This window comes from Neomonachus schauinslandi, chromosome 15, assembly GCF_002201575.2.
Source record: "Neomonachus schauinslandi chromosome 15, ASM220157v2, whole genome shotgun sequence".
Classification (NCBI taxonomy): Eukaryota; Metazoa; Chordata; class Mammalia; order Carnivora; family Phocidae; genus Neomonachus; species Neomonachus schauinslandi.
In genome coordinates, this window is record NC_058417.1 from 55,106,994 (window position 1) to 55,175,840 (window position 68,847).

Below are 68,847 nucleotides of genomic sequence, written 5' to 3' on the forward strand. Positions count from 1 at the left end.
CCGGGCAGCCTGATGTTTTGCGCTTCGATTTGTTTTGAAAACCATCTTGAAAAGCTCTTTCCTCAGGCGCCCTTAGATTGACTGTCATTTTCGGCATCATTTCCGCCCTGTACAGAAGGTCCAGCACTTTGGAACTGCTGGTTGCGAAATGCTGAGGCCCTGTAAAGCCGGGAAGGCTCACCTAAAGCATGGCACCGGACTGCCTGCAAGACCATGAAAAGCAAACGTTAACCCCGCTCACTCTCGGCCGCTGCCAGACTCGTCCACAGCATTTTCTGGGAACACTTCTAGTTCCTGGCCGGTGAATGCCCCTTCCGGCCTGAGACCCAGCAGCCTTCAACACAAGCCTCATTGTAACGTGGCTGCCCCGCAAAGGCTGCTTTCTGGAATTCAGCTCCAGGTGCCTTGGGGTAACTCTGCTCCCCTACTGACTTTTCCTCCTGGAGTAATTCTCGAGTGTATGGGAGGGTAGAATGAAGGGAAGTCTACTGTTTTTGTTTCTCCAGATCCTTCCTTCTGTTGTGCTTGTTTGCGATAGATATGCTGTAACCAAAAAAAATTGTGTCTTTACCACTCCCAGTAAACACAGGGCAAAGTTTGTCAGGCACCAGATGAAAAAACAGGGTGCCAGTTTTTGCTTAGGATACATTTATTGCTTTTTTGGAAATATTACAGTGCCTAAGCTGGTATCTGGTGCAAGCCAAGAAGCTAGATGGAGTGCTGTTTACATGAAGACACAAGTATGTGCTTAGGCTTCTTCCTGAGCTCCAGTTATGACCAGCAGGCTTCCAGGAAGAGGGGGAGCTTAGTCCTGTTGCTTCCCATAACAGTAAGGGGTACCAGCAAAAGGAATTTCAGTGGTGGTTGGTGAAAAATGCCCTGTAACTATAAAATGTGGAATGGGGCTCCTATCTCAGCTACTGGCTTTCGACCCCTGAGGGGACTTTCAGCCAAAGTGGGCCTTCTTTTTTGTCCCCTGCTTTCTTTGTTTGAAAGTATACATTTAAGGGGGCCCACTGTGCAAACTTAGCTACATTCTGTATCCACTATCGGATGAATAAGGGATGAATAACGAGCAGAAACAATAAAACAATGCAAAAAACCCAACTCTAAATCAAGTTGCTTTATTTAAAATGATAAACAAGTTTCATCCAAGTGAAAGTTAAAAACACTCATCAAACGGCGGAGCCACAGGCATCCCGTGGCGGAGCCCACGGCGAGACGAAAGCAGATGGAGCAGGCTGCTGGGTGTCTCTGTGGCAGTGGCAGGAGGAACAAGGACTCTGCACGGTCCCAGTTCTTCTGCACTGTCCAGTCACCTTGGAGACAGCAGACCGGGCCAGTTCTCATGGGACATTCGGTGGGGGCTAGACATCTCAAGTTTTTGAACTAATGATGAGACGGAAGTTGAGAGCCACCACCCGAGGGGGCCGGGGCACGAGGGTCATCTAGTTTTGCTGTATATAATATAACATCAGTGGAACATATTGACAGAAGGCAGGGAGGGACGGGGGAGTATGAGGAGAAACCAGACTCCACAGGGAACCATCAGCAGTACCCAGCACACACATGACAAACAACTTATTTGTGGAAACGCTACACATAATTCAAGGACCCTACAGCTGTGCACGTACACGCCTACATCCTAGAGAGCACTTTTTACAACATTTACCGCAAAACTCCTATTCTGTCCCACACTCTTGTCTAAAGTCCTAAATCATATCCAGGCTGAACCTCTAATAAGTTCATAAAGCACTTATACCAACAACTTTCTTGCCGATCTTTAAATATCTTTAGCCAATTTAGAGAGAAACCAAATACTAAGAACCCAACTATGATGTTATTTATGTTCTTTTATGAAGATCTCATGGACTCGAATTTAGTAAGGTCTGACCTTGCTGTTTTGGTCATGGAAATGGATGTGCTTGACTCCACCTACTCTGACGAGTGACCCTCAGGAACCGTGCATGGCGCGCTGTCTTTCAGCTCCACGAGAGGGACCTGGGCTCGTCACTGCTGCATCTCCAGCACCTAGAACAGTGCCTGGCACTCAAACACAAGCTGAACGCTTGGAAGATTCACAAATGGGCATCTGCAAGCCTAAGCCAAATGTGAACGTCCCTGTGTTTGGTGGCTCTCCCCTCAAAAGGTGTCACCCTGAATATCCCAGCACTACTAATGACCCCAGAGACACCTGCCTGTGTGCAGCACTGGATACTTCAGGCTGATGGTAAAGTCTTTGGTGCTCACTCCCAAAGCCCCAGAGCCCCACGCTATCTTCCTCCACCCTGCTCCTCCCTATCAGTAGTTACTGGTCCAAGAGCCCTTCTTCCAGGACCCAGCTTGTTGGTCTTCAGTTGGAGAAGTTTTATGTCATGTCCTTGCCCTTACTATTGTTGACACCACTCAGAGAAGGAGCTCAGACCAGGTGGGGTGAAGGGTTAACTTTAGAACAGATGGCCCCTGGTTCCCACTTCCTACCTTGTCCCAAGCACCCAGCCATCACTGCACTCCCTTCTCACAGGTTCCCCACCTCATCCCTGCTTTATTTCCGTAATGGTGTGCTTGGTTGGCCCACAGCAAAAGGAACAGGGGCGGGGTGGGAGGTGTTGAATCTCTGGCCTGTCTAAAACAAAGACTGTCCCATGGTCACTCACTCATGGGGTGGCAAAAGCCAAACCGCAGCATATAAGCTGTGTGATCCAGATGCTTTCTGGTGAGGTGACTGTGGGCCTGTCAGGTGGGCTGGATCCCTTATTTCTTTTTTTTTTTTTAAGATTTATTTATTTGAGAGAGAGAGAATGAGAGAGAGCACATGAGAGGGGGGAGGGTCAGAGGGAGAAGCAGACTCCCCGCCGAGCAGGGAGCCCGATGCGGGACTCGATCCAGGGACTCCAGGATCATGACCTGAGCCGAAGGCAGTCGCTCAACCAACTGAGCCACCCAGGCGCCCTGGATCCCTTATTTCTGAATATTGTTTGTCAAACAGGAATCACCTTTGGCCTCTTGAGAAGGCTAATCTCTCCCATTCAACCTTCTACCCTGTCATCCCAGCCACTGCAAAAGTGTCCTATCCTGCCCCCTCGTGGCAAACAGCCTTTTGGTTTTGTTTGTTTTTTCAAGTTTAGAGGGAAGTTGATATGAATTGGAGAGGATGGTGTGAGCCCGGCAGCAATACTGGCGTAAAGAAAAAAAGCATTTTGGAAGATGGCAAGAACATTTTAAAAAGGAGGCAGGAACCCCATTCAGGTGTGAACACAAAGAGACGACACATTCAGGGTCTGTCTTTACTCACACCCAAACACACCCTGGAATGGAAGCAGGGCTGCCTGAGCCCGGGTGGCCTGGTGGGGAAGGGGAGCGGCACTGAGGGACGGGTGACAGGCGCCAACGCCGAGGAACGTGGTGGACGTTCTCCATCCAATCCGGCCACGTTTTTGGATTGGCATTTGAGAATGCAGAAAACTGACCAAGACAAAGTAGGGAACCAGCCTCCTAGAGGAAAGCCACATGACCGACCCAGTGTCAAGAAATGATCATCAGTCTGATAAAAATATAACCTTTGCACAGAGGAGCCCTGGATTCCCCAGATTATACCCATGTTCAGGGAGGATCTGGGGAGGCAACACCACATAATTCCAGGCCGTCTGCTCCCCGGGGACTCCTGCTGCCCTCTGACTGCTCATGCCCTTACCTACACCCCCGCCCAGAACGGGGCACGCTGCTCAGTGCTTTTCACTGGACAGATCCTTGACAAGCCCCCTCTTACTTTTATTTAAATTTAGCTGAATTTAGGGACAGATTAAGGCAAGCAGGTGAACTGAGAGGGCAAGAGATGGAACCTGCTGGTCAATCCCCAAGGATTCAGACCAGAGTTACTGAGAAGCCTAAACAGATCCCAAAGACTAGAAGCACCATATATGGATTTATTCCAGACGTGCAGCACAAGCCACCCACCTAATGTCTGCTGGTCAAACAAACAGGGACACTACTCGTGACGTCTCTTACAGAGTGAGAGCTTCTGCCTTATGGATCACATGGTAGGAAGAGGCCACACCTGTTAGAAGCGGGCCCTATTCACAACTTGAATTCTGCGATAAGAACACATTGAACACCTTTCCCACTCCGTTCCTAAACAAAAACCCTGACATGTCATCCCGCCCCCAAAATACACCACACGAAAACACTGCCGGAATTTAAGAGCCTCTCTGGCGGTGGAGGGAAGGTAACTCGTCCAAAACCAGTGGTGAGCGGTGCTGCCCACGTTGGCTGGGTCATGACCACGGAGTGCGGCTTTGGACAAACGGTGACACAAAGGAAGGTGGCGTGTGCGCAGCACGTTTTACGTGTAATTGGCTCAGACACAAATCCGAGTCCACTCACCCCTCAGGGCCTGCTTGTGCGCAGCCGGCTCTCGGACAGCAGAGGTTCCTCACCAACGTCGCTGAGGTATCAGACGCAGCGAGACACTCAAGGGATCCCAGCCCTGCGGCCTCGAGGTCGAGCAGCGTGCCTTAGAGGGGACAGCCAGAGCTCCTCACCCAACAGCACGCCAGCCTTCGGTGTTTCGGGTGTCACTGAGCTTGCTGAGCTTCGAAACCTCTTGACCATCTATTCTTAGTAAGCAGTAAAAACGGCATTTGACCGAAGACAGAAGCTTGGACCAGAGAAGGTTATCCAAATTCAAAGAAGACAAAGGAGAAGGTGGGAGCAGAAGACGTGAAAACTGAGTCAGGTGGCGGCCAACAGCGTACACAGGAGCCACCTCAGGGAGAGTGTCTTTATTTGCTCAGGGGTGAGCCCGGCCTCCACAAGTGTCCCTAATCCTGCCAAGGAAAGTACAACTGCCTGTAATCAGCATGTAGACAGCACAGCTGGTGCGAAGCTGGAAGGAAATGTTAAGCAGAACCCCAGGACCCCACATGCAATTCAGGGCAGGGCTGTCCCTAGAACTTTTTCTGACAAATTATAAAGTCACACATCACGGGCAGGTGGGAGTCTCCAGCAACAGAAACACCTTAGAAAAGCAAGAAGAGAAATCTAACAATGGCTGTGAAGAGGATGACTTGGTTGAGAAATGCGTAGTCTAGTCCCATAAATTCGTGTCACTGGGACACCTGAACTTCTCCTGGAATTCCAGACAGCAAGGCTTGTGGGTCCTACACTTTCCTAACATGTGTCAAGAAAACAGCCAGCTGCTCAGAGATACAAAGAACACAACAGCAACGTCACCCACAGCAGGCCGGGCCCTCAGACGTTTAGTCCTCCAAGCTTCTGTACTGAACTACCTCCCTGAAAGCTCCCCGAAAGCTCCCCGCTTACTGCCGCCACCAGACACACTGCGACTCGCTCGTGAGAAGAGTCTGGGTCCAAAACTCGCTGAAAGCCCATTCCATGTCCACCACGAGGGCACACGCTGGCAAAGAGATTACCTTGCTGACTCTGATTTTAAGTTTTAACTTATTTAGACCCAATCTGGTTCAAACAAACAAACAAGCAAGCAAACTGGAGCTCTTCACGGATGTCTCACTTGGTGTGAGCGCTCAAAGCAACACTGGCAAGTGGGGGGGAAAGCAGGAGGGGCCCTGAGGCTCTCGGGAGACACCAGGGACCTTCTCTTGGGCTGCCCTCAACTGCTGTAACCATCCCTTCCCCATCGAGAGCACACAGCACTGGGGTGACTGCTTTCCCGCAACGCCACAGGAAGAGCAACAAGGGGAGGTTCTGGTATTCTCAAAGGATAAAAGTTGCAAGGATATAAAATGGATTTAGTTTTTATTAAATAATGTTAAGGGTTTCCTTGGCACCATCCACATAGATTCTCGCCTTTATGCATAAAATGAGCCACATTACTTTGCACTGATAGCGGAGCAAAAAGCTACTGTAGCAAATGCTAAGTGAACGGACTCCTATTCCAAGGGCATCCTCGTTCTCTGGCTTTCTCCGGCCCTCCCTTTGTCTGCAGATCCAAAAGGCTGCCCTCCCCAGGGCCCTGCCCCTCGCCGTGGGCATGTCCTCCTACACAGACAACAGCCGTGCGTGGTCACCTGGAGGAGCTGCGCTCTTTGCTCACACAGTCGTCCTGGGAGGTGGTGTCTCCATTTCCCATCATGCTGCACGTTCTCCGCTTCTTCCGGCGGTGCATCGTCCCATCGCCTTCAGACCCAGACTCACACTGGACGGAGAAGGAAAAAAAACAGGAACTCAACGAGATGCAACCCATTCTGTCTGTAAATAAACTTCCGACCCCAGAAGACGGCACAAATGTCATCTGCGTTCTCCCAGAAGTGAAGCAGCCATTTGCCGCCACGCCCCAACATGGTCTGAATGGCCGTCTCCCTCCGGTGTTTCTGCCTCCCAAACACTGCAACTTCCCTCGCATGCCGGCTGCCCCTCCAGTGTTCTCCAACAGGAGGGTTATTTGTTCGAAATCGGGACACACGCTCTAAGAATATCTTACAGTCAGATTCTGAGATTGCATTATGCCATTTCACTGCGTCCACACAGACTCCGAGGAGGGAAGCACAGAAGTATAGCACTTAACACACCACTCCCCCGCCCTTGCCCCCTGCAAAACACCAAATCCCCAGATTATGCAAAGTGCTAAAACAGAAATTTCATCTGCTGAGGGCCCAGGTTCCTCTTCCCCAAAATGACATTAGCTTCTAACAAACCACTGAATTTGCCGAGTTTCCAGGCTTACAATTTACATCCACAGGGACAATTCTCAACATGGGCTTTGAGGTGACAATGCTCTAAGTCTGAAACCCCATCATGAGCTGTGTGATCCTCGGCCATTCCCTTAACAAAATCCCCAAAGACTCCTTTTACCTCTTGAAGTTACTGCAACGACATGCGCACGCACCCACCCCCACACACACGTGCAAGGCTGTAACGTGGGCAAAATTCACCACCCAGCAGGAATGGTGGCAGCTGTAGTTCTTGGAACAAAGTGGACCACGTTCTCATCTCTCTCCCTCCCAGACAGGAGAGGGGAGAGTCACATCTGGTGTTTCCGGGGTGACCTGCCCCGAGGGCCTAGGGAGGGAGCAAGGCCTCACCTCCGAGTCCGAGTCGGATGAGCTGGAGCTGGAGGAGCTGGAGGAGTCACTGGAGCTGTCCGAGGCAATCCCTGTGGACTCCTGAAGGTCAACGGAGTCAGCCAGGACCGCCAACTCGGGGTGCTCTTGCTTCAAGATCCTGAGAGACAAGAAACATTGTTCCCAGTGCTGGGACCGGCAGCAACACCTGCACACAATCACCCGGACTCAAAGCTGAGGCCTGTCTCTCTCAGAAGCACCTGGGAAGTCAGGTGCCTTGGCTCAGAATGGGTGCTGGACAGTGGTGAGGACACACGGATCCACAGGCTGGGAACAAAAGCCCTACCATGCTGCTCAGGCTTTTCGGAAAGGCAACCTAGCTGCACGCAAGTTACTATGACCTCTGCAAAGGAGCCAGCCGTGCTGCTGACCGGTGAGGCAAAGTTGCCCCGAGTTAGTCTTTTTTTTTTTTTTTTTTTCCCACCTGGGAGAAAGAGTCTCTCTTCCTTGTGTTTTTTCCTGAACCATTCCTAGCTGATTTTTTTAAACCCTTCCTTTCCACAACACAGCACTGAGTGACCGCAGTTGCGCTTGGTTAAATTCTATTTGTACGAGTAGCAACAATTAGGTTTGCAAGAAATAAGAAGTGTCAAGCAACAGAAAGGGTTCCCCTCACTGGAAGATAAAACTGAACTGGACTTTCAGAGGCAGCAGCCCTCCCCTTAGGGACCTGATCTGGCATCCACTCTAACCAGGGACAAAAGACCAGCCGTATGGTAAGGACTTTAAGATGACCAAACCACAGCACACAGTGGCCTATGGGACGGAGTAAGTGGGCCTCAGGTGCCCGTGAGTCCGGGAAGAACAAAGCCACCACCCTTGCTGGCCCTCTCAGCAGGGAGGCTGAGCACTGACCAAGCCAGGATCCCTCTCTTACCCCGAGAGCTGGTCCCTCCAGGTCAGGGTTGGGACACAGTGGCACGGGGTGGCTGGGGGTGGCTTGCACTGCCGCTGCCCGTGCTGTATCTGTTCTGTGGATAAACAGAGGAGCTAAGTCTCCAGGGCAGTCACCTCACTCACAAGAACTGAAGGTAATAAGTTCAAAAGGGAATAATGCTTCTCAGTAAGAAAAAGAAAGAACCAAAATAAAACCCAAACAAAATGGCTTCCTTTGCTAGTGCTAGCTTTGGGGAGACGTAAACAAAAACAGAAAATAAAACAAAACAAATAAACAGAAAATGAGAACCAATCCCAATTATGACCATGTTTTGACTGACTGATCAAACATGCAGAGTCTTACCCTGTCACCTGGAGGCTGGCAAGCATCCTGAGAACTAGCCCTGACCTTGGACCCACTCTCCTCTGCCTGGGCGGTTTTGCGGCCCCAGCTCTCCCAGGCCTAAGATCAGCACACGTTACTGCAGCAGTGGACTCTTTCCATTTCACCTCTGGGGTAGGAATTGGAACAAGACAAAGATAAGAAAAAAATGTCTCTCACCTATACCATTTCCTCGATAACTTTGGTCTCCCTCTTACCGTCTTGTGCCATACAACAGGGAAGTTGGTGCTGCTGGCAAAATTCTGGGTGATGGCAATGGTGGTGTCAAGATTAAGGACAACGTGCCACCAGCCTCCTGAAATCCAACAAATAAACAGTTAAATAGGGTTTGGTTCTGCACAATCACAAACAACATAAGCCTCATGAATAGAGAGTTCCTATCTACCCATCTATAGGTGAGACAGGTAGAGACTCGGAGACATGAGATCAAGACTGGTCAATGCTTCTCCTGATCCAGGAATCCCAACCTATTTGTGGAAAGTTCTACTGGAGCACAGCCATGTCCGTTCATTTCCGGATTGTCTGTGGCTGTTTTCCTGCTCCATAGGCAGAGTTGAACAGTTGGAACAAACCCTGTCTGGCCCACAGCGCTTCAAATATTTACTCTTTGCCTTTTACAGAAAAAGTGTGTTGACCCCTGTTAATCCAAAACTGTGCTCAAAACTGTAAAGGCAGCAAGTTCTTCAGCTCCTAGAAGAAGAACACCTATCTTCAATACTAAATACCCTCACTCTAAACACTTAGCCTATCAGGTATGGGACGTCCTTCCTCTTAGCCCCAAGTTCCTATTTCCTGGCTCGACCCGGCCAATGCTACACTGTATTAAGAACCCAATTTACAGAAATATGCACAAGTTACAGTATGTCCACAGAGACACCAGATAACTACTAGGCATAAAGATGAGTAGAATCTTTACATACAAGAAGTTTATCAATAGGCACTATGTGTTTAGATTACAAGAGATGTGGAGAGCAGCCCCCTAAGCACTTGAGCACACAGCCGCACATCACTGTCTAAGGTGGGAAGCAGTCAGTTCGTTTAGAGTCAGCATGCAAACAGGTTTCTTTGATTCCTTCTATATACACTTATGCTCCGAAATGACAAATAACTGAAATCAAAGAACGTACTTTCTCTTAGTTCATCTATACCTGGTACAAAAACAGTCTCTCCTGGTTTTTGTAAGATTTCCAGGGGTTTGAATTCAGGTGGCCAGGTGGGAAGCTGCGTCCGGGGATGAATGATACTAAACCAGGTAATAGCTTCATCTTGCTGGTTCCCTCCTTCTTCACGGGTCACCTTGATGAGTTCCCTGGGCGTGCTGGTAGGAAACAGGCACCAGCGCTTGTGGCCCTGAACTAAGGCATTCCAGGCACTGGTTCCCAGAGGGTCGATGTGAATTCCAGTTCCAGAGCGTGGTGGCCCCATCACGAACCACCTAAAGAATGGAAACGTCCAAGATATGAAAAGTAATTTAACTGTACACACACGCCACCAAATAGTGAGTTTTTAGTCTTATACATTATGTACTTTATTTCAGAAACTACATAAATCCTGCTATGCAGAAACGCTAAATGAATCATGCCTGGAATGCTCCATAACAGAAAGAAAAAAAAAAATCACTCAAGTGGCTTACTACTACCGGGCTTCAACTATTAAAACTTCCTTTAAAGATCAGTGGTTTAACTTTGGTTGCATGTTTGAGTCACCTGGGGCGCCTTCAGAAATCCTGATGCCCAGCTGGCAACCCAGACCAGTAAAACCCATCTGTGGCCGTAGGACCTGGGCAGGCAGCAGTAACCCCCTAAGTAAGTTCCATGTGCAACTAAGGAGAACCACTCACTGTTATGGAAAAAGGTTAGCCGACTGAGCTCAGGTGACACATACTGTCCTACGTTAGACCATAAGGGCTTCACCGCCAGGTACTTTACCTGTAAGGGGGCCTGCGTTTCTCCCCGGCATACTGGAAGAGATCATCAGTGAAAAACTTGGGCACCTTGTAGTCTTCCAAAAGTTTCCTTCTTTTGGGGTGTTCACCATAGCTACTGTCAAAGATGTAAAGGGGGCTGTCGTCCCGAGTGCTCTCCATGTACTCAATGTAGTATTTCATCTTCATCTTCACGGAGTAGCCGTCATTATCCTCACCACACTTGAATTTCTGGTTCCGGTACTTCCTTTTTAGGCGCTCCAGGGTCCATTTCTCCTGGGCAGACCAACCCTCTTGGGCATTCAGCAGAACCACGGGCTTGTACGGTCTTTCATATCGCTCCACAAATTCTTCCACAGACAGCTGTAATGCGTCTGCCCTTTCCACGTTATCCTGAAAGAATCAGAAAAGACCTATCCAGTTAATTAAAAAAAAAAAAAAAAAAAGTCCAGCGGCAGCAAAAGGCGTCCCCCAGGACCAGTTAAGGACATACCTTAGGACATACCTAAGGAACCATATTCTCGTTCTGGCTTATCTTTGGGGGGTGGGGGGGAGAGGGACAAGGACCTGCGTGTGGACTGACACGTCGCACCCTGCGCCGCCCCACCAGGGGAAGGGGGCTTCTTATCTCCCACTCATGGGCCTCCACAGTCAAGGCCCCGGGGGCCCCACAGCGCAAAGGGGTCAAGGGGCGACAGTCCTCCTTGTGGATATGGCCAAAGGCGTCAGCCTCCAGGTCGCCGGGCAGGCGGCAGCTGCGGCGCGGGAGGAAGGAGGCCCGCCCTGAAATCCGGGCACCGATGATCCGGACCTCCGCGGGGTGCGAGTGAGCCCATCGGAACTCAGAGGTGCCGCGCTGGGCGCTGGGGGAGGTGCGCATGAGCCCGGAGATGCCCATGCCCGGCCCCAGCCCGCGACCCCGGCCCACTCACCGCCACGGCCGCAGGGTTCAGCGAGAAGCTCTCGTAGTAGTTGTGACGGGTCCAGTCCAGCGAGTCCTTGAGCTCCGGCCGCGCACTCCGCTTGGCCTCGCGGATCCGCTTCTTGCTCTTGTGGTTCATCCTCCGGGGGTCACCAGCTGCTCCCGCGACGACCTCCGCGCGCCTCGCTTCCTGCTTCCAACGCACCCCCTCCCCGGCCCGGGCAGTGGCTGCGGCGGTGGAGGCGGTGGCGGCAGCGGCACCCAAACGCCCTTCGCTTTGGCCCGGCGCCTTTAAACTCGCCTTCCAGAAAATTCACTCCCCAACCACCTCCCGGGCCTCGGGTTGGGCACGCGGCTGCCGTCTTCCCCGCCCCCCGGCCTGTCGCGGTGAGCCATTGGCTCGGGCACCTCCGGGGTCCGCCCTCACACTCGCCGGCTCTCCGCCATGTTGGGAAGGTCGAGATGCTCGAGGAGCCGCCTGACTACGGCTCCGCCTCTCCCGCGCCCGCTTCCGGTGTGCGCGTCACTTCCGGGCGTGGGCCGCTTTATGCGCGGCCCGCTTCCGGCGTGCGAGTCTCCGAGGCCGCTTGTCTTCCGTATCTCTTTTCCCTGGTCTACGGTGTCTTCTCACTGCGCGGCCACAGCGTCGCCGGAAGGGTGCTTTCCCCGCCCTTGCGGTCGAGTTGCAGCGACCCGGCAGGGCCGCCAAGGGCCACGTGGCGCCGGTGAGGCGGCCCCAGCCGGCCAGGGGTTTCCCGCGCGCGCAGCCTGGCAGCCCGGCGCTCTTCGCTGTTTCCTGCCCGTCCGGGGGTCCCCGATTCCCCCCTGGGCAAGCGTGGCCTCCGAGGGCATGAGGTCCGGGCCCAGCGCTTTCGGTTCTTGGAGGAGCCTGGCCTGGGGGCCGAGGGGGCCGTACTGGAGGTCAGCGTCCCGCAGGTGCGTGCGGCGGGAGGTGCCTCCGGTCCTTTGCGGTGGTGCCCCGGGCAGGAGCCGTTCCCAGCCGACCTGGGGGTGTTGGGAGGGGTGGGGGAGGGGTTTGGCGGCTACCTTGTCTTAGGATGGACCTCCGGGCGGCAAGGTTTGTGGCCTGAAGGGGCCCTGCCAGGAAAAGGGCCTTCCACATCGAATATATCCTGCCGGAAAGGTGGCATTTTTAACACCAAATATTTTCTTTGATTTTGAAGGGCTTCTTAATTCAGCTTTATCCAGGACCGGGGATTCCACTCTCCCTCTTCAAATAAAGTTTCTTGGGTTGGCACTCATTTGTTCTTTTCAGCTCACGGCTGTCCCCAAATTCTCACAAATAATAGAAGTAGTACGTTATGCGTCCGGTTTTTCAAAGCACTTGGACGTTGCAGTGTTTCGATTTTAACAGCAGTCTGTGAGGTAGGTATTAGCAAAAATAATTTGAAGATGAAAAACCGCCTAAGAGGAGGTTAAGTCTCCAGTGAAACCCATTTCTGATAGTTTTTAAATGCCTTCGTGTTGAAATACCCACTGGGACTTCTTCCCAAGTTTAGGAGGTGAAGATACTCCCTGTGAGAACAAAGACCCCTTTACAGCCAAATCTGCAAACTCACTCACTGCTCTGGTCAGAAATCCTTTATTGTATCCTGGGTAAAATCCACCAGGCAGGCATTTTATTCACGCTGCACTACCTACACTTAGAACCAGTGCCTAGGCACTAATACTTTTGTTGAGTGAATTGAATGATTGAGTTCAGACTTTCAGTTCCTTCACCTCTGATACTTACACCACTTCAGCCCCCTTTCCAAAACCAGTCCACTGGCAGCACTCTCTGCTCTAGAAAACAGAAAGACTTGTAGTTTTGCAGTTTAATGACAGCTTGCTTTGCTTATTTTGTGTCGGGCGTTGTACTAAGCAGTTTGCATTGAGTCTTCCAAGTCACCCTATGAGATAGGCTTTTTGCAGGTGAGGAAACTGAAACACAGACAGGTTAAATAATGGGTGAGGTCACACAGCTAGTAAGTTACACAGCTAGCATTTGAACTCAGGCAGGTTCATTCCAAAGGTGTGAGTCCTTATTTTGCCTCCCTGAATACTGTGCTCTCACAATTCTGTGTCTTTCCAAAGGCTCTGTAAGCTGCCTGCCTTCCTAATTCCAGGACTGAGCTTCACTCAAACTTCTGGAATGTCTTCGTGGACTCATTGATTCCCATAAGCATACCAAGTTATGCCTGTGAATATAACCCTCTGATACATTCTTAACTGCACTTACAATAAAAGCTAAACTTCCTGTGGCCTACAAGACCCCACAGGTCTGTCCCTGCCTTCCCACTGACCTCTGTACTACAACCCTGCCTCCCAGCCCCCATGCCCCTGCGGTCAGTGCCCTCTGTGGTCCAGCCAGAGGCTTTTTAGTTCCTGCTTCAGGACCCTTGCCTGAATCATTCGCCCTATCTAGGACAGCCACCTTGTGGTCACTGTCTCCCCACGTCTCCCTGCCCCCACTACTCTCTCACATCACCTGCTGTTGTTAGCATTATCACCAACTAAAAATATATTTGCTTACTTGTGGCTTGTCTTTTTCCCAGTAGGGTATGTATGTGTGTGTGTATGTGTATTCCATGATAACCTAGTTACATCCTTAGCCATTCAGTCCCTGGGTAAATGCTTGTTGAGTGCAGGAGTGTATGAAGAGTGCTTATCACACGGTATTGCAGTTTTATATACCCCATGGGATGTGAACTGGACAGCAGGGAACTGTCCTTTTTGTCCAGTGTCGGGCACTCTAATTGCTGTAAAAATATATACTCCCAACTGCCAGCAGATGAGTTATTTTTGGCATACAAAAAATTCTTTTCAGGTGCTGCATCTGCAGTATGGAATGTATGTTTGGCCCTGTGCGGTGGTCCTGGCTCAGTACCTGTGGTTTCACAGAAGATCTCTGCCGGGCAAGGCCGTCTTAGAGGTACAAGTGCCCTTGAGGTTTCCTAAAGTGCTCTGTTCAGATTTAAGTCTACGTGCTTGTTACTGACTTTTGTTAAATATTTTTAAATCGGGTGATTTGGCCAGCTTGTAAGTCATGTGAGCTAAGAATGCTTTTTACATTTTAAGTTGTTTAAAAAAAGAACACGCGACTGCCTTCGGCTCAGGTCATGATCCTGGAGTCCCTGGATCGAGTCCCGCATCGGGCTCCCTGCTCGGCGGGGAGCCTGCTTCTCCCTCTGACCCTCCCCCCTCTGATGTGCTCTCTCTCTCTCATTCTCTCTGTCTCAAATAAATAAATAAAATCTTTAAAAAAAAAATAAAAAAAGAACACGTTGCACCAGAGACCACAGGAGTCCCATCGAGACTAAAATATCGCCTTGCCCTTTATGTTATGCTGACCCTTATTCTAAGTGAAGCCCATTGACTAATTATAGTTATAGAATCTTGGCATGGAAGCAATCATTAAGACCATCTTTCCAGGGTGTCCCAACAGGGTCATCCGGAGTCTAGTGTGTCACATGCAGTTTCTCATACAATAGCCCTTTCCATATTTTGGAAATCTTGAGAGTATCCCAAACTTTCTCATCACTCCACCTGACATGAGACTGCTAAACACTTGGAGAAATAAACTTTTTGTCAAGTTTGCAGAAATGGTACAAGGCTTAAATCTGAAGGCCGAGGACAAACCCAAAACTTAGTAACACCTCTTTAACTTTTGCAAAACCACGTGAGGGGTGTGAAGATATGTGGCATCCTTCTGGCCCTGAACAGTGGCAATTTGTAGACATTCAGAAAAGATTGAGAATCTCCCAAGCTCTTGCTCAGAACTGGAAAATGGGAAACTTGTTTTAAAATACAAGGCATTCCTTGGTTAGTCCTTAGCATGCTTAAGACCTTGTCACTTGGAAGGCTCAACTGGAAAATCCCCTTTGTAGGAAGCCACGTTTCAGACCTGTCAGGTTATAGCCACATAAAAGCAGTAAAAATTGGTAGTAACAGCCATAATGGCCAGGTGTGCAGGCAAGTCACCCATCAAGCTTCTAGAGACCCGATGTCCTGTATAATTAGGAGCTCCCTTATAGACTGTTAAGAACAAGTGTCCCAAACTGCCTTGGGCATATTAAGCAATTAAGTCGCCGGATACACAGGAGTCTGGAAGCACCTAAGTCAGTTGCAGAGTACAGGGCCCTGTACGGGACTTAACCTTCCCACCCAATTAAGAGGAATCTCAGGTAATTTCTACAAATTGAAGAGCTTAAGCTTCATATAGTAAAGCACTGCAATTGTGGCACATTTTGTAGATATGAGCAGCTCATGACGGACTCTGTACTTAGGGAAACTTAAGTTCCCAAATTCCCTGCAATCCTAAGAACTTTGAAATGCTTTTAGATTGGAGCTGGAGTGAGCCTTCCAGGAATTATGGCTGCAAAATGCGGTGCTGAAGTGATCTTGTCGGACAGTTTAGAGCTGCCTTACTGTCTAGAAATCTGTCGGAAAAGCTGTGAAATGAATAACCTGCCACAGGTGCCTGTCGTAGGACTGACATGGGGACATGTATCTCAAGATCTTCTGGCTCTACCACCACAAGATATTATTCTTGCATCTGATGTGTTCTTTGAACCAGAAGGTAAAACTTTTTTGGTCAATAATAACTTTGGCTGGAGAGATGATATAAGTAGAAGTCCATTTAAGGAGTCCTTTCTTCCCAGATTTTGAAGACATCTTAACTACAGTCTACTTTTTGATGGAAAAAAACCCCAAAGTCCAATTGTGGTCCACCTACCAGGTAAGAAGGTAAGCCTGAATAAACCTGGTCTACTCTCAGTTTTATTAAAACTTAAATCCTAATCCTCATGCAATATCTACTTTAAGGATAAAATGAAAATGTATGTGAAGCAAAACAGGAAAAGCATGATTTTAAAAAAACGATTTATTATTTTTTTTTCAGTGCTGACTGGTCACTTGAAGCTTTGCTCTACAAGTGGGATATGAAATGTGTCCACATTCCTCTGGAGTCTTTTGATGCAGACAAAGAAGATATAGCAGAATCTGCCCTCCCAGGAAGACATACTGTTGAAATGCTGGTCATCTCCTTTGCAAAGGACAGTCTCTGAATTACACCTACATACAGGTTCTTCTGGGACAATGTCAATACTAATTAGCAACCTGGCATGCCAACTAAGACTCAGACCACTTCAGCTTCTTGGGAGTACAAGCACTGAATCTGAAGATAGTCTGGGTGGCCTTAAAGATGGTAGTGGGTCACCTAAACACTCATGGGTTACAAAGCCATGAAAACAAAAATTAACAGACCTGTAAAAAAAGGGACTTGGATTGTTCTTTAGAAAAAAAATAAAAAACGGCATAAATTAAGCTGAGAGACGGGGGTACCCAGAACCTCAAGAAAGTGCTACCTTAGAGCATTGATTTTAGGGGTTATGGGTGCTGAAATGGCATTTCCACTTTTTAACTTAGGAAAAAAGTCAACTACTAAACATTTCACTTTCATACTGTACAGTCAGTAACAATTCACAAGGTAATTGCACAGGTCTTTCAAATAAAGGGGGGAAAAAAGACCAAGACATATTCTGAGAAAAGCTAACACCAAGAAAACGTTTTAATTAAACTACAGAAACAATGGTTATAGTACAGAATTTTCATGAGCAAAAAGATACACCATGTTATAAGTACTTACAAAGTTACAAACCATTTTGCTTCCTTAACATTTTCCATATTTTAAGTTCATACATGAAGATGATCAGATATACCATTTTGGGGGAAGGGGGAAAAAAAAGGTGTATTTATCATCAGCTAGATGTGCTCACTGTATGCTCCGTTATTTATATGCAAGGCCCGGGTGACTGGAAGTGCAGTTGTCAGGCATTTTAATAAACTGGACAGCCATTTGTTTCTGCACGACAAGGCATCTTTACACAGGAGCAATCAGGAGAAAACAGGAAACAGCCAAGCACTCTGCACTGCAACACGCCACCTTAACAGCTAACCAGCATTACTCAACTGCTACACAACTGCGCCTAGTGCACAAAAATACACAAGAAAAGAGATTAGAATTGTGTTTGGTAAACAATCCTTTTCAAAAAATCAAGTCTTTTCACCTGAAAAGTCTTTATACAAATTTGGATTCAGATTACCACTTAGATCTGAAGGTAAATAGCATATACAAACAAATTTACACCGACTTTTGTAGGTTTTTAATTTTAAGGAATGAAGGCAATGTTGAGTCAATCTCTTGACAGCTTTAGGCTGTGTGTAATGGCTGCACACGTTTCCTTAAAAGTCAGGAGGCCACAAATTAGGTTACCAATCTGTTTAATTTCAAACAAAAAAAGTCAGCACTATATAAACAAAAAGGAAAATTTACCTCAAATATCCAAGCCAATAATGAAATCTGAAGTCGTTCACCTCACTAAATTACAAGAAATTTGAATAACAGCAACAAAATGGCACATAAAATGAAGTTTGCCACCTGAGGCAAAGCTTAAAACAAGTAAAAAGTTAGACAAATGTTACAAAATAACCTTTTCAATAGCCAGTTGCTTGTTCCAAGGACTCTTCGATGGACTGAGTGTGTGGTCCTTTTCCCCCAAGTCTTCTGTTATGTTGCTTGTTGACCCATCTAGGTTTGAAAAGAAAAAAGTTCAGTTTACCTTCCATTACAATGAAGTTACCGAAAGTGCACATGGTTTCAGTTTCAGGCATGTACTTACTAAGGCTCTGGTGAAACAAGTAGGTTACGGAAAGGTTCCACCCAGCCATTATCAGTTTTATAAAGGCCCAATTAGGAAATTTTCACAGAGGCTACCATCCGCTTTTACAAATTTGTGTTTATGCAATCTTGGCCAAATAACCAAGGTGAAAAATGATATGAGGAAGGGAAAAAGGGGGGGGGAGGGGAAAAGGACGGTATCCAAACAAAAACAACTTGAAATCAGAAAATCAGTCTATTTTAAGATAAATTTTTAGTTCTCAAACGAAACATTTGGCAATTGAGAATAAAGCTTTAATATCTGAGCTACTTAGGGCCCTTTCCTTTTAAAAAATAGGACCAAACAATTTGAGAGTTAAAGACACACTATCCTTTCCCCACCCAGTGCAATACCTGTAAACTTTTTTGGGGTTCCAAAAGTTCATTGCTTCTTTTTGCAATTCGTTTGCCACATCCATTAGAATATGAAGTCCCAGTCAGTACAACAATAGTTGAACTGATCGTTTTCTCTAAGAGGATAGTGCATCTTTAACATTTAAAGACAAACCTGCTCCAATACACGCCCACAGAAACTGGTCCCTGGAGGATCAGCCAAATCAGTTAAAATCTGCAATACTGGCCAATATTCTTTTATCAAACAGGAGACCGCAGCTTTAAAGGGGAAAATGCAGACGTTGGATAAAAACAGCAAGAAATAGTCATTTTCATTAATAGGTCTCAAACAGTTTACGAAACAGCCATTATTATCTAAGCTTTATGCACATCCTTTCTGCAGACCCCTCTCGTATTACTCCCAAAGCTGAGTTAGCTCACAGCCGCACTCCCGACATCAGGAGCCACTTTTATATTAACACGGATCATAACAAGCTCCTGCAAACCCCATCTCTGAGTTCGGGTCATGTGTCTCGGATCCCCACTGACATTACCATTCGCTTAAGAGGACACCGCTCCTTCCTCCTCGGGAGACTTGGGGGGGCTCTTGGAGCGCGACCTGGACTTGGACTCCCTCTTGGACACGGGCGGAGGGCTCCTGGACCGGGACCGGGACCTGGAGCGCGAGCGAGACCTGGACACCGACGAGGACTTGGACTTGGACCTCCGCGCCGACCTGGACTTCGACGTGGATCGCGACCTCGAGCGAGTGCGGGAGCGAGACTTGGAGCGGCTGTAGCGGGAGCGACTGCGGGACCTGGACCGGCTCCGACTCCGGGAGCGGCTGCGACGGCGCCGCCGAGGGCTGAGGGCGGACAGGCCGGGCGTCAGGGCGGCCATCGGGGCCCGAGGGCCGCGCCCCGCCCGCGTGCTGCGCCCGCCCCGCCGCCATTACCGCGCCGCCCGCCGCCCGGGCGCCATTTCCCCGCCGTCCGCCGCGGCCCCGCGCCCGCCCGCCGCCGCCGCCACGTGTTCGCGCGGACCTTTGTGCCCCCCGCCCTACCCCCCTGGCCCCCGGCCCGTTTACCTGCGGCTCCGGCGTCCGTAGCCGCCGCCGCCATAGCGCCGGGGCGGCGGGCCCCGGCGGCTGTGGTGCGAGTCCGGGGGGCGGCCGTAGCGCGCCATCTGTACCCGCAGCTCGCGGCCATCCAGCACGGCCCCGTCCATGGCGTCCATGGCGTCCTCGGCGTCGCGCTTGTCGTGGAAGCGGACGAAGGCGAAGCCGCGGGACTCCTTGGTGTAGCGGTCCCGCGGGATGTACACGTCGCCGACGCGCCCGTACTTCTCGAACACGCGCCTCAGGGTGTCGGGCGAGGTGCGGTAGGTCAGGTTGTCCACCTTGAGGGAGGTCATGCCCTCCACATCGGGAGGCGGGCGACCGTAACTCATGGCCCTGGAGAGCCGGCCGGGGGCCGCGACTGCGCGCCTACAAACTAACGCCCTGGGCGGGCCCGCGCGCTCGGCTGAGGCGGCGGTTTCCTCACACTAAGCCGGCTCGACGCCGCGCCGCGCCTCCGGCAGTTGGCTTCCGCGTGGAAACGCTGAGAGAGGCCGGACGGGGTGGGGAGAAAAACGTGAGCGAAATCCCGCAGCACTCGACTCCACCAAAGAAACAACTGGGCGGGCAACCGGACCTAGCGCCCGTTTATATCCCTCCTCACAAAATGGCGCCCGCGCCACCCGGAAATGAATCCCCTGATTGGCTCGCCCCTCCCCGCCCCGCAACGCCGAGGCCACGCGCCCCGCCTCTGTCCGACGCGCCTGCGCAGAGCCCGGCGGGCGGGCCGAAAAGCGCGGAGTCACTATTGCTGGGAGGGGGGAGCGGCATTTGTGGGCAGTTGGAAAGCCCGCGAAACGCTCTTTCCGGCTGCGAGGCAGTACGGGCGCTCTCCCGCAGGAGGAACAGGAAGCGCTCCCCTTGCAGGCCCCGCCTTCTTTTCATGCCAGTATACGACCTCCACGCAGCTTTTCTGCTCGGACCTCCGCAGAAGGTTCCCGCTTTATCAGAGGGGGTACTACTCCCCCACCCCCGTTTGCTTCGCGGTCTCCAGCCTTCTCAGGCCCCGCAACGATGTCTCCAGGCTCCCTCCCGCAGTTCCCGACTTCTCCGCTGGGTTCCGCTTTGTAGCCCCACACGGCGCGCCTGAGTGTTTTAGGCTGCACAGGACTACATTTCCCAGCCGGCCGAGCGGCTGGCGCCGAGGCTACGGTCAGATGACCTGGTCGCCTGACCCGCGGTGAGTCAGGGCCGGCGAGGCGGGCGGGGCCGCGCCGGCCGCTGCACCTCGGCCTTGGCCCATAATCCCGCTCGCGGGCCGGTCAACCTGGAGCCGCGACGTTATTGGCACCTCTCCGGGTGTCGGGCCTTTCCCTGCTCGGATCGGATCCTGGGAATGTCCTAACTGCCCGTGGGGAGAACCTCACTCTCGGCCCGCGGTTCTGATCCAAGAAGTGGAAGTTGACAGCTTGGCAGCTTTGCTCCTGGATCTGCCTCCTCTCCTCACCGTCTCATTTCCTTCCCCAGGATTGTCAGTGGGTTCCCCCGAGGAGAGCTGACCGCCCCGGGCTGCTGCTGACCTCCGCCAGAGTTGAGCCACAATGTCCCCGGAATCTAAAAAGCTTTTCAACATTATTATTTTAGGAGTTGCCTTTATGTTTATGTTCACCGCCTTTCAAACTTGTGGAAATGTGGCGGTGAGTCGGGATCTGTTCTACCTCCTTTGAAGTGCCTCTCATAACGCATTCCAAAAACGATAATAAACAGTAATTGTGCCTAACAGCGCGCTTAAGTTGCACCTTGTATTTTCCCACCTACCCTTCCTCGGTTTTTATGCCTCGGTTTAATTTCGTGTGTCAGACATTTCTTATTAATACTGTATCGGGATGGGGAGTTAAACAAGACCGCTTATTCCTCTGATCTGACTTGGGGTTTGTATGTTGACCTGTTATTTCTTGTCTGTACTAAAGTCTCCATTAGTATTGGGAGAATTGAGGAGAAAAGAACCCCAAGGCCTAGCTACAGTTGATGTGCCCCCTCCCCCGCCCCCGCCCCATCATCGGTTTGCCTTGTCCCGTTTTGTAGTCCTTTTTTTGGTCTCATAGTTGACTTTCAATATGAAGTACTGAGTATCTTGAATTTTACTTTACCGGGTGCTTCATTCTCAGTTCTCGGAGACAGACTTTGGTGGGGATGGGGAGGGAGACTGCGAAGTGTTTTCATTGATTAGCTTTATCTTCCACGCAGCAAACTGTCATCAGGAGCTTGAATAGCACAGATTTTCACGGCAGTGGATATACCAGGTATCGTAACGTATGATTGGTCTTACTTGATATATTATAGTAGTTACCTAAACCTTATCAGAATTTTTGGCAATAATTCTGTGATTGAATTAGTAGTGGTTGCTTTTTCTCCGTAACTGGTCTGTTTGGGAGAACATAATAGAATAAAGGTGATGAGTTTAGGTTTCATGTAGAATTAAATACTGGGTTTGAAATCCTGGGTTTCATGACTTAACACTGCATTATGTTAGGCAAGTTACTTCTATGAGCCCAGTTTCCTTGCTCAGATAATGCGTTGACGTGTAAAGCTCTTGGCACAGTGCCTGGCATTTAATAAACACTCAAGAATTGTCATAATTACATCTTCTCAATCCTAAACAGAGGGTGTTTTATATGATTCTTGAAACACTCGGTCCTGTCGTAATTTCATGATTAACATACTGTCATCAGGAGCTTTTAGATTTTTGTTAAGGTGTTTAGTCTCGCTCTCACAGAGAAAATAAAGTGAAAAGACCTTCCTGAGTCACTAGTACATTGTGACTGAAGCTGGGAGTGTAATGCACACATGGATATAAGGACATACGGGTTTCTTAATTTCTCTGCAGTTAACTATTAGATGCTGACCAACATCCCCCCCTTCCCCACAACTCTTATTTGGTTCTTTATTACCTATCCTAAACCTGATCTTATATATGATATTTGAGAATAAATGGGTGCTAATGTCCTTTTTAAATTTTTATTTATTTATTTATTATATTTTATTTATTTATTTGACAGAGAGAGAGAGAGCACAAGTAGGCAGAGAGTCAGGCAGAGGGAGAGGGAGAAGCAGACTCTCCACCGAGCAGGGAGCCTGACGCGGGGCTCGATCCCAGAACCCTGGGATCATGACCTGAGCCGAAGGCAGACGCTTAACCGACTGAGCCACCCAGGCACCCCAAATGTCCATTTTTTAAGTGTTTAACAATACCACAGTTTTTAGTAGAGCTTATGTCTTCAATTCCAGAGAACCTTTACTGTTTGAGAGGATCATAAAGGCCAAAGAATAATTTACTTTGGGTTTGTAAATAGTGTCTAGTAAATGAACTCAGGACCCTCAAAATGGTTTTAGTCATACTTTGCTACAAGACGTATGTACTAGGGCTGGGTCTATAGTGGCTGAATAATGTTCAGAAGAGACCATTAGATTGAGTTAAATAAGTTCTGGTTTAAGGAAGTGATAACTCTGTGCTTGTCATTTATAACAGTGAAACTTCATGCAGTTGCCAGGAGTTGTATACTAAGTTTGTAGAGCAGACTCGTTGACTAGGGCCTCTGGGTTGAGATGACCAGGGATGGGATTCTGGCTCCACCATTCACCAGCTATCTAGCTGGACTTTTGGCAAGTAACTTAACCCCTCTGTGTTTCAGTTTTCTGTAGAGTGAGGATAATAATAACAGTACTATCTTTATAGAGCTGTCAGATTTAATAAAGAAAACATACATAAAACGCTTGGCTCGGTGTCTGTTACATGTTATATGTTAGCTGTTATTATAATTTACCAGTCCATTAAAAGCATATTGTCCAAGGCAAGCTGATTCAAAGGGAAATTTGATGAGACTTTAAGATTTTGTGTAAGTGAAAACCTCATTATAGGATTCAGCTTAATGATAGAATTATTGTTAATTCCAACTAAAGAAATGAATGTTTATGGCAAAAAAAAATATATAGACTCTAAGTGGATTTGAAAAAAAACGCACTTTTGAGACAGTGATTCAAGGGTTTTGTTTTTTCCTTTTATGTGTTATGTGTACAGCATGGCAATTATATATGGAGTGTTCTCTGCTTCAAATTTGATTACACCATCAGTGGTTGCCATTATAGGACCTCAGCTTTCTATGTTTGCAAGTGGTTTATTTTACAGGTGAGTAGTGCGATTTTCTTTCATTTAATCCAAACACCCTCAGCACCTTCCAAGCATATAGTAAACTTTTCACAAGAAATTGCTGATTTGGGGGTGCGTGGCTGGCTCAGTCAGAAAGGCACGTGACACTCGATCTCTGGGTTGTAGGTTCGAGCCCCACGTTGGGTGCAGAGATTACGTAAAAAAAAAAAATTGCCGACTTGGATTGAATAGAATACAGGCGGTATTTTAGGGATTTGGTTCTCTCCTTGATGCCTAGGGATACCATGTTGTTTTAATGTGGTGGCATGTGTGCATACTTCCTTTCATCTTACTATTCGTAAAAATAGATATCTCTATTTTTTTCTTTCTATGAGAGTTAAACTTCCCGTGAAATAATCTTATTTTATATCAAGTTGATTAACAGGAATTCAACCGAGATAACTAAGCTTTTTTTCTGGGTTGTAGAATGACAGTCCCAGCCCCTGCCGAGCTATTGGCAAAGGCCAATTGCAAACCCTCGTTCAATGTCCAATCTTACAAATTCAGAATAGTAAATTAAGAAATGAGTAGGTCACATTTGTCCTCTTTCCCCCCAACACTTTAGCTAGTGTTGGAGAAGTCCTTTACAGGTTGACTTTTAAAAAAAAGAGAATTCTCAGAACCGATTCCTAGAAGGCATAATTGGCATTCTATATGAGGTATTGTTTGACCGTAATGCGTTGACCTGTTACATTTTAGCATGTACATTGCCGTTTTTATCCAGCCTCTCCCATGGTCCTTCTACACAGCCTCTGTTTTCATTGGAATTGCAGCTGCTGGTAAGCATCTTGATGTTTATTTTCTTTGTCTTCTGGGATTTATTTAAGAGTATCATGTGTTTCATGTGTGAAGCCAAGTGATTTCATTCCCTTGACAAAACTTTTGGTTTGAATTTCAGTGCTTTGGACAGCACAAGGAAATTGCCTGACAATAAATTCAGATGAGCATACTATTGGGAGAAACAGTGGAATTTTCTGGGCACTCTTACAATCTAGGTAATAATCCTTCTGGAGCTCAGTCTTTCCTTTAATTCTTTTGTCACACCATTTTTTTAAATCTTTGTTGTGTTGAAAATTCCAATCTTCTATGTTCCATGACTTGAGTTCCTAGCTGCATATGATACGGATTTAACGTTTTATAAAATTGCATGAAATGCATGGACCTGCCTAATTGGGACTCGTGATTAGTAAAGAGAAAATCATGTTAACCATAATGTATTTAGCATCTGCTATATTTCAGGCAGGGACTGTTGGCTTCATTACTAAATCTCAGTAATCCTCACCACCTCATGAGACCAGAAGGTATAATCTGTGTTCTACAGATGAGAAAACAGAGGCTTAAAAGTGAAGTAACTTATCTGATTTAAACCATCCTTATCTGGATTCCAAAGACCACATCCTTCCCACTGAGCTGCATATTGATAGCTATTAACAAATAACTGATAGCTGTTAACGAATATATTAAAATTCAAAAGTGAGGGGTGCCTGGCTGGCTCAGGGGAGCATGTGACTCTTGATCTCAAGGTCGTGAGTTCGAGCCACATGTTGGGTGTAGAGATTACTTAAAAAATAAGTGAACTTTAAAAAAAAAAATTAAAGTGAGACTAATTATATTAGGGCTGAATGATACAACATGTTCTATATTTCCTAAGTAAAAAAGCAAGAATGGTCATTCTGTCGTGGAATCTGTCCTGAGGATTTACCCTCGTGGATATTACCTAAAATTGTGGTGTTGATAAGTCTGCATAAATGCAGATGTTTAGTTGTAAGGAGGTGTATATTAAGAAACCAGAGTGTAGGCGAATGATTCCTTCTCTGGGAAAGTATGCTAAAGTATCTGATTAGATGCAGGTATCTGAATCATGAAATTTTTTTTTCCCCCAGAGATTCTTTAAAATACAGAATTTGAGAAGTAGCATAAGCTTGTTTCCAAGTAGTCATTTCCAGAGTCCCAATAAATCACATGGTTCAAAGAGAGTCAAGTCTTTGAAGGGCGGTTCAGGCGGAATCAGGTCACTGTCACGTGGAAGGAGACTAAATTCCATCTGGGTCAGTTTTTCAGAAAGAGTCAGGGTGGAGTCGATACTTTTAAATGATCTAGGGCAGGTAGATACTTTTAAAATTATATATGCTTAAAAAATCTTTTTCACTTTTTAACAAATAATGGAAAAACTGCTCTACAAACTGTAAATATGGAAATAAATCCTCAACATCCTGTCCTCCCTTTTCTTTCCCCAGCTTGTTCTTTGGAAATCTCTACATATATTTTGCTTGGCAGGGGAAAACTCAAATATCAGGTTTGTGTTATTCACTTTGCTTTATTCACACATGTTTGAAGGATAATAATAGTTTCACAAAATATCCATTATTGCTGTGTTCAGATTGTTCTAATGAACCTTGCTGCCTTAAGTCCTCTCAGATTTTCGTCTGTAGTAACTTTTTTCCTTATATTGTATTATTAAGCTATGATTTTAGTTTATGACTATGCTTTAAGCAGCTCAAGGTATAGGAGAAGGTTATGCTGTGTATGAGCATACTAGTCACTTGTTAGACTTTTGAACCCTTGTTTTGTCTGTACGCTTCTTTGGTTAAAAGAATATGATTAATTTCTTGTGCCGTTTTTCTTTTGGCTTATTAGTATTTCTTTAACTGAAAGACAAAGGTATTCCATTGAGTTTCTTGTTTGAGATTTTCACTAATTTATAAAGTAAACATTTAACAAGGAAATGTTTGGATGATTTCAACAACCTCTGAACATAACACCAACTTGAATTGTTTGCATGGCCAGTGCTATCAGCTTTCTTCTTTTTTTCTCTAGAGAGTGACCGAAGAACAGTGTTTATTGCCCTGACAGTGATTAGCCTTGTGGGGACAGTTCTTTTCTTTCTCATTCGGCAGCCAGATTCTGAAAACGTCCTAGGAGAAGATGAGTCTTCTGATGACCAGGACCTGGAAGTCAACGAGTAAGAAGTTGGCAACGTTCCTTTTTATTTGAAAATGTATTTTGAGTTGATGTAGTTTAGAGATACCCAACCTTTTTGCAGCCCTAACTGATACCCAGCATTGGGCAGACAGGAGGAAAAAGTTTTATTTTTATTTATTTCTTTATTTTAAGTAGGCTCCACCCCCAACGTGGGCCTCAAACTCACAACCCTGAGATCGAGAGTCACAGGCTCAGGGCACCTGGGTGGCTCAGTCGGTTAAGTGTCCAACTCTTGATTTCAGTTCAGGTCATGATCTCAGGGTCCTGGGGTTGAGCCCCACCTCGGGCTCTGCGCTCCCTGAGTGGGGAGTCTGCTGAAGGTTCTCTCCCTCTCCCTCTCCCTGCCCCCCTCAGGCACACGTGTTTGCTCCTGCTCTCTCTCTCTCTCAAGTCTTTCTTTTTTTTTTAAAGTTGCAGGCTCTACTGACTGAGCTGGCCAGGAGCCGAGGGAAAGGTTTCAAAGCCAATCAGAAGAGAAAGAAGACAAAAGGGGAGTTGTGGGGAGAAGGAGGGGAAAGGAAAGGAGAAGCAGGGGAAAGTTTACAGGGGATTTGAGTCTAATCCCAGGTTGTGGCTGACAAGCTGTATGACCCTGGACGTAGCCATAATCCCCTTATTTCTCTGGGCCTCGATTTCCTTTCAATTCAGCCGGCATCCGTGTGTTTTAATGTACAAAGATGCGGGCTTATAAAGTTAAATAGAAGACAGTCTTTGCCCTCTCTTACTGTTTCTCTGACCCAACCCTAAAATATCCCCATTCCTGTGGCGAGTGTGAGGGGCAGGGCCATCAACAGTTGTCCTCGAAGATCCTCAGTGCATGCTCCTATGTGCATGCTCCTATGCACAGTGCTGGGTTTTGGCCCTAACCTACGTGTGTGCTCTTCCCCAAAGTAGTCCAAATGGGGAAAGAGGTTTATAGCCCTGTGTTTTTCTAAAAACTGTAAATTACCTTGAACCTGTTTCAATTATAAGTAAAACTAAAATATCACAGTTTCTCTGCAGGTATTATCCAGGTTTGAGGAAAGGGAAATGAGAAATCTTTGCCAGTCTCATTTTGCTTGGCTTCTGAATCAGTAAATTGTGAGGATTACCTTATAGCCTTTTATCTATTGTTAAAACGTTGGCACTGAGCATTCTGTGCTGCCTTGTTAATCCCCAAAAGGCCTAAAATCCTCCCGTCAGAGGATCATTAAGCATTCAGAATTTCACTAAGTTTGTTTAAAGCAAAAGAGAGCAGCGCCTTGGTTCAGTCGGTTAAGTGTCTGCCTTTAGCTCAGGTCATGATCCCAGGGTCCTGGGATCGAGCCCCACATCAGGCTCTCTGCTCAGCGGGAAGCCTGCTTCTCTCTTTCTCTCTCTCTGTCCTCATGAATAAATAAACAAAATCTTTAAAAAAATATGTAAAGAAATAAAAATAAAAGGAGAGGTGTTACCTTTGATTTGAACACGTATTTATATGATACATATTTATAACATCAACTATGTGTATATATTTTTAATCATAAACTAACAGATATTGGAGAAGGATTCTATGAAGATGAATACCACAGATTCAGCAAAAATTAAAACACCTGTTTGTTTAGCAAATGTCAGATGTTGGTGCTGTGCAGACAAATACAGCCCACCTATTTTCAAGGAACTTCGTGGATAGATAGAGGATTGTATAACTGATAAGGTGCAATGCTGAGGAGTATTGCTCAGTCCTTTTAGCATTTTCTGTCCCTGAATTGTCTCCCAAACTTGAAGCTTTCTTGTCTTTATTCTATAAATAGCACAGACTCTGTGCCAGCCCCCTTCTAAACCTGAGGGATACAGCAGTGAACAAGACAGATAAGTCCCTGTTCTTGTGTGACTTAATTTTGGAGGGGGTGTAGATAATACACGTGTAAAACCGCAAAGTAAGTGCTCGAGAAGGCAGCGAAAGGGGGAGGTGATGGAGGGCTGGGTGGCTCCCTGAGGCCTGACTGGTGAGGAGGGACGATCAGCTGATGGCCATTGCCAAGGCCAGGTGGTGGGAAGGGGTGCGGTGGGTGCCAGGGCTGCAGGGAGGGAGTGGAAGTAGGAGTATCTGCAGTAGTCAGGGAGTCGATTCTGGGAGGCTCTGCAGGAGCGCAGGTTCTGTTCTTGGTGTGATTAGAAGCCATTGAAGGGTGGTGCCTGGGTGGCTTAGTTGAGCATCTGACTCTTGATTTTGGGCTCAGGTCATGATCTCAATGACCTGAGATCAAGCCCAGTGTCGGGCTCTGCTCTCAGCACAGGGGCAGGAGGGGGTTCTGCTTGAGATTCTCTCTCTCCCTCTGCCCCCAAATTGCCCTCAAAAAGAAAAAAAAAAAAAAGCCATTGAAGGGAAAAGTAGGATCTGATTTTAAAGGATTCCACTAAAGACCTTAAAGAAGATGATTTGAGGATGCAAAAAGGCAGCTCAGTGTCCTGAGTGGCCCCCTTATGTGTAATTTGCATGTGTGAGGCCCTGTGAGCTGAGTGATCTCTAGGAATTTCTTTCTTGGCAGTTGCGTCTCTGGCCCCTCCTTCCCTCCCTCCCTTCGGTCTATATTTGAGTGTCTGTTCCAGGCACTGTTTGGAGGGTGTTTTGTTGAACAAACAGAGAGATGTTCGTGCATTCGTGGAGCTTTCTAGTGGGTGAGAGAGAAGTAGGAATTCTTTTTAAAAAGTTTTTATTGAGCTATAATTCACATGCCGTACAATTTACCCATTTAAAGTGTACAGTTCAGGGGTGCCTGGGTGGCTCAGTCGTTAAGCGTCTGCCTTCAGCTCAGGTCATGATCCCAGGGTCCTGGGGTGGAGCCCCACATTGGGCTCCCTGCTCAGCGGGAAGCCTGCTTCTCCCTCTCCCCTCCCCCTGCTTGTGTTCCCTTTCTCGCTGTGTCTCTCTCTGTCAAATAAATAAATAAAATCTTTAAAAAAATAAAAATAAAGTGTACAGTTCAGAGGTGCCTGGGTGGCTCAGTTGGTTAAGGGTCTGACTCTTGATTTTGGCTCAGGTTATGATCTCAGGGTTCTGAGATTGAGCCCTGCATTGGGCTCTGTGCTGGGCATATAACCTGCTTAAGATTCTCTTTCTCCCTCTCCTCTCCCACCCCCATGCTCATGCTCTCTCAAAAAAAAAAAAAAAAAAAAAGTATAATTCAGTGACTTTGAGGATATTCACAGAAGTGTGTGTTCATCGCCACAACAAATGTTAGAATATTTTTATTACCCCCCAAAAGAACCCTTACGTCTTAGCCATCTGATATTAGAAAATAGAAATGTAAAGGAGCGGAGGGTATGGAAGTATGGGCTGGAGGTGGGAGGCTGGCTTGCAATTTAATATTATGACAGTTATTTATATGGAACACACACACATATATATACGTATATGTATATATGTAAAATTACAGATGGAGTTGCCGGGGAAGGCTGAGAAGGTAACATTTAAGTTGTAGGGGATGAAAAATACTTTTCCCTTCACTCTCCTGTGTTCTCAGTTGAGACCCCCTGTAATAAAGATTAATAAGAAGAAAAAGCAATCAGAAGTTTATTCACACATGTTCCTCATGTATACATGAAGGAAGCCCAGGGGAGAGTGAGTAATTCCCTAGGCTGGCTTAGAATTTAGGCTTTATATACTATCTAAATAGGGAAAGGGGAGGAGGAATGGAGGCTTCTTACAGGAGAGTAAATGATTTTATGGAAGGATGAGCAGACCCGTAGAAGAATAGATGGGAGATAGGATAGCTTGTGACATACCGTTGGTGTCCGGTCTCCTCTCTTATGACAAGAGCCGGTCTTCCCTGTCTGATGAGACTCCCAGAGGTGATTTATAACAGTTGAGTTCCTTTTGGAGGCTCTTTCTTTAGGCAGATGAGGGGAGTTCAAAGAAAGCCTGTACCCATATTTGCTGTTTTTTGAGGGCCTACAGCTCAACTTAATCAATATACTAAAGCATGTTTTGGGGTGGCACGTTCTGCTACCCTCCAAAGTCGAGACCTTAGAGCGGTAAGTGAAATGGGAAGGTATTGGAGGGTTTGAGAGGGATTGAATGTGATCTCACTCTGTGCCCTCCATCCTCTCAGGACGTGGGGATCGTCTTATTTTAGTATCCTACTAGAAATGGCTCCCTTTAATATCTCACTGAATTGAATGGGGAATGATTTGCACCTGAGTGCTGGCTGGCTTAATTGTATTTTAATAGTCTATAGAGTATATAAATTGGTTCCTACTTATTTGGGGCTTGAAATATAAAATACCAGAATCCTATACCTGATCCTATCCAACTACAAGAGTACTATCAGTTACTTGGAGTCTAAAGAGTTTTTGCTTCCAGGGAAGACGTGAGTTTTTATGGTGGGGGAAAAAAGGTTTTTCCTGTTGGTTAGAACAGACTACCTTTTTTGTGTCGCTAATTCATTTATGTAAGTCAGATAGATCTCTATGAGGTTTCTTTTTTTTTTTTTGTAAAAATATTTAAAGATGGCAGAGGAGTAGATATTACCCTATCGGCAGGCAGAGTAAGAAACGTAATCTTTTATAAATGTCTTTAGCATAATCACATTAAACAACTTATACTTTAGCTACATGGTCTCATTAAATTCTTTTGGTTAAGTGGTAGCACGCCTATTTTATAAACGGGGAAGTGAAACTTGGAGGCATGGAGTAACTTGTCTAAAAACCCTATGACGAAGAAGTGGCCGAGCACAGCACAGACTCTGAAGCCCACATTTTTGACCCCAGCTTCTCCCGCACCCAGCTGTGGAGCATGGGTGCTGGCGTCGCTTTTGAAGAGTTTTCACCCTGCACAACTTAGTTTTGAAGGAGTCAGAGTGGAGGGAGATTGAGTTCTTACAAGGTGTTTTTACAGTATGAGTATAGCAGGGTGGAGGAGATTTCTGTCCTGCCTGAAGTATCCTTTCTGAGAAGGACACGCGTGGATGTGTGCTTTCAGCTTAGTATGAGAGAATTGTGTTCGGCTGTTAATAAAGGGTCACCCAGGTGGTGCTTTCACCTTGTTCTCTGAGGCAAGGATGGGGTCCCAGAGGGACACCCTGGAGCAAAGAGCATTGCAGGCAATGGAAATGTTTGCCAGACCATGTAGAGGACGGAGCTTTGACGAACGTCAATGAAAATATGATAGCATTTTCTCTCTTTTCAGTTTTCAGGGGAAAACACTTCGATATTTTGTTTTATTTTTTCAGGTCTGCGCAGAGCACTATGGGAAAAGCAATAGATGCGTTCAGTAAGTATTTTCTGTGTCGGAAATGCAAGAGCTGTTCGGGAGCAGCTACAACATTTGCCTTTCCCCCTTTCCCCAGTAACTTTGGATTGACGATCCTCCAGTGTTTTTGTTCTTCCAGGTATGCGGCTCTGCAGTTCAGTAGTCGTCTCAGCCAGGGTCTAACTGGGGTGTGTGCAGGATGGACGGGAACTTGACTGCCCGGCCTGGTGCCGTTCGGGAGAGACACAGGGAGGTGCAGAGAGCTCAGGGACTGGTGCTTGACAAGGCAGTGAGGACACACAGACCATCTCCTCAGAACCGAGTTTGGAAGAACAGTTGGGCTTGTCTGCGGAGGGTTCTTCCTGGCTACGCCTCCCTACGTGTTTCTTTTGTGTTAGTCTCACAACCGCTCTGTGAGTATCCTAGAACACACACCTACCATTCTCTCCATTTTATACAAGAGAGAATTGAGGCTTAGCTAAAGAAATTATTTACCCAAGGTCAGATAGTTAGTACACTGCTGAGCTGGGATCCGAGCCCTGACTGTGACAGGCAAGGCAATGATTCCCGTAACAGCCGTCTTGTGGTTCCTTCAGAAACCGGCAAACATGGCTTCTGGGTCTCATATGGCCTGATGTGGGCCAGTTCTTTGCTTCTGCCTGTAGCTCTCTCAGCCTCTTTTTCTCCCAAGGAGAGACTCTGACCACTGTCTAGTGGGGAGCAGCCTTTTAGGGGCCATGTTGTTTGAGTTAGGCCCCTTGGCCTTACACTCTCTGCTTGTGGGTAGCCCACAGGTTGCCTTGGGCCAGGGTGGAAGTTCTTGATCTAATCAGCCATGGCCTAAGTCAGAGGACACAAAGCACACAACTTCTAGCCAAGAATTCATGTGGTCGCCTTTTTTATTTTTTAATTTTTTATTTTTTTAAGATTTTCTTTATTTACTTGTCAGAGACAGAGAGAGAGGGAACACAAGCAGGGGGAGTGGGAGAGGGAGAAGCAGGCTTTCCGCTGAGCAGGGAGCCTGATGCGGGACTCGATCCCAGGACTCTGGGATCATGACCTGAGCCGAAGGCAGACACTTAACGACTGAGCCACGCAGGTGCCCCTTATTTATTCTTAATCATCACATTCCCTTTATTGATGCTGTGATGCATGTTGTACAGAAAAGGCTCCTGCTTATCTGAAAAGCATTTCATTCCTCAACCGAATGTATATGTTTGATAGGATTCTAGAAAGTTTTTTAAAATTTATTTCTTGGTCTTGAAACAATCCTGAAGTCCATCTGGAAGAATAAATCAGAATAGCCAAGAGAATTTTTGAGAAGGAGAAGGACTTTCCCTAATAAATATTAAAGTCAATTGTGAATTCATTTGAACACTTTGGAATAGAAAGAGCAGTGGAACTGGATTCTAGAATTGGGCCCACGTCCACAATACAATAAATACAATAAAAGAGACTCTTCAATAAGCAAAGTTAGGGAGAGGAGTAGTGTGTAGGAAAACAGAGTTAATGTAAAATTGAAACTAGAAAAGTAAGTGAAGAAACTGATTGGGTAAAGAAAAGCCTTTCAAGGGGCACCTGGGTGGCTCAGTCGTTAAGTGTCTGCCTTCGGCTCAGGTCATGATCTCAGCGGGGAGTCTGCTTCTCCCTCTCCCACTCCCCCTGCTTGTGTTCCCTCTCTCGCTGTTTCTCTCTAATAAATAAATAAAATCTTTAAAAATAAAAAAAAAGAAAAAGCCTTTCAAGGATCAGACGATAAGGGAAAAGAATGCCCTTTGGTTGCTTAAACTGTAAAACTTCGTCTATCAAAACAACCTAATAGAGTTAAAATGGCAGGGAAGATATTTGCTTAAGTATAAAATGCAAATTTGAAAGTTTTCCATCAAATTTCAAAAGATAAAAAAATAATGGTCCGTGTTATGGGGAGTAGGTATTTATATGCCTAAGACCACGTTGCTGATAGGAATATATATTTGTAGTATTTTCTGAAGAGCAATTTGTCAGCAAGTTATCAGAAGCCTTAGAAATGTTTGTACGTTTACCCCAGCAACTCCACTAATACTTCAGGAAGTAATCAGGAATTTCTGTTAAGATTTAATGGCTAAGATGTCTATATTAGTGAGAAACTGAAAGTAATTGAAATATTTCACTACAAGGCATCGGTACATCTACACAGTAGATTATCCTAGCCATTAAAATGAACTCGATGAATGTTAGAAAATATTTGCTCTTGGGGCGCCTGGGTGGCTCAGTTGTTAAGCGTCTGCCTTCAGCTCAGGTCATCCTGGGATCGAGCCCTGCATTGGGCTCCCTGCCCCTTGGGAAGCCTGCTTCTCCTTCTCCCACTCCCCCTGCTTGTGTTCCCTCTCTCGCTGTGTTCCTCTCTGTCAAATAAATTAAAATCTTAAAAAAAAAAAAGAAAATATTTGCCTATTATGTGAAAACAAATTTTAAAATAGTATGTATAATGAAATTTGTTTCTATTAAAAATTTTTTTTAAGTCTCGAAGAAGATCCATTAAGCTGTTAGATGATATTTTTTCTCTTAATAGGTTTATTGAATATAATTCACACACTGTACAATCACCCATTTAAAGTGTATAGTTCAGTGGCCTTTAGTACATTCACAGGGTTCTGCATCCATCACCACAGTCAATTATAGGACCTCTTCTTCACCCCAGAAGGAATTTCTGTACCCATTAGCATTCACTCCCCATTTCCTCCCCACCACCCCCATCCTCACCCTAGGCATCCATTAATCCGCTTTCTGTCTCTAGACTTGCCTATCCTGGATATTATTTTGTATACATAGAATAGTACTATATGTGCTCTTCTGCGACATGTTTCTCTTACTTACGGTTTTGGTTTTACTTCTGGTCATGGTTTCAAGGCTCATCCATGTTCTAGCATGTTCTGCAGAATGGGTTGTTTGTAGGCATCATGAATAATGCTGCTGTGAACATCCGTGCACAGGTTTTTGTGTGGATGTACATCTGCACATCTCTGTGTAGGTACCTAGGAGTTGTAGGATTGCTGGGTCCTCTGGTCGCTGTGTTTAACCTTCTGAGAAACCAGCAGATGTTTTCCAGAGTGGCTGCAACCATTTTATGGTCCCACCAGCTGTATCTGAAGGTTCCAGTTTCTCCACTTCCTTGAGTTCTTATCTATCTTTCTGATGATAGCTGTCCCCATGGGTGTAAAGTGGTGTCTCGTGGTTTTGATCAGCATTTCCCTAATGGCTAAGGATGCGGAGCGTATTTTCACATGCTTGTGGGTCATTTGCATCGCGTCTCTAGAGAACTGTCTACTCGGGTCCTTTGCCTGTTTTTTATGGGTTGCCTTTTTATTGCTGAGTTGTAAAAATTCTTTTCTTTTTTTATATATTTTTTAAAGATTTTTATTTATTTATTTGACAGAGAGAAAGCGTGGGGCTCGATCCCAGGACCCTGGGATCACGACTCGAGCCGAAGGCAAACACTTAACGACTGAGCCACCCAGGCGCCCGAGTTGTAAAAATTCTTTATATATTCTAGATAAAAGTCTCTTATATACGATTTGCAAATATTTTCTTCCATTCGTTAGGTTGACTTTTCATTTTCTTGATGGTATCTCTTAAAGCACAAAAGTTTTAAATTTTTGATGAAGGCTGATTTATACATTTTACTTTTTGCATGTGTTTTTGGTGTCCTAAGGTTTTGCTTAGCCCCAGGTCGCAAAGATTGGCTCCTGTATTTTCTCCTAAGACTTTTACAGTTTCAGTTCTGATATTTAGGTCTGGGATCTATTCTGGGTTCATTGTTACTTATGTTGTGAGGTGGGAGTCCAACTTCAGTCCTCTGCATGTGGCCACCTAGTTGTCCTGCTGAAAAGACTGTTCTTCTTCCCCACTGAATTGTGTTGGCGTCCTTGTCGAAAATCAATTGACTGTAAATGTGAGTGTTTATTTCTAGATGCATGTGTCTGCCCTTATGCTGGTACCATGCTTTGCTGATGACTATCAAGCTTTGAAGTTGGAAAGTGTGAGCCCTCCAACTTTGTTCTTTTTCAAGATTATTTTGGCCATGGTGGGCCCCTTGAGTTTCCATATGAATTTTAGGATTGGTTTATCTATTTCTGTAAATAGATGATGTTGTGTTGTTTTTAATAGGCTTCATTATTTTAGAGCTGTTTTAGATTTTTTAAAATTTATTTGAGAGAGTGAACAAGTGAGAGAGAGAAGCAGACTCGCCACTGAGCAGGGAGCCCTATGTGGGGCCCGATCCCACGACCCTGGGATCACAACCCAAGCTGAAGGCAGACACTTAACTGACTGAGCCACCCACGTGCACCCCATTATAGCCGTTTTAGGTTCACAACAAAATTGAGAAGGAGTAGAGTTCCCAAAATTGAGAAGGAGGAGAGCCCCCCGCTCTCACACATGCACAGTCTCCCCCACTATCCATGTCCCCCACCAGAGCGGCGCATTTGTTACGGTTGATGCACCTGCTACATTCACACATCATCATCACCCAGAGTCCACAGTTCACGAGGGTGCACCCTTGGTGGTGTACATATTATGGGTTTGGACAAATGTATATTGACATGTAGTCACTGTTACGGTATCATTCTAGATTATGTTTTAAAATTTTTTGTTAAATATTCTGATTATTCAAAAACAAATATGCTTTGCTAATGTTATTTTTTAAAATTAAAAGTATTATTTTAAACCTTGTATTAATCATAATTTTTTTCCTGGAAATACGTGAAAATGTCTTACTGCATTTAGTCTTACTACATTTCAGTGAGATTAGAGAAAAAAGTATCCTCTTCTGCATGTGGCGAAATTCAGGACAGACCGTTTGTGTCTTGTGTAACTTTTGTAGTCAGCAGTTGAGTAAGAACTAAAATCTGGAGCCACTATTCGTTTAGGACTAGTTTAAATCAGTGGCCTTAAACTATGAAATGTAAGTAGATTCAAAAAGACAGTTAAAACATGCAGTTTTTAGACCTGCATTTTCCATTGCAGATTTCCACCACATTGAACAGTGTAAAAACAGACGTTAAAGTAGTCCTAAGCAAATATGCAGAACTAAAGCTTCGGTCCCAGATCCAGAGAACTGAGAATCTCAGGAAGGGGTGTGGCAGCCTCGGTGCAGTCAGCAAGCTCCCTGGGTGGCAGTTGTCATCTGGAGTCCAGTCTTCAAGCCGCTATGCAGTCGCTCCCTCCCCCGGGACGTTAGCGCGCTTCCAGCCATTGACGCCCTTAGCCTAACTTGCGCTCAAGTCTGTTCACATAGTCTTGTTTTGTTTGATCCTATTTCTTTTCTCCGTTCCATGTTGTTGTTTTAGATTCAAGCTGGAGAATGTGTTGGGGAAAACACCACTGTAGAATATATCTAAGCAGGTGGAATAAACATTTTATTTACAGGACAGATTTAGTTCATCCCTTCAGCATCTGAATCCTTAACCTCAGTCCCACTGTATTTGTCTACTGGCGTTATTGACAAGGGGTGTCTGGGTTGAGTAAATGTTTTAGAATTTGGGGGTAATTAAAATCTAATTAAGCAGTCTTACATTGTTTTCTTTCTTACAGGAAAGTCTCTTAAGTTATGTGTCACCAAGGAGATGCTGCTCCTTAGTATTACAACTGCTTATACAGGTAAGGGGATTAATGGCGGTTTGGGTTTTCTGTGGCTGCATGATGACAGTGAGGACTGAAAACAACCACCATATAATTCTTTCTCACAGCTCTGTGCACTGATGGGGCTCAGCTGAATGATTCTTCTGATGGTCTTAATTGAGGTCTCTTCTGGGTCCTGTTAGAGGCAGCTGGGCCACAGCTTCTCGATAGTTTCCTTTGCATGTCTGAAGGGATTAAATGCAAGGCTGGGTGTCTTGTCTGTTCACCGTAGTCTCTGTGGCTGCATGACCCCCTCCCCAGTGATCCCTTCCTTCTGACCCAAGAGGAAGGCCAGATTGCTTAGGGGCTCCAAAAAGAGCAAAAGGAGAAACAACCAGACTTTCTGAAGGCTTAAGCCTGGCACGAGCCCAGTGTCACTTTGACTGCATTTCCCTGGCGAAAGCATATCACAGGGCCAGCCCAAACTCCGTGTGGGAGGATTCTACACAAGGGTGGAACCCTGGGAGGCATGGTTCATTGCAGCCAGTGATTCTAAGGCAAAATGGAGCTGTGCAGAAAACAACCCTGAGTAAATCCTAACTTCCTGTGGATTCGTATACTTTCTAATGACATGGAATGAGCTCTGTGGCTTACCGGAGTCCCCGGAGCGCTCTCAGATCCTCAGAATCTGTTTCCTTTTAAAAGGTGCTGTTGTGTTGAGGTGCCTGGGTGTCTCAGACGGTTAAGCGTCTGCCTTCGGCTTAGGTCCTGGGATCGAGCCCTTTGTTGGGGGGGGGGAGGTCCATGCTCAGTGGGGAGTCTGCTTCTCCCTCTGCCCCGCCCCCCGCTCACGCTTGTGTGCCTGTGCTCTCTCTCGCTCTGAAATAAATAAAATCTTTAAAAAAAGTGCTATTGGGGCGCCTGGGTGGCTCAGTCATTAAGCGTCTGCCTTCGGCTCAGGTCATGGTCCCAGGGTCCTGGGATCGAGCCCTGCATCGGGCTCCCTGCTCCGCGGTGAGCCTGCTTCTCCCTCTCCCACTCCTCCTGCTTGTGTTCCCTCTCTCTCTGTGTCTCTCAGTCAAATAAATAAAAAATCTTTTTTTAAAAAAAGTGCTATCATGTTAAAAAAAAAAAGTGTCATAATGTGCCAGTGATTACTTTTGCCTTTATTTGCCTTATAGGTATAAACATTTTTTTTTGAGAAGTAGAATAAATGGTAAACGTCTTTAAAATTCAGTTAAGTTTTGTAGCATTAAGGAATGAGGTCTTCTGCTGATTGACCTTAATTTTTTAGCCTTAATTTTTAAGACTTCTTTTTCTGGGAAAAAGAGTTTAATGAAAACATTTTATCTTTAAGCAAAGGTAGATAATATACATTGGTTTTCCAGACCTACATTCCTATTAACCTTGGAGAGCTATTAACAAGGGTAAAAAGCGGGTGCCTGGGTGGCTCAGTTGGTTAAGCGACTGCCTTCGGCTCAGGTCATGATCCTGGAGTCCCGGGATCGAGTTCCACATCGGGCTCCCTGCTCGGAAGGGAGTCTGCTTCTCCCTCTGACCCTCCCCCCTTTCATGTGCTCTCTCTCTCTCTCTCTCTCATTCTCGCTCTCTCAAATGATGAATAAATAAAAAAATAAAAATCTTTAAAAAAAAACAAGGGTAAAAAGCACTTAAAAAATCACTATTACAGACTTACATGTGTACCATCCTCTGTCCATCCCGTCTCCACACGGAGGATCATTTTGTTTGTTTTTAATATTTATTTATTTATTTGAGAGAGAAGGCGTGTGTGCGTGCGTGTGCAGCAGGAGGGAGGGGCGGAGGGAGAGAGAGAATCTCAAGCAGACTCCCCGCTGAGCACGGAGCCTGATGTAGGGCTTGATCCCACAACCTGAGATCATGACCTGAGCTGAAATCAAGAGTCAGACGCTCAACTGACTGAGCCACCCAGATGCCCCGAAGGACGATTTTTAACAGAAGGGTTAAAGGGTTTGCTTCTTTGAGTTGTGTATTTTTAAAGATTTTTTTTTTTTTTAAGATTTTCTTTATTTATTTGACAGAGACAGCGAGAGCAGGAACACAAGCAGGGGGAGTGGGAGAGGGAGAAGCAGGCTCACCGCGGAGCAGGGAGCCAGATGCGGGGCTTGATCCCAGGATGCTGGGATCATGACCTGAGCCGAAGGCAGACGCTTAACTACTGAGCCACCCAGGCGCCCCTAAAAGTATCTTTAGACTTTTAATAGTGTCCCATTTGTCTGTAATGTGTTTTTCTTTTTCTTTTCATTTCCTTTTCCAACCTTTTGTCTCTGAGCTTCAGCATGGATATTTTCTTTCTTTCTTTCTTTCTTTTTTTTTTAAGATTTTTATTTATTTGAGAGAGAGAGAGAGCACAAGCAGGGGGAGGGCAGAGGGAGAAGCAGACTCCCCACTGAGCAGGGAGCCCGATGTGGGACTCGATCCCAGGACTCTAGGATCATAACCTGAGCCGAAGGCAGACGCTTAACGACTGAGCCACCCAGGAGCCCATTGAGTTGTGTATTTTTATCCGAAATACGTGGCAACTGCCATCTTGTGGCTAATTCCATCTCATCAGCTACGTAGCATAAAACTGCTCTGCTTGAGGGGAGTAACGTGTCAGGCTGAATGAATTTTATTGTGTATGTATATAAAGCTCAAATACCACCAGCCATGAAGAAGAACCCGGAATGGAGATTGTGAATGTATAATTAAATCTGCTTTTTTCCTAAAGGTCTGGAATTGACTTTCTTCTCTGGTGTCTATGGAACGTGTATTGGTGCTGTAAATAAATTCGGAACGGAAGAGAAAAGCCTCATTGGACTTTCTGGCATTTTCATTGGCATTGGAGAAATCTTAGGTTGGTTTAAAAAATGTTTTTATGTGAAATCAGTTCGTTGTAGTTATCATAGGTATTGTAAGTGTACTTCACTTTTCTGTCCTTGAATTTTAATTTCCTTGCTTATTTTTACCCAGACAGGTATGTCTTTTTTTTTTTTTATCATCGTTCTGAGATAACTATGAGATGTTTCCCATATAATTCCCAGTCAAAACTGTAAGTAGGAAAACATATAGTCTCTCCCAGCTTTTTCTCTTAAAATACTTAGGGAAAGTGTCCTCTGAATCTCTGACACGAGCTGGATGTGCTTCGAGACAATCCACTTGGAACTCTTAAGTCCTGGAGTTTGTGTCAGACTCCACAGGTCCAAGGGCTCAGTCCCGCAAAGACGCCCTCACTTCCGGTGCCCCTTGTAAGTCCCGGGTCCACAGGCCACCTTTTGTCTGACATGGCTGCGAGTTTGGAGGTTCCCATGAGCCCCCAGGAAAATGCTATACCTACCACTAAAGCTTATTATAAAGGATACAGATGAACAGGCAGATGAAGAAGCACATAGGGCAAAGACCAGGAGGGTCCCAAGCACAGACACCTCTGTCCCTGTGGAGTCAGGGTATACTACCCTCCCAGTACGTGGACGCGTTCACCAACCAACCAGGGTAGGTCTCCCACAGCTACTGTTTAGGGGTTTTTACAGACATTTCATTACAGAGGCAGGGTTGATGAGATCATTGGCCAATGACGATTGAACTCAATCTCCATCCCCTCTCCCCGGTCCTGAGCCTGGGGGCCGGGGCTGAAGGTTCCAACCCTCTAAGCAAGTCTTGGTCCTTCTGCAACCAGCCCCCATCCTGAAGCTAACTAGACCACCCCTAAGTCCCCTCAGGAATCACCTCATTTGCATAAACTCCGGTGTGGTCAAAAGGGAGTAATGGAGAACAGAAGACACGCCTGACACAGGACATTTCCAGGGCTCTAGGAGCAGCTCTGGGCCAGAGAGCGGGGAGGAGGACAGACAAGGCAAAGACCAATGTGTATCTTTATTGTGCCACACTAGGTATTCCTTTTTTTCCAAATGTTTTTTATTCAAATTCCAGTTAGTTAACCTACAGCATAATATTAGTTCAGGTGTACGACATAGGGATTGAACACTTCCGTGCCCCTCCCGCTGCTCGTCGCAACGCCTGCAGGTATCCCTCGGTCAGCAAGGCTGGTTCGATGCCTGGAGCGCCGTGCTGGATATGGTCCTCTAGGGGGAGCTTTCCAGTTCATCAGATACTTACTGTGCATCCACTGTATGAACAAGAGACTCCCCACCCCCATGGAACTCATGGCTTAGGGAGGAACACAGACAGTAAAAACCCATAGGGCCCTTAGAGTGGCCGGCGGTGATCAGCATGACGGGGAGAGCAGACTTCTGTGGTTTTTGTTCCCTGCTTTACTGCCCACACCTGGAACCGTACCGGGTGTTTATATGTATTTGAACATGTGGAATACAGTGAGAGTAATTGTCTTAATGTTTTTGCTCATTCTAATATCTATGACAATTCTGGGGGGTTCTTTGGGTTTTTTTTTTTACAACTTTATTGAAATATAACTCGTGCCATATATGTCACCCACTTAAAGTGTATGGGTCAGTGTTTTTTAGTACATTCACAGGGTTGTGAGTCATCCCTACAGTCTAATTTTAGAACATGTTTCTTGCCCTTCCCCAGGCAACTGCTAATGTACTTTCTGTGTAGATTTGCTCATCCTGGACTCTCATGTAAATGGAATCAGAGAATACATGGTCTCTTAGGTCTGGCTTCTTTCATTTAGCATAATGTTTCCAAGGTTCTTCCACGTTCTAGCACGTATTAGCATCATCCTTTCTTATCACTAGATAATATTTAATTTTACGGATATGTCACATTTTACTATTTGGGTTGTTTCCACTTTTGGCCATTATAATTAATGCTGCTGTGGACATGTATGTACAGTTGTTGTGTGAATATATGTTTTCATTTCCCTTGGGTATATAACTAGCACTGGAATTGCTGGGCCATATGATAACTCCACATTTGACTGCTTTTTCTCCTCATGATGGGTCCGATTTTCCTGCCTCTTTGCCTGGTCATACTGGAGATACCAGACTTTGTGAACTGCTGGATATTTTTGTATTCTTATAAATACTCTTGAGCTTTGTTCTTGGCTGCAGTTCATTTACTTGGAAACAGTATGATTCTTTTGGGGCTTGCTTTTAAGGTTTGTTGGACAGGACCAGAGCAGTGCTCAGACAAGAGCTAATTATTCCTCACTCTTGAGGGAAGACCCTTCTGTGCACACCCAGTGCCTGTGAGTCGTAAGATTTCCTGTCTGGCTGAGGGGATGAAGCACTATTCCCAGCCCAGGGTGGGGCGCTAATACATCTAAGATATCTAACCCTCTTGGTTGGTTCTTTCGGGGGCCTCTGCTAATTTACTCACAGTATGTGCTGATCAGCACTTAGGGAAGACTCAGAGGGGCCCTCTGTAGATCTCTGGAATTGTCTCTCTGTGCAGCTTTCCTTTCTGATAGCCTGTTGTGGAACTCTAGCCACTTAGGTATCCCTCCCTTCAGGGGGGCTGCGGGCTCCCTTCCTTCACTTCCTGTCTCAGAGATCACTGCCCTTTGTTGTCTGATATCTCGTGTCTCCAAACTTACTGCTTCATATTTTTTGTACTTTTTTTTTTTTTTTTTTAGGCAGGTGCTAAGTCTACTCCCTGTTACCCCACTGACCTAGAAGTCTATTCTGATTTTTAAATTTTCTTCTGTTTCAATGGTTATTTTTTATTTTTAATATTTGTGTTTGCTTTCCCTTATTAAATTAGTTGTTGGTTTATCTGTTTTATTTATTTTTTTCAAAGAAACAAAATTTTGATTTATTAATCTGGCCTTGTGTTTTTCTATTCTCTATTCCATTGGTTCTGCAGGTGGAAGCCTCTTTGGCCTGCTGAGCAAGAATAATCGTTTTGGTAGAAATCCAGTTGTGTTGTTGGGCATCCTGGTGCATTTTATAGCTTTTTATTTGATATTTCTCAACATGCCTGGGGATGCCCCTATTGCTCCTGTTGAAGGGACTGATAGCAGTGCTTACATCAAATCCAGGTATAGTGACTGTCATTTTTCTAGTGATTTAAGGAAGGGTGGGAGGTAATGGGTGGCTAGATATTCAGAATGGAGCAGTTAATCATTTTCTGAAAGTCTGTTCTCTTTATAAGGTCATCTGTCAAATGTTAATGGAGCCAGAATTATTTTAAATAGGAGCTTGTGAGAATCCCAAGTTATTTTATAATTGTTGATTTTAATCTTTCAGCCCACTAAATGTTTTTCTTGATCTATGAAAGAGCATATAAGTATCTGATGTGATGTTATAGGTCTGCTTTCTGAGCAGTGAAGAACAGTGAGGAAAGGGTAGGCCATCCGGTCCATTTACAGTTGGTTATATCCGTTTTGAGGATCTTACTTCCTTGCACTCAACTCAAATTCATTATAGATGTAGACATTTATGTCCAGATCCACCATCCAAGGGCGGCCCTGTCCAAACCCAGTGTTTGCTCCCAGATAGTTCATAGACCAGAGTTTGCTTGGACTGTGCAGGTGAGTGCGTTTGAGCATAAATTCTTACGTTGTAGAGTCCAGTGTTTATTTCTTCTTGTGTCATAGTGTTTATACCTTGGAAGTGAAATGCTCTTGTAAGGGAATTGCTTTTACATTGGGAAGGGCTCCAACAAATACTGTTAAGAGTGTTCTTTCTAAATTCATTTTCCTTTTTATGCAGCAAAGAAGTCGCCATCTTCTGCAGTTTCCTGTTGGGTCTTGGGGACAGCTGCTTCAATACCCAGCTGCTTAGTATCTTAGGCTTTCTGTACTCTGAAGACAGCGCGCCGGCCTTTGCGGTCTTCAAGTTTGTGCAGGTAAGCTCCCCTTTGGGCTGGGCTGAGGTGGGTGCCTTTTTTTTTTTTTAAGTGCTTTAACATTGTTTTCTTGATGGGTTTGAAATGAGAGGCAGGGGCATCCTTTAAAGTATTTCTGATTGGACTTAGAAAGCAGCAAAGGGTGTGATTTTCTCCCCCAGGCTCCTGTAAGAGATTTTCCGTTCTGGTCTTAGTGCTCAGATGAGAGGCTTCTTGCCTTAGATACCAGAGTCCCTTTGTCACATAGACAAGCCCATTTCTGACTGGGAGTGTACGTTATTTTATTAATTACTCAGTTTCTCACAAAATAAATTTTATTTACTTATTTAAAGATTTTATTTGAGACAGAGCAAGTGGGCACATGTGGGGGGGGGCGGGGAGAAGCAGGCTTCCCGCTGAGCAGGGAGCCCCACTCGGGGCTCGATCCAGGACCGGACCTTGGGGTCGTGACCTGAGCTGAAGTGGGATGCTCAACCGATTGAGCCACCCAGGCCCCCCACAAAATACTATTTTAAATAACAGAATGCCACTTGCCAGATGGTTGCCGGCTCTCAGCGGGAGTTTACGGTGCGCGTTTGTGAGCTGGTGACGGGGGGTCGGTGGGGTCGTCTGGGTGCATCTTCTGACCTGGTCTGTTTCTTCTCAGTCCATCTGTGCAGCCGTGGCATTTTTCTACAGTAACTACTTGCTGCTTCACTGGCAACTCCTGGTCATGGTGATATTTGGATTCTTTGGGACGATTTCATTTTTCTCCGTGGAGTGGGCCGCCGCCGCCATCGTGGCCCGGGGCTCTGACTACCGAAGCATTTGACCCGGGGCACCTGCCAGGTGGGACAACAGCTGCAGGCGGCACGGGGGAGGAGAGCCCGGTTGAAGAAGCCACCTTCCCTTTCTGCAGAGTATTGGATGATGTTCAGGAAGGAAAATCAAAGAATTAAGACTGCTCAGTCTGCCAGGGTTGGTGTTCAAGTTTACAGACATTAGCTATTTAAAACAAGCAGAATAAGGGAAACTTGTTCTGTCAGTTATACTCGTTCAGAAATGTTGTTTTTCAATTCCTCTGTCTCAAGTTCCTTATAATCATGTTATGGAGTGTAAATGTTTTCTTCGCCCTCCTGTTCTCGTTGAAAGATGCTGCCCTGATTCAGAACACTAGGCCGAATGTCAAGTGAAGATTCTTGCTGGGCATGGGGTGTGTGCTACTATGTAATAATAGGGAGCATATGCCCGCCCCACATATGTGTCTGCGAATGACATTTAAATAAATTGTGAGATGCTGAAGTGAAATCTTTGAAAAGATTTGCACTTTCTTCCTCCTTAAACGTTTTGCTTTGGTAAGTTTTCCTACCTTGTCATTCGTAGCAAGGAGTAGCTAATTATTATAAAATGAGGTAAAAATTGCTGAAGTTTTAAAAATGAATCTAACAGGTAAATGAACAAAACACATTAAAAATATATATATATTTTTTGAATTTATTCATTTGAGACACAGAGATAGAGCATGAGCAGGGGGAGAAGCAGAGGGAGGGGGAGAAGCAGACTCCCCGCTGAGCAGGCAGCCCGATGCGGGGCTCGATCCCAGGACCCTGGGATCATGACCTGAGCCGAAGGCAGACACTTAACCATCTGAGCCACCCAGGCGCCCCACCAAAAATTTTTTTTAAAGATTTTATTTTTATTTATATGAGCAGAGGGAGAGGGAGCAGACGCCCCGCTGAGCAGGGAGCCTGATGCGGGACTCGATCCCAGGACTCCAGGATCATGACCCGAGCCAAAGGCAGACGCTTAACCAACTGAGCCACCCAGGTGCCCCCCAAAATACATTTAAACAACAACAGCAACAATACACATTTACCAGAGGAGGATTTTTGCTAGCATTTTCTTAGAAGATGCAATGCAAAAAAAAAAAAGAAAGAAAAAGGGACATGTAAGCCATTCTGTAGTAGCAGGCTGCCATCTGTCCTAGAGCAGACATCATTCCTCACGTGTGTCTGGGGATGCAGCATAACTATCTGGGGGGTGTTTAAATGGACTCGTTCACTTTCCTCCATAAGAGCTTGCATTACAAATTCTATTTTTTAAGATTTTATTTATTTGACAGAGACACAGTGAGAGAGGAAACACAAGCAGGGGGAGTGGGAGAGGGAGAAGCAGGCTTCCCGCAGAGCAGGGAGCTCGATGCGGGGCTCGATCCCAGGACCCTGGGATCATGACCTGAGCCAAAGGCAGACGCTTAATAATTGAGCCACCCAGGTGCCCCTACAAATTCTTTCTAATTGACATATAATTCAGAAATCATGAAATTCACCATTTTAAAGTGTACAATTTAGTGTTTCTTTTTTAGTATATTCATGAGGTTGTGCAGAGAAGCACCATGATCTAATTCTAGAACATTCTCATCACCCCAGAAAGAAGCCCCATGCCTTTTAGCAGTCATTCTCCATTGTCTGGCCTGGCGTTGGCAAACACCAGTCTGCTTTCTGTCTCTATGGATTTGCCTGTTTAGACGTTTCTTATGAATGGGAGAGCTCACTTTTACCTGTGATATTTAACTGTAAGAAGGATGAGTTTTACGGCAAGGTAAATTCAGCCAAGAGGACAGATAATACCTTGTTTTCTATTGTTTTTTTTTTAAAGACCGTTTAGAAGTTTGGAGATTTTTATAGTTGGCTTACAAATTTGAAGAAATTCAGTGGAGTGTGATTTTCAGACTTGATGGCACATGTCCTGCAGGGAGTCAGGAAGCTGTGTAGTCAGCTAGAATCCTTAGAGAAATGTCATTTGTGTGGAGCACTAAACTCTTTTGTTCCAGGTTGCGTAAAGTTTTGGTTTTCTTTCTCGAAGTTGACATAAACCCAGTTGTTTGTTGATCCTATATAAATAATTTGTAAATGCTACTGCAGAATTAATACAAGTGATTTTATTGACTCTTTAAGCACGTGACTGCTTACCCAGGTGTATTAGTTTCCTGTCATGGTATAATCATAGATTACCCCAAAACTTAGCCACTTAAAATGACACACACTTACCGTGTTACAGTCTCCGTGGGTCAGGAATCGGCGTGGCTAGGCTGGGTCCTTGGCTCAGGGTCTGTCACAAGGCTGGGTTGGGCTTAACTGGGGAAGGACCCACTGCTCAGCTCACTCTTGCAGGAGTCAGCTCCTCGGAAGCTCCTGGATAAGAATCTTTGTTTCTCATGACTGTTGGCCAAAGGCCACCCTCTGTTTCTTGTTACATGGAGCTGTCCTCAGGGCAGCTCACAACGTGGGAGCTGTCTTCATCAGAGAAAGCAAGTAAGAAGAGCCAGAGAATGGTAGCAAGACAGAATTCACAGTCTTTTGTTACTTAATCTCAAAAGTGACATCCCATCACTTGTGCTGTATTCTTTTTGTTAGACGCAAGTCAGTAGTTCTGGATGGTATTCCACAAGGGGTGAGTACCAGGAGTCAGGGATCCTCTGGACCATCTTACGAGGCTGCTTATCACACCAGGCTTAAACTCCCTTGCATTTAAGCTCACACTGGGTAGGCCCTGCATTCCCACATCACACCTCCTGGGCTCTCACTCCATTTGCTCATAATGGATCTGCAAAACGAGGCTGGTAGAAGTTAAGTAGCTTCTGTAAATGACACAGAATACTTCCCTCCAAGAAAGCCATAGCATCTCAAGTTCCCTGGGGGGATTCCTAGTAAGTCGTGTCAAGAAGGAAATGAAATAGGGTGTGGTGCATAGTCAGGAACATGACTTCCGGGCTGCATCCAACCGATATGTGCAATCATACTCATTTGAAATTCTGTACTCACATTGTGTTTTCCGGGGTTTTGTTTTTACTTGGTTTTTTATGTCTATGAATAGTGTCGATCCTGGTGGGCTCTTCAGATGACTGGTAACATTAAGCTCATCTTTTAAATTTTTTTCATATTTGAGTTAAAAAGGAAATGTGACAATGAAATAAAGAGTTTAATTTTTATACTTGTCTCATACACTCTGTCAAATAATTTTATCTTCACATCTGTGCGTAGTAAAAGTCTTAGCTTGGTTTCACATGGGGGGGGTGTGTGCATAAATATGGGTGCGGTGCTCTTTTATCGAAAATTTAATGAGGTATATATTGAAATTTGGGTGAGACTTTGAACAACCTTGATTGAATCACAGATGTCTTCTCCACTAGTATGAAGAGCTCCCCAACCCCTCCCCAGGGTTTTCCCATACCCAAAGGCTTGAAAACTTTTGGTGGGAACATAAAATAGTGCAGCCTCTATGGATAACAATAGGGTGGTTCCAGAAAAAACTAAAACTAGAATTACCATATGATCCAGCAATTCCATTTCTGGGTATATACCCAGCACCACTGAAAGCAGGAACTTGAAGAGATACTTATAACCCGTTTACAGCAGGATTATTTACAGTAGCCAAAAGGTGGCAACAACCCAAGTCTCCATCTGCAGATGAATGAACAAACGCAACTGGGCTGTCCATACAGGGGAGAATCGTTCAGCTGTGCAAAGGTGTAAAGCACTAACACCTACAACACGGATGAACCTTGAGAATATTACACTGAGATATGCCTGTCCCAAAAGGACAAAAAAACGTGTGTCAAAAACCTAAAACAGTCAAATTCATAGAGACAGAAAGTAGAATAGTAGTTGCCAGGGCCTGGGTGGGTGGAGGAACGGGGAAGTGTGTTTAATGGGGTTAAAAAGAAAACCACAGGCCCAAAATGGCGTCACTTAAACCAAGTCGCCTAATCTGGACTTAATACCTACACTCCTTGCCGTTGTAGCCTGAACCGGTCAGTGAGGAATTTTCTGATCAGCATCGATGAGGTAATCTGTCACGTGGGCCTTCTCCAAACTGCAAAGGAAGATGAGGGAACCTGCGTGCTAAGACCCCCTGCCCTTCCCGCCAGGGAAGGTGATCATTTATCGGAGAGAGGGAGAGAGAGATCGCAAGCAAGGGGGAGGGGCAGAGGGAGAAGCAGACTCCACCGAGCAGGGACCCCGATGCAGGACTCAATCCCAGGACCCTGAGATTACGACCTGAGCCGAAGGCAGATGCTTCACCGACTGAGCCCCCCCAGGTGCCCGAATTTTGTTTTTTGACAGCACATATAGAGTGTCCTCTGGGGAAGGTAAGAGTCCTGTGGGTGGACAGTGGTGACGGTTGCGCATCGTGAATGTGCTTAATGCTGCTTAACTGTATACTTCAAAATGGTTAAGATGGTACATTTATGCGTGTTTCACCACAATTAAAAATAATAGGGACGCCTGGGTGGCTCAGTCGTTAGGTGTCTGCCTTCGGCTCAGGTCATGGTCCCAGGGTCCTGGGATTGCGCCCCACGTCGGGCTCCTTGCTCAGCTTCTTCCTCTCCCACTCCCCCTGCTTGTGTTCCCTCTCTCGCTGTGTCTCTCTCTGTCAAATAAATAAATAAAATCTTTAAAAATAATAATAATAAACTGGGAGGAGCATAAGTGATTGTGTTTCAAGGGACCCCGGGACCACCCCTAAGTTGGAAGATTTACTGGAAGGAATCACGGGAATTAGCTTATAAGTGTACCCACGGCTAAGGTTTATTACGGTGACATGGTAAGGATGGGTCACAGGGGACGAAGCACCGGGCAGAGTCTGGAGGAATCCAGGCCCAGGCTTCCTTAGGCTCTCTCTCCCCTTGTAGCTGGGGCGCACGAGCACCTGGCCCTGGGGGCCCCAACAGACCAGGTTCGGCCAGTCGCTGCTGACAAAGCGCAAAGCCAGAGACACGAGTGGTGGGGAAACGAGAAAGGAATTTATTTCGGTGAGGCGGCAGTGGGAAGACAGCGTCTCAAAGACTGTCTCCAAAGCGCTGAAAACACTTCTAGGTTTATATAAGGACAGTGTGGGACAAAGGTGGGTGGTATGTGCCGGTGGGCAGTGAAGGTCAGGTTGATTGTCAGTCACGTGGGGTCTTGCGGGCTCAGGACAGTCCTTATTGTTTTGAGGAGGTATTTCCAGTTCCCCTGTGGGATGCTTTGCCCGCAGGGTGTTAGGAGATAAGCTAGAAAGGAGAACTTAATTAGAAAGTACCGACTGAAGTCAGAATGTAGGGGGCTGACGTCCTCTTCCACCCTGCAAGATCGCTCAGAGAGCTCCCTCTTCCCCCAGTGCGGAAAAGGCAGCAACACGTGTGTGACGTTCCTGCCCAGGAGAGCCCACCAGGGACACAGCCCCCAGGGTTTGCACTGGGCTCTCTCTGCCTGGCGCGAGCGGGGATGCCAGACCCCCGGAGAGAAAGCAGACGTTTATGTAACATAAACCACATCGTCTGCCCCAACGGCCAGGGCTCAGTGAGCCACCCTTAGCACTTAACTGTTGGCTAGAAGTGCTCGGAGAGCCTGCATGCCAGCCAAGGACCAGGTCTGCAAGCAGCTTCCCAGGATGGTGGTCTCAGACCTGCCGTGTTAATCCTGTCGTGCACAAGCCCAAAGCCGTGTTAAGAAGGGTCTTATAGATAAGGTTGGGATAGTTCTTTCTCATCACCAATGATAAGGAATGGAAAAGCCTACAGAGGGAAAGGTGTTGAAATGAACTAGCCCTGAGTTTAATATCAGACATTTCCTTTAGGGCCACAATCCTTGGAATCCTTGCTCTGCCTGGGGCGCCTGGGGCGCTCAGTCGGTGAAGCATCTGCCCTCGGCTCAGGTCGTGTTCCCAGGGTCCTGGGATCAAGCCCCACATTAGGCTCCCTGCTCAGCAGGGAGTCTGCTTCTTCCTCTCCCTCTGCCACTTTGCTCTCTCAAACAAATAAATAAAATCTTAAAAAAAAATTGCTCTGCCTTGCTTGTACTTGAGAACTATACCTGACTTTAATAGGTAAAAATCTCCAATTTCCCCCATCTGAGACTTCCCAGGAGCTTTGTATCAGGGAACTTTAGAACTGTCCTCAAGAATGATGATCTCCTGGGGCACCTGGGTGGCTCAGTCGTTAAGCATCTGCCTTCGGCTCAGGTCATGATCCAGGGTCCTGGGATCGAGCCCCACATCGGGGTCCCTGTTCGGCAGGAGGCCTGCATCTCCCTCTCCCACTCCTCCTGCTTGTGTTCCCTCTCTCGCTGTCTCTCTTGTCAAATAAATAAATAAAATCTTTAAAAAAAAAAGAATGATGATCTCCTAAACCCATTTCTAGGCATGCCTCATTTGAATAAATGTCAAAAACAGGATAGCAAGGATTTGAGGGATTCTAGAAACTGTCATTGCTGTTCTTGAATCATTTTATTATAAATTAAATCATTTAAATAGAATATGTGTATCCTTCCTTTTTCCCTCAAATTGAGACACTCATTTTGGTTTTTTAACACCTTTTAAAATTTTTATTTTATTTTTTAAGATTTTATTTATTTTAGAGAGATAGAACACAAGCAGGGAGAGGGGCAGGAGAGGAAGAGAGAAAATCCCAAGCAGACTCCGCACTGAGCACAAAGCCCGATTCGGGGCTCGATCCCAGGACCCTGAGATCATGACCTGAGCTGAACTTGAGTCGGATGCTTACCCGACTGAGCGACCCAGGCACCCCCAACACCTTTTTTTTTTAAGTAAATTGTACACCCAATATGGGGCTCAAACTCATGACCCCGAGATCAAGAGTCGCATGCTCTACCAACCGAGCCAGCCAGACGCCCCTTGAGACACTCATTTTGTAATTGAAAAAAATATTCTTTGTAATATTGTAGTTTTGGAATGTTGGTGAGGTCCGGAGCCAATGGCCAAGAAATAATTCTTGAGACATCTTTGGTGCAAAAAGGCGATTTTATTAAACCATGGGGACAGGACCCATGGGCAGAAAGAGCTGCTGCATGGGGGTTGTGAGGAATGGCTGATTATATACTTGGGAGTTGGGGGAGGTAAGGAAAAAGGGAGGCGTCCAAAAGGACTTTCATATGCTAAGGAGGACCTACAAGATACTGGACGCCTGGCTATTACCAACCTAAGGTTGTTTTTCCCTCTAGCAAAGAATTGAGACAGTTGGGAGTTTCCTGGAGGAATGTAACACATTTCCCCACCCAGAAATGGGGGGGGGGGGTTTGCGGGGTGTCACCTTGTGCTTTGTCTTCAGCTTGCCTTCTGCGCTCTCATCAATATAACCTAAGTGTCCACTCTGTTATTTTTGGTCCTCCAAGAAAAGGGAAGTCTCGGGCAAAGTGGATCAAATTCCAGCCATAGAGTGGGACAGATGAATTACTGAAGAGATAATTGGGTTTGAAAAGTTAATGTCTCATTAAACTGTAACTACTTTGGCTTGTTTGGTTGGGTTCTTTTGGTTTAGTTCCCAGCAAGTAAAATACAGACAACTCTTCTCTACAATTCCTATTTCTGAAGAAGAGAACTGTCTATATTTTCTTTTTTTTTTTTTTTAAAGATTTTATTTATTTATTCAACAGAGAGAGAGAGCCAGCGAGAGAGGGAACACAAGCAGGGGGAGTGGGAGAGGGAGAAGCAGGCTTCCCGCGGAGCAGGGAGCCCGATGCGGGGCTCGATCCCAGGACCCTGGGATCACGACCTGAGCCGAAGGCAGACGCTCAACGACTGAGCCACCCAGGTGCCCCGAGAACTGTCTATATTTTCTTAAGAAATATGGAAACCCAGGAGCACCTGGGTGGCTTAGTTGGTTAAGCATCCGCCTTCGGCTCAGGTCATGATCCCAGGGTCCTGGGATCGAGCCCCGCATCGGGCTCCCTGCTCCGCGGGAAGCCTGCTTCTCCCTCTCCCTCTGCTGCTTCCCCTGCTTGTGCTGTCTCTTTGTCAAATAAATAAATAAATCTTAAAAAAAAAAAGAAATATGGAAACCCATCCCATGGAAATATTCTGACTCTTAAAATTTTGTGTGATTTCTTTTTTGCTTGTTTCTTTAAAACCTTTTTACTTTACTGAATTAAAAAATAGAATATTATTATTAATTAAATAGACTTTAATTTCTAGTGCAGTTGGGAGGAAGGTACAGAAATTTCCCATACACCCCGCCCCATTCATGCATAGTGTCCCCCACCATCGACATTCCCACTGGAGTGGCCCATTGGCTACTACTGATGAACCTCCGCTGATACATCACCATCATCCAGAGTCCGTTGTTTACATTAGGGTGCATCCTCGTGTACATTCTGTGGGTTTGGACAAACGTAGCATGTATCCAACATTATAGTGTCATATGGAGTAGTTTCACTGCCTAAAGACCCTCTGTGCCTCTCGTATTTATCCTTCCTCCCGGCAACCTATGATCTTTCTACAGTCTCCATAGTTCTGCCTTTCCCAGGATGTCATGTAGTCAGTTGGAAACACACAATCTGTAGCCTTCTCATTATTGGCTTCTTCCACTTAGTGCTATGCATTTAAGATTCCTCCATGCCTTTTCATGGCTTGATAGCTCATTTCTTCTTAGCGCTGAATAATATTCCCGTGTCTGGGTTGTTAAAAACAAGACAAGACCAGGCCTCAAATAAATTCCTTTATGCTAAGTCCCAAGTCACCTTCACCATTACCGTTTCAGCTCTCCCAGAAATGGAATCTTAAACCAGCTGATCAGGAATCGCCTGATGAACCCATGCCATCCCCTAAAGGAAAATAACCTTGCAATAACCAACCTGCTTTTTTTTGCCTGGTATAGCTCCCTTGTTTCTGCTTCCTGCTGCCTGTAAAAGTCTTTCATTTTGTACAGCTCCTCGGAGCTCCTTTCTGTCTGCTAGATTGGATGCTGCTGGGTTCAAATACATTTTTGTTAACCTCTTAACATGTTTAATATGCCTCAGTTTATCTTTTAGCATGGTGTACACACCTTAGTTTTTGACATTATGAATAAGGCTTCCATAAACATTTCTGTGCAGCTTTTTGTGTAGACGTAAGTTTTCAACTCCTTTGGTAAATACCAACAGGCACAATGGCTAGATCGTATGATAAAAGTATGTTAGTTTGGTAAGAAACTGACAAACCGCCTTCCAAAGCAGCTGCACCATTTTGCATTCTCTACCAGCAATGCAGGGAAGTTCCTGTTGCTCCACAGCCTTAGCAGCATTTGGTGGTGTCAGTGTTGTGGGTTTTGGCCATTCTGATAGGTGTGTACCAGTATTTGCATTTCCCCGAAGACACTGGGGAGCACTTTTCATCTTTGTATTTGCCATCTGTTATCTTCTTTGGTGAAGTGTCTGTTAGGGTCTTTGTTTTTTGTGTATTTTGAATACAGTCCTTTATCAGATGTATCTTTTGCAAATATTTTCTCCCAATTGTCTATGGCTTATTTTATTATTCTCTTGAGTGTGATTTCTTTTTGTTGATCCATAATGTATTAAATTTTATGGGACACATGGGTGGCTCAGTCAGTTGAGCATCTGCCTTTGGCTCAGGTCATGATTCTGGGCTCCTGGGACTGAGTCCCACGTCGGGCTCCCTGCTCGGCGGGAAGCCTGCTTCTCCCGCTCCCTCTGCCAGCCGCTCCCCCTGCTTGTGCTCTCTCTCTCTCAAATAAATAAATAAAATCTTTAAAAAAATTTTTTTATACTAGGAAGTATATTTTTTGTTAATTTGGTGGGCCAAGAAACTATGATGTTTTATAGTGGCTTTCAAACTTGACATTATTTTCAACTTTGTATACAAATAGTCTGAACAGTCTGTGAGCCCTGGTACGTTTGGTTGTGACTTGGTTTTCTGAGCTGCTGTTAAATCTGGAAGGTTTAATGTTTTTATCAGGAGTAGCTCTGCCCCAATTCTGTGAGAACTGAGACAGAAAATTTAAAGAAAAAACTGATTGCCGTTTTAGAGACATCAAATCCAAAAGAGACTCATTTGGGCATTTCTTTTCGGCAGCATTTCAATTCGTAGGTCCTCTTATTTTCTTTTCTTCCTTAAAATGTTGTCAGATATTCCCAATTCTTCAATCTTCTTTGTTTATATTCTAAGCTTGTTTGGCTTTTTTTTTTCCCCCTTCTATTTTACATTTTAAAAGGGATCTTTGGGGATAATTGTCACATGAACTGAAAGCAAAGTCTTTTAATGACTCATCTTGTAGACACTGTGAGAGCATATTGAGAAAAAAGCAGATGTTTTTTTCTCTGCTTCTTTTATGTTGTTACAACCATTCAAATAAAAGAGGAGTACAGCAAATGTTGTCAGCTGGCATGTTGGGTAAGTAGTCTGTCGAATTGATGTGGCTGTCAGAGCGAGCCAGGCAGGAGCATCTGGGCTCCCTTTCCTCCTGAAGGTGGCTGGACCCAAATCCACACTGTGTGTGTGCTATTTTGTGAAAATGATTTGCTTTGCATCCAGAACTTGCTTTAGACTGAAGGCCATCATGGGGCATCCCGATTGGATGGGGGACTGTGGTGCAGTCGAAAGAATCCCCCCAAGGCAGAACAAAAGAGATAGAAGTTTATTGAATACACGGCAAGGGCGCAGCGGGCAGGACCTCAAAAGAGATAGTCTGCCACGAGGTGGTGGTGAGGGGCTATAGTTACAGGGTGGAGTGAGGGAGTATGGGGGCAGATGGAATTTTCCCTTTTCTGGTAACCTCAGAACTGTGTCTGGTTGTAAGTAGCCCATTGGTCAGTTAGGACCTGTGGTTTAACGAGCCTGTTTGCATTCAGCCTGGTGGTCGCCGTGGGCCCTTTTGCCTTGTTCAACTTTCCATTGCTCAAGCCTCAATGTTACAGTCATCATCTTGGCACCAGCAAACCCTCTGACTTAGGCACCATTTTGGCCTGTCTCCTTACTTTGCAGAATAAATAAGGTGCACTGTGTTTGGTATACAGTCTGTTTCCTTTCCTGAGAGATCAGCTTTATCATTTAATTCTTTTCTGGATCAGGATAATCATTGCAAGTGAAAGTGTAAATAGTGAAAGGCAAATAGCCCAAAGCAAGGCATGATTATTTGCACCTTTCATGTTAAATAGTGATACACTAGATGAGCCCCAGCACATGCACACAGTACCATCATGCCCTCCAAGACTGGACCTTCCAAGACTAATTTTCTATGTTTATAGACTTCACTATTAAATACCAAGTGCTTAACTATACCAGACACTGTTGTAAGTACTTGGTCTTTCAGATAGCAGTCCCACTCTGAGGCTATCTAGGGGCCCCATCCTAATTATCCTCATTACCATAAACTCAGGGGTGCTCAAAGGGGCTCATATGAATAACAAAAGACCCTCCTATCACCCAGGAAATCCCAGGGGTTTTAGGAGCTCTGTGCTACAACTGGGGACAAACCCAAATATATTTCTTAATTTATTACAACTAGTATAGATCTGAGCTACAAGGTGACTCTTGGTAAGTAGTTAGCGACTGAATAGTTATTGTTCTATTATGCTTTTGAAAATACGGAAACGTGGCAGATTCAGAGGGAAGCCCTGGCATCATAAGGTGTAGACATGGAAGGAACCTCAGAGAATATTTAAAGCTTAGGACATGGTTACAGAAAAGTCTTCCTAATTCCCAATATAGCACAGAAACACACCTCTGTGTCCTAAATCTTGGTGCAAACTGATCCCCACCCCGACTCCACCCAAAGCTAAGTCACCTAAATCTGTTGGGGTGCAGGACCCCAGTCCATTTCCTTATTATCTGAGCAGATGCATCATTTCACACCCCATGGCCCATGATTTCTCTTGACTGTCTTCTTTCTGTTCTAGCCACTCCTGCAGCCTTAAGTTTTGTTGTTTTCTCTCTTGCCAATTTTTTCTTAAATCTGAAGAATACAGAAATATTTTTATTTTTTCATTTAATGATGCAAAACACAAATGCTGATGTGACATACATTCACATACAACTTTTTCTCTCACGTTTACAACTCAACAGATTGGTGAATCCAAAGGAACTAGTATAATCACTATATGGAGCATATCATATTAGTATTTCAATAGTTTATTCCGACCCATTGCTTCTTTTATACTCTAAAACATCTTCATTATGTTGTCTGATGAGATAGATCCACAAGAAGACGGAGGTGCCCAAGGTCAGTCCAACTTTCAGCCAGTCAGGTCTGTCATGTGGCGGCTCCCGAATGTAGAACTTTGCGCTGAAAAGCCGCTTGGGAGCCTTGGCAGGAGCCAGCAGCTTGGAGAACGGGTGCAACAACGCGGGCAGCGCCATCTTGCTAGGCAGGGCTTCTCTTGCCAAGTTTCTAAAAGGATTTTCTTGGAGCCAAAAGACAGGAGCCGTGTCCTTAAAGGAGGTAAAAAGTCCAAAAGCATGCTTTAAGTGTCCAGTAAGAAACCACTCATCCTGGCACAGAGAGGGAAGAATTGCCTTGATAATGGTCACCTATGTAATCCTTTCTATTTAAGCAGTCTCCTCCTTTGCACTGTGGTCTCTGGATGGCTGGGCTATTCATCTGCGGGTAGTGGCCAGCTCACAATGGGTTGTTGCTGCTACTGTTAACCTTAAAAATAAATAAAACCAGTCATTTTACCAGCAAAAGATGGGTTTATTTGGGAAGAGCAAAAAATGGCTTTACATCACAAACAAAAGACAGCAGAACCACACGCAGGTCCACACACCAAAGGAGAGCAGGCTCTTTTATGGCGCAAAGGCGCTGCCGGGAGGGCTGCTGTAAACGGAAAGTCCATTGGAGTAAACTGGGAGTTGGACGTATGGGGGCTTCTCATTGGCTGAGCTGTGACAGTCTGTCATTGGCTGGGCTGTGCCTCTCTCTCATTGGCTGGGCTATGACTGTCTCTCATTGGCTGGGTTGTTGCTTGGTGAAGAGGAAACCTTCCTTCCTCCTGCTGGCGTAGTAAGTAATAGCTGACCTTCCTGAGGCCTTGCACCTTTGGTCTCTTCCTATTGGATCTACCATGGACAGCCCAACTCCATTTTAGTGAGGTTTTCCTTTATTAATTTTCACACTATTAATTTTTTTTAAAGTAAGCTCTACCCCCAGTGTGGGGCTTGAACTCATGACCCTGAGAGCAAGAGTCCTATATTCTACTGACTGAACCAGCCAGGCGCCCCCCCCCCTTTTTTTTTTTTAAGATTTTTATTTATTTATTTGACAGAGAGAGACACAGCGAGAGAGGGAACACAAGCAGGGGGAGTGGGAGAGGGAGAGGCAGGCTTCCCGCGGAGCAGGGAGCCCGACGCGGGGCTCGATCCCAGCAGCCTGGGATCATGACCTGCGCCGAAGGCAGACGCTTAACGCCTGAGCTACACAGGCGCCCCTCCCCAATTTTTTTTTTTTTAGGAAAGAAAGTTATAATAACCTGTTTGGAAAAGCCCATTAGTGGTACATCATTATTTGTTTCTTGGCGCCAGAACAATGAATGCTGTGTATAGCTGCCTGTAAACTTTTCTTATTGCTACGAGCTGATCAGCTGCAGTGAAGTAACCTGAGGTGTGTTCTATGTTCCAGTGCAGAAGGTATGCATACCTTGAATTCCCTGTATTTGTACCTCTCTTAGTACCATACCCATCTCAAGTGTATGATAGGGTGATGGATGTAGGGGCCAAGGGCAGGATTCCCCAAGATGGGCCACTTTGGCGTGAAGATTATTTTGAAATGCAATTTTATTTTATTTTTAAAAGATTCTATTTATTTATTTGACAGAGAGCGAGAGAGAGAACACAAACGGGGAGTGGCAGGCAGAGGGAGAGGGAGAAACAGGCCCCCCCCCCCGCCCCCCCCCCAGCAGGGAGCCCCATGTGGGACTTGATCCCAGGACTCTGGGATCATGACCTAAGCCAACGGCAGAGGCTTAACTGACTGAGCCACCCAGGCGCCCCTCAATCATTATTTTAAAAGCAATCAAAACCCAGCAGATTCAGGAGAAGCTCCTTACCTCTGCTCAACTGCCTAAATTCACATCAGAAAGGAGACTGTATCAGAAAGAGGGCCATTAACAGAGATTCTTTTTTACCTAAGAAACGTATACGTATAACAGGGCAATCTTTGTTTTCTAAACATTTCTTTTTTTTTTTTTTTTAAAGATTTTATTTATTTGTTTGAGACAGTGAGAATGAGAGAGAGAGAGCATGAGATGGGGGAGGGTCAGAGGGAGAAGCAGACTCCCTGCCGAGCAGGGAGCCCGATGCGGGACTCGATCCCGGGACTCCAGGATCATGACCTGAGCCGAAGGCAGTCGCTTAACCGACTGAGCCACCCAGGCGCCCTGTTTTCTAAACATTTCTAGTGGTATTCCTCCCCTTTGTATCCCCAGACCCTATCCTTCTCTTTAGCCCATCTAAGCCTCATGTTGCCTGGCTGTCTTCAGAATCTCATGTCTGTGCGGATTCCTCATATGTACCAAACTAGATTTGGTTTTCTCTTGTTAATCTGTCTTATGTCAATTTGATTCTCAGTCTAGCTAGAAGGACCTTGAAGGGAAGAGGACATATCTTCCTCCTTGACATGGGCATGGTCAGGCTCTGCAGTGATAATTGTAGGTGTAAATGTAGTCGTGAGCAAGAGTCAATGAGGAAATATTGCAACTTCCAACATGAACTACATGGCATATTGATGAAAGTTAACCATGGAAGGAGAAGGAGAATTTGACCACTCAAGTGAAATGGACAAACTAGAAAGACACTAACTGATTCAAGAAGAATTAGGAAATCTGAAAAGACCTATAACAAATAAAGAAATTAAATTAATAATTAAAACTCTTCCCACAAAGAAATCTCCGGGCCAAAGATGGCTTCATTTGTGAATTGTATCAAATGTTTAAATTATCAAATTATTTCAGAACATAGAGGAGGAGGGGAATCCAACTCATTCCATGAGGCCAGTATGTCCCTGATACCAAAGCCAAAGACATCACAAGAAAAACTACAGTCAAATATTCCTCAGGAACATAGAGGCCAACATATTAACAAACTGAATCCAGATAAAACAAATATATAAGAAAGATTATACACCATGACCCAGTGGGATATATCTCAGGAATGCAAGATTAGTTTAACATCCCAAAATCAATGTAATTGTGTCATTTTCCAACACTAATAATTTTCCAACATCAACGGGATGTCATACAAGTTGATTCAGTTCTCACCCTAAGTACCCAGAGTTAGCCCAGACAGACCCCATAAGTTGAAGGCTCAGTCCCATTCAGCCCCCACTTCAGATCCCAGCTGCAAGATCTGTGGATCCCAGATCCCCAAGGCTGCCACACTTGCGCCTTGCTGAGCACAAATTCAGGGGTTCCTACAACCCTTCCCTCAGGTTTGATAATTCACTAGAGCAGCTCACAAAATCAGGAAAATGCTATACTTAATATTGCAGTTGTATTATAAAGGACCCAACTCAGGAACAGCCAAATAGAAGAGATGCGCAAGGGTGAGGTGGGGCAGAAGACTTGGAGCTTCCATGTCCTATCTGGGCATGCTACCCTCCTAGCATATCGATGTGTTCACCAACCTGGAAGCTCCCTGAACTTTGTTCAAGAGTTTTTATCAAGATTTTATTGTGTAGGCATGACTGATTAAGTCACTGGTGTTATGATTAATGCAACCTCCAGCTCCTCTCCCCCTGTTGGAGGTAGAGGAGGTAGGACTGAAGTTCCAATTGTCTAATCACATGGTTGGTTCTTCTGGCAACCAGCCGCCATCTTGAAGCTATGTAAGGGCCCACCCAGAGTCACCTGATTAGCATAAACTCAGGTATGCTCTGAAGAGGCCCCGTACGGTAATGATAGACGCTCTTAGCATTCAGGGAATTCCAAAGGTTTTAGGAGCTCTGTGCCAGGAACGAGAGACAAGGACTATATATAGAGATACACACACACACGTATGTATTTTTTTGGTAAGATTTTATTTATTTGAGAGAGAGTGAGCCAGAGAGAGAGCAGGAGCAGGGGCGAGGGAGAGGGAGAAGCAGACTCTCTGCTGAGCAAGTAGCCCAACATGGGGTTTGATCCCAGGACCCTGGGATCATGACCTGAGCTGAAGGCAGATGCTTAACCAACTGAGCCCCTGTATATATATATTTTAAAGATTTTATTTATTTATTTATTTTTTTATTTATTTATTTGAAACAGAGAGAATGAGAGAGACAGAGAGCACATGAGAGGGGATAGGGTCAGAGGACGAAGCAGACTCCCCGCCGAGCAGGGAGCCCGATGCGGGACTCGATCCCGGGACTCCAGGATCATGACCTGAGCCGAAGGCAGTCGCTTAACCAACTGAGCCACCCAGGCGCCCTAAAGATTTTATTTTTTAAGTAATCTCTACATCTAATGTGGGGCTTGTACTCATAACCCCAAGGTCAAGAGTCACATGCTCCACTGAATGAGGCAGCCAGGTGCCCCCGACTTGTGTATTTTTTATTATACCACAGTAGTACACCATATAAATAAAATAAAGGACAAAAACTCCATGGTCATTCACATTGCAGAAAAAGCACTTGACAAAATCCAACACCATGCTTAAACAAAAACTAAGCACCTTTCATTAAAGTAGGAATAGAGAGATTCTTCAACCGAACAGAGGCATCAATGGAACAATCCACAGCTAACATCATGCTTACTGCTGAAAGATTGAATGCTCTTTGCCTAACATCAGGATCAAGGCAAAATGTACATTTTTGCCATTTCTGCAATAAGATAAAAAAAAAAAAGACATCTAGGTTTCAAAGAAAACTGTCAATCACAGATAACATAATCTTATATGTAAATAATCCCAAGAATACACACACAGACAAATAAACCTACAAGAACTAATGTATTTATTTTATTTATTTTTTTAAAAGATTTTATTTATTTGACAGAGACACAGCAAGAGAGGGAACACAAGCAGGGGGAGTGGGAGAGGGAGAAGGAGGCTTCCCACTGAGCAGGGCTCGATCCCAGGACTCTGGGATCATGACCTGAGCCAAAGACAGTCGCCCAACGACCGAGCCACCCAGGCACCCCAGAACTAATGTATTTAGTAAGGTCGAGATACAAAATCACTATACAGAAACCAATTGTATTTTATATACTAGTACTGGACAATCTGCAGATGAAACTAATACAATTTCATTCCCAATAGCATCAAAACGAATAAAACTGTAATAAATTTAACAAAAAAAAAAAATGCAATTCTTATTTGCCGAAAACTACTAAGGGTTGCTGAGTGAAATTAAAGATATAAATAAACGGAGAAAATCTCCATGTTCATGGGTTGGAAGATTCAGTCTCATTCAAGAAGTCAACTCTCACCACGTTGATCTATAAATTCAATGTGATCGCTCTCAAAACCCCAGCTGGACATTTTTTATAGAAACCAACACGTTGGGCGCCTGGGTGGCTCAGTTAGTTGAGCGACTGCCTTCGGCTCAGGTCATGATCCTGGAGTCCCTGGATCGAGTCCCGCATTGGGCTCGCTGCTCAGCGGGGAGTCTGCTTCTCCCTCTGACCCTCCCCCCTCTCGTGCTCTCTCTTTCTTTCTCTCTCTCAAATAAATAAAATCTTTAAAAAAAAAAAGAAAGAAAGAAAGAAAGAAACCAACACGTTGACTTTAAGATTTGTAGGGGAATACAAAGGACCTGGAATTGGCAAAACAATTTTGGAAAAAAAGAACAAATAGGGGGTACTTTTGCTTTTTTATTGCGTACTTACTCTTGAAGAAAGTGTTATCAAGACAGCACAGTGTTCGCATAGGATGGCTCCGTATAAAATAATTGAGAATCCAAAACTCCTTATATTTATGGTCAATTGACAAAGGTACCAAGACAATTCAAGTGGGGGAAGGATAGTCTTTTCCACCGGTGGCGCTGGGACAGTCAGCCAGGAGCAAAAGAGATGAACTTAGGTACCTGCGATACTTTGATGACTGCAGATTGTTCTACACAAATACTCCTCTGTCTTTCAAGTTAGAATGTTTATGGGAAACGGAATTCAGGATACCAAGAGAAGATCTATTCCCTGGAGCACAGTGGGAAGTGAATGAATACGGCATTTGTTGATGGAATTCATGCTGGGCCGTTAAGTATTTATCTGTGAATACAGATGGGACTTGTTTTCGAGATAGTGGGCCTCCCCAGCCTTTGTTCCTATCCTCAGGTTTGTTTTCTTTTGTTTGGCTGGTTTAAACCCAGACCCGAGGGCGCCTGGGTGGCTCAGTTGGTTAAGCGACTGCCTTCGGCTCGGGTCATGATCCCGGAGTCCTGGGATCGAGTCCCGCATCGGGCTCCCGGCTCAGCGGGGAGCTTGCTTCTCCCTCTGACCCTATCCCCTCTCATGCTGTTTCTCTCTCTCTCTCTCTCAAATAAATAAATAAAAAATTTAAATAAATAAATAAATAAATAAATAAATAAATAAATAAATAAACCCAGACCCGTAAACATTCATCACTTCCTGATCCCAACCAAGAGTAACGTGGGGGAAAATTTGTACATCCAGTCTGACTCATGTCGATATTGGTGATGAAGGGATAGTAAGGCATTCCTCCCAGTTACAGTGTGAGCACCATACACCCACAGAGTAGGGTAGCAGGACTTAGGTTTTGACTGGGTTAGATATAAGGGACATTCCTGCTTACGTTGGCATCATGCTTTATCCTCGCTAAAACACACATGCCTTACCCCAACTGCAAGTGATGTACGAAAGACGTGAGGGTTCGAAGCCTACGGCTATGAAAGAATTCTTGAGACGTCCTTGGTGCAAAAAGGTGGTTTTATTAAAGCACAGGGGACAGGACCCGTGGGCAGAAAGAGCTATGTTGGGGTCATGAGGAGTGGTCGATTATATAGTCTCAAGTTGGGAGGGGGTTAGGAATAGCATATGCCTCCCAGGTATTTTGACAACAATACCCCTCCAGGGGGCCAGCTATTGTTAGGAAAAGGTCCTAAAACTCAAGTTGTGAGACTCTTCAGATGTATATCAGTGGGTCATATGCTTGGGGGATGATCGCCAGTGTGTATCTTGGGGGGTAGAGATAAAGGAAGTTTCCAAAGGAATTTTTATATGTTAAAGTAGACTTACAGGGTCCTGGAGGGCCAGGGTAAGATTGCCTTTTGCCCTTAGCAAAGTATTAACTTTGCATCAGCTGAGTTCCTAGAGGAATGTCACTCAGCCTATTTCAAGGACTTGTCAATGGGCTGTAGGTAGTAAGCAAATTTAATAATTTTTCTTCTGCCTTTGTTTCCCTCATCACAAGGAGCAAAGGTTATTCCTGCTATCACATGAAGATGCAAAAATGGTGAGGTTAAGTTGTATACCAGGTCAAGAGCAAGTCACAAAATTGCAGTCAGGACTCGCCAGCTCTGCCGGACCAAGTTCAGGTTTGGGTTGCATTTTCTCCTTAGAATTCTGTGTGGGTCAGGCCCCAAGGCCCTTCCTGTTGCCTGTGTCTTATCTGTGGAATAAGACTTCACATTTACACAACCTGACTTTGTAGAACCCTTTCAAGTACATTCTGACGTGAGCCTCCCAAGAACTCAGCACAGGAGTTTGGAGGGAGCACTAGGTATTCCTATAGTAGGGCTCAGAACTGAGTGTGGAGAGATGTGGGGGCTGGCCCAGGAGGGCAGGTAGGTGGTACAGCCAGCTCATGACAGGCTTCTTTCCACTAGGCTTGGCCCGGTTGCCTCGAGACACAGCCTTTGCCTGGGTGCCCACTCCATCGTTGGGTTAACTAGAATTCTAGAAGCTGAATTCAGAACATTCGGCATCTCTTTTCTTCGATCCAGTCCAAGAGAATTTAGTTACTTAGCATCTCAGGGAAGCCTGTGGAAACATCGCCTTATCAGCATGTGGGGAGTATAGCCCCACGTGAGGCCCGGTTTTATTGAAGGTCCAGTAGAGTTTGGGATTCATATTAACCATCAAATGAGGAGAATGGGCTAGGAAGATTTCGGAAGCATTGGGGAAGGAGTAAATTGTTTAAACTTCCCAGGTGCCTCTGAAATTAAGCGTAGGGCTGAGGCGCCGAGCAGGTGCAGAGGGTCTGCAGGTCCAGCATTTGCTGACTCAGTCTTATTCAGCTTCGTCTCCCAAATTATGCTCTTCTGTGCACATTTTTTACCACTTGTCTCTCTGTGTTATTGGAAACTGCAAGCTATCCACGGTAAAGCCAATTTAAACCCAGTCAAGCCTGCAAGTATTAACACTCAGGCTTGGAAATAGGAAAAAAAAAAAAATGACAGAGGCTGCTGAAAGAAGATCTCACTATGCTCTTTGCCAATGTCCCCTGGGAGTGAGGATGACAAATGACCCGGGGGCCCTGGGGCAGGGGGTGGGGGTGGGGTGGCCTGCAGAGTGGATTTCATTTCATGCAAAGAAAAATGAGATTACAAGTATCTCACGGCAACAAAGTACCTTCAAGTGTCTGCACCGGGCAAGGGAAACAGCAGTCCCAGGTGTTGGGAGGGAAATGAGAGGCTGGAGCAGGGTCTGTGCAGTGTGGGGGTTCAGTGCCCAGGGCACTGGTGAGGTGGGAGTCACAGAGAGATGCCATGTGCCTTTCGGGTAGGGGAGTGCTTGGGAGTTGCTCTGGGCTGTCCCTGCCCCTGCGTCTTCAGTCTACTGGTGGATCTGAAGGCACATCTCTTCCATTCTGCCCAGAGCCGTAGGATGCCTCTTGCCCTCTTGTGGCCCAGAGTCTTGCCCAGAGCAGGGTTTCTCAGCCCTGACCCCTTGGGCATCTGGGCCGGATCATTCTGTGTTCTGGAAGCATCCATCCAGTGCAGTGCAGGAAGTGGACCATCCCTTGCCTTTCCCTGCTGGGTCCCAGGAGCACCACCCCCCCCCCACCCCCCCAAGTTGTGACAACCAAAAATATCTCCAGACATTGCCAAATGTCCCTACCGCCTCCCACCGAGAGCCCCTGTTCTAGGAGGTGGCAAAATTTAGCTGAGGCGGAAGGCTTGTGAGGCATTTTGGCAGTGAGAGGGGCTGCCTTGCTGAGAATGGGTCAAATTCATCTCTTTGAGTAAAATCATCTCAATATAATTTGTCACTTTAATGGTTTGGTGGATGTGGTTCACAGAATAATGGCCCCCGAAATGTCCACGGTCCTAATGCCCAGAACCTGTGAAAATGTCATTTCGTACAACAAAAGGGATTCCGTAGCTGTGATGAAGTTAAGGATCCTGAGATGGGAAAATTGTCCTGGGTGATCTGGGTGGGCCCCTCTAATCACAGGGTCCTTGTAAGAGGGAGGCAGGATGCTTAGAGACAGGGAAGGAGAGGGGTGTCAGAAGCAGAGGTGAGAGTGGGAGAGGGGTAGGATTCCATCCACACTGCTGATCCTGAAGATGCAGGAAGGGGCCACGAGCCAAGAAACCCCTCTAAAAGCTGGAAAAGGCAAGGAAACAGACCCTCTCCTCGGAGCCTCCGGAAGGAACGCAGCCCAGCCAACACCTTGATGTGAGCCCAGTGAGACCCATTTCGGACTTCGGAGCACTGGAGCTCTAAGAGAATAAATGTGTGTTGTTTGAAGCCACTGAGTTTGTGTAGTTTGTCACAGCAGTGCGTGTTCCTTGTTCCTCCTCAGCTGGGCTATGGCTTCTGAGGGTGGGAGCGCACCCTGGTCTTCTGCACCCCTCCCATTTGCTTGTTCGAGAGGGTAGTTACATCCTGACGAGCCAGTGCTTCCCATAAACTCTTTCCTGGAGGGACCCACGTAAAGCTGATGGCCTGGATTTTGATGTAACCTCTAATCCACTGGCTGATACGACTGTGGTACTGGAAATCAGGCTGCAAAGTAATGCAAGCCTTGCCTGGGCCCTACGAGTCCACCTTGGACCCTCATCCCCTCCCTGGAGCCTTGGCCACAAGTATCCATCAGCCAGCGTCTCTCTTGGAGCCCCTTGGGCTTTTCTTCCTGAGCATCAGCGCCACGGGGTCTGTCAAATGCAGGTTGGACAACATAAATGTGGGAGTCCTTCTCCCATCTACCACTGGGAATCAGGTTGGGCAAAAACTCACTGATTTCATAAATTCGTTAAGTTTTACTTTAAAATAAAAAAAAACAGTTAAATAGACTTACTTTTTTAGAGCAGTTTTAGGTTGATAGCAAAATCGAGTGGAAAGTACAGAGAGTTCTTATATATCCCTTGTCCTGCCCCTCCATACACAACCTTCCCCACTATCAACATCCCCACCAGGGGGTGCTTTGCTACAATCAATGAATATGTGCTAACCCATCATCACCACAGGAAGCCCAGAGTTAACATCAGGGTTCACCGGGTGCCGCGGAATCTGCGGGTGTGGACAAACGCACAATGGCACATAGCCATCACTAGGGGATCCTACAGTTCTTTGTTGCAGACTACAGACCTGACATGCTGCTCAGTAGATATTTGGTGTCATTCTCATGTAGCCTCACCCGGCACCTGTAACTCTGGACAGTTGCCTGTTAGATCTATATTGTTTGTTATAAGGGGGATCAGGTGAGGGAGTGCAACCAGGTAAGCGGAAAATCCTCCCAACTTTATGAATATATGCGTAAGGCATGCTCACTTATTGAGATAAATCCAGCAAATACCAAGCAGCTGCCGTACGTTAGGGAGCAAAGGTAATAGAGCTCTGCCCTCCCAGAACTTTAGGGAGCGTGGCAAATGTTGGATACAAACGAGGTCTGCTCAACTGGAATAAGAGGGCATCTGCCTAACAACCCAGCAGGATTTAGGAGAGGATAGAGTTGGGGTGCAGGGGCTACCTAGCAGGTCCTACATCACCCAAGGCCAGGCAAAGCTCCAGATGCTGGAGCATGGGCCAGGGGCTCTCTTTCCGAGTCCCTTCTTTCCTCCTCGGATTTTTTTTTTTTTTGCTTACTCTTCTGGGCAGATGAGGAACTGGGGTTCTGGTCCCTGCCGGGGGCCTGGAAGCAGCTCATGGACTCTCTGAGACTGAATTTCCTCATCTGAAAAATAGCGTGTGAATGAACATGATGGCGTGGAGGGTTTCTGTGAGCTGGGACACACACTGATTCGTATGCAGGTGGAGACCCCCACTGGACCAGGTCCACCTCTCTTTGTTTCCATGTCCCTAGTCACCAAACACCACCAGCCCTTAGCTAGTAGCTTCAGATTAATTCCCAAAGCTTGGGCAAAAGATTTAGCCAAGGCCCCCAGCCCTCAAATCCTGCACTACTTGCAAAATTAACAAGTGCCGGGGATGCCTGGGTGGCTCAGTCGGTTAAGCGGCTGCCTTCGGCCCGGGTCATGATCCCAGGGTCCTGGGATCAAGTCCCACATCGGGCTCCTTGCTCAGCAGGGAGCCTGCTTCTCCCTCTCTCTCCCTCTGCTTGTGCTCTCTCTGTCAAATAAATAAAAATCTTTAAAAAAAAAAAAAAGAAAAACAATTAAAAAAAAAAATTAACAAGTGCCGGGTGGAGAATGGACCCGGTCTCTTGCCAGCCAGGAGGCATGGAGGGATTACTGTGCCGGTTGGCCATCTTGCAGGAAAGAAATCTGCAGGTGCAGAAATGAGGCTCCTGTCCTTTGGTGCCCTGCTTTGGATGGTCCGCTCATGCCTTTGGCTTGTGTGCATCTGGAGGCAGGCGTCTCCTTTGGTGTGGCTACCGCTGAGGGCAGGGAAGGAAGAGGAATTGAGTTGGTGTAGGAGATGCAAACGCACCGTGAGCTTCCACTAAGCCTCACATGAAGCTTCTGCTGGGCTGTTCTGGCTCCCTCTGCACATCTCCTCTGGGTTGGTGCGAGGCATTCCTCATTAGCCTGCGGCTTGTGGCCGTTTTCTCATGTTCCTATTTAAGTTCCCAAGTTCACAGATTGTCCGTATCTTCCATTCCCTCCTTGGAAGGCACTGATAACTCAATTTGTGGAAAATTGAAAAC

The 68,847-nt window shown here is 45.9% G+C and overlaps 5 protein-coding genes across 11 annotated transcripts; 2 read left to right on the forward strand and 3 right to left on the reverse strand.

The window, feature by feature from the left end:
* Nucleotides 1-4,789: 4,789 nt before the first annotated feature.
* On the reverse strand, nt 4,790-11,519 carry JMJD6 (jumonji domain containing 6, arginine demethylase and lysine hydroxylase). Of its 3 annotated transcripts, XM_044921361.1 has the most exons (7): nt 11,236-11,519; nt 10,308-10,696; nt 9,528-9,814; nt 8,539-8,674; nt 7,062-7,200; nt 6,048-6,175; nt 4,790-4,826 (listed from the first exon to the last, which is right to left on the reverse strand). In XM_044921361.1, the coding sequence occupies exons 1-7, from the start codon at nt 11,362-11,364 to the stop codon at nt 4,790-4,792; spliced, it is 1,245 nt and encodes a 414-aa protein (XP_044777296.1). In that variant the 5' UTR covers nt 11,365-11,519. The 3 variants fall into 3 exon arrangements, with proteins under 3 accessions (XP_044777296.1, XP_021536647.2, XP_044777297.1); XM_021680972.2 differs by lacking the exon at nt 4,790-4,826 and having other exon boundaries at nt 5,684-6,175; XM_044921362.1 differs by lacking the exons at nt 4,790-4,826; nt 6,048-6,175 and adding an exon at nt 7,978-8,066 and having other exon boundaries at nt 7,160-7,200.
* A 511-nt stretch (nt 11,520-12,030) lies between these two features.
* On the forward strand, nt 12,031-16,489 carry METTL23 (methyltransferase like 23). Its single transcript, XM_021680729.2, has 5 exons — nt 12,031-12,161; nt 14,053-14,157; nt 15,567-15,804; nt 15,887-15,971; nt 16,126-16,489. The coding sequence occupies exons 2-5, from the start codon at nt 14,074-14,076 to the stop codon at nt 16,289-16,291; spliced, it is 573 nt and encodes a 190-aa protein (XP_021536404.2). The 5' UTR covers nt 12,031-12,161; nt 14,053-14,073; the 3' UTR covers nt 16,292-16,489.
* Nucleotides 16,490-16,763: 274 nt separating this feature from the next.
* Nucleotides 16,764-20,001, reverse strand: SRSF2 (serine and arginine rich splicing factor 2). 4 transcript variants are annotated; one of them, XR_006541294.1, is made up of 4 exons: nt 19,364-20,001; nt 18,831-19,141; nt 18,452-18,555; nt 16,764-17,814 (listed from the first exon to the last, which is right to left on the reverse strand). XR_006541294.1 is itself a non-coding variant. In XM_021680970.2 (3 exons), exons 1-2 carry the CDS (start codon nt 19,723-19,725, stop codon nt 18,838-18,840), a joined length of 666 nt encoding a protein of 221 aa, XP_021536645.1. In that variant the 5' UTR covers nt 19,726-20,001; the 3' UTR covers nt 16,764-17,814; nt 18,831-18,837. The 4 variants fall into 4 exon arrangements, 1 of the variants encoding a protein (XP_021536645.1); XR_002479871.2 differs by having other exon boundaries at nt 16,764-17,212; nt 17,717-17,814; nt 18,452-19,141; XM_021680970.2 differs by lacking the exon at nt 18,452-18,555.
* Nucleotides 20,002-20,622: 621 nt separating this feature from the next.
* On the forward strand, nt 20,623-45,481 carry MFSD11 (major facilitator superfamily domain containing 11). 2 transcript variants are annotated; one of them, XM_021680969.1, is made up of 13 exons: nt 20,623-21,030; nt 21,581-21,636; nt 23,412-23,519; nt 24,240-24,319; nt 24,439-24,535; nt 25,778-25,836; nt 26,358-26,502; nt 31,715-31,755; nt 37,306-37,371; nt 40,082-40,207; nt 43,135-43,309; nt 43,983-44,118; nt 44,765-45,481. In XM_021680969.1, exons 1-13 carry the CDS (start codon nt 20,935-20,937, stop codon nt 44,927-44,929), a joined length of 1,350 nt encoding a protein of 449 aa, XP_021536644.1. In that variant the 5' UTR covers nt 20,623-20,934; the 3' UTR covers nt 44,930-45,481. The 2 variants fall into 2 exon arrangements, with proteins under 2 accessions (XP_021536644.1, XP_044777690.1); XM_044921755.1 differs by lacking the exons at nt 24,439-24,535; nt 25,778-25,836.
* Nucleotides 45,482-57,000: 11,519 nt separating this feature from the next.
* LOC110572508 (NADH dehydrogenase [ubiquinone] 1 subunit C1, mitochondrial-like) lies at nt 57,001-57,228 on the reverse strand. Its single transcript, XM_044921762.1, has one exon. The coding sequence runs from the start codon at nt 57,226-57,228 to the stop codon at nt 57,001-57,003; it is 228 nt and encodes a 75-aa protein (XP_044777697.1).
* Between the last annotated feature and the right edge of the window lie 11,619 nt (nt 57,229-68,847).

Coding starts and splice junctions, on each gene's coding strand:
- SRSF2 (XM_021680970.2), bottom strand. CDS start 19,725: ATGAGTTACGGTCGCCCGCCTCCCGATGTGGAGGGCATGACCTCCCTC. Junction 19,142..19,363: donor TACGGACGCCGGAGCCGCAG/GTAAACGGGCCG, acceptor GTCCGCCCTCAG/CCCTCGGCGGCGCCGTCGCA.
- JMJD6 (XM_044921361.1), bottom strand. CDS start 11,364: ATGAACCACAAGAGCAAGAAGCGGATCCGCGAGGCCAAGCGGAGTGCG. Junction 10,697..11,235: donor TGAACCCTGCGGCCGTGGCG/GTGAGTGGGCCG, acceptor TGATTCTTTCAG/GATAACGTGGAAAGGGCAGA. Junction 7,201..8,538: donor TTATCGAGGAAATGGTATAG/GTGAGAGACATT, acceptor CTTGTCTCTCAG/GATCTTGAAGCAAGAGCACC.
- MFSD11 (XM_021680969.1), top strand. CDS start 20,935: ATGTCCCCGGAATCTAAAAAGCTTTTCAACATTATTATTTTAGGAGTT. Junction 25,837..26,357: donor GGGGAAAACTCAAATATCAG/GTTTGTGTTATT, acceptor TTTTTTCTCTAG/AGAGTGACCGAAGAACAGTG. Junction 40,208..43,134: donor TGGCATTGGAGAAATCTTAG/GTTGGTTTAAAA, acceptor TTGGTTCTGCAG/GTGGAAGCCTCTTTGGCCTG.
- METTL23 (XM_021680729.2), top strand. CDS start 14,074: ATGTATGTTTGGCCCTGTGCGGTGGTCCTGGCTCAGTACCTGTGGTTT. Junction 14,158..15,566: donor CGGGCAAGGCCGTCTTAGAG/GTACAAGTGCCC, acceptor AAATGCTTTTAG/ATTGGAGCTGGAGTGAGCCT. Junction 15,805..15,886: donor TGTGTTCTTTGAACCAGAAG/GTAAAACTTTTT, acceptor CTTTCTTCCCAG/ATTTTGAAGACATCTTAACT.
- LOC110572508 (XM_044921762.1), bottom strand. CDS start 57,228: ATGGCGCTGCCCGCGTTGTTGCACCCGTTCTCCAAGCTGCTGGCTCCT.